The sequence below is a fragment of the Enoplosus armatus genome, chromosome 12 (genome assembly GCF_043641665.1).
Source record: "Enoplosus armatus isolate fEnoArm2 chromosome 12, fEnoArm2.hap1, whole genome shotgun sequence".
Classification (NCBI taxonomy): domain Eukaryota; kingdom Metazoa; phylum Chordata; class Actinopteri; order Centrarchiformes; family Enoplosidae; genus Enoplosus; species Enoplosus armatus.
In genome coordinates this window covers 9,704,511-9,762,931 of record NC_092191.1, presented here as the reverse complement: position 1 = coordinate 9,762,931, position 58,421 = coordinate 9,704,511, and the positions used below count along the sequence as shown (strand labels likewise).

Genomic DNA, 58,421 nt, shown 5'->3' with positions numbered 1-58,421 from the left:
TGTGAATGAGAAAAGTACCATTAACTCATGGGCAGTGGTGGAAAAAGTACTCCTTTACTTATGTAAAAGTGCTAATACCATACTGAGAAAATACTCCACTACAAGTTAAAGTCCTGCGTTCAAAACCTTTCTTAAGTAAAAGTATGTAAGTATTATCCGCTAAATGTACCCTGAAAAGTGTTTTACTTTTATATATGATGTTTCTGGATTAATATTACTGCTGCATTAATGTGTATGTTGTATTTTACTGCTGTAGATGTTTAAGGTTGTGCTAATTTTAACTACTTTATATACTGTTGGGTAGTATAATCTACAGCAATGCATCATATTCAATAAGACCATCAAATGTTTGCAGCGTTGCAGTCCAGTTAGAACCACGCATCTCCAAAAAGTCAACTTTTCATGAGCTCAGAAAAACAGCCCTGTTTTAAATAGTTTTTTTTAGCTTAAGAAGTAGGAGATCTTTTTTTAACCCATAAAGGAACACGTAGTCCTTCAGTATATCTGAAAATTTCAAATTCCAAATCACCAAATTTGGAGATACATGATCTTCACGGGTCTAGAAGGGTTAGAAAAGTTAGTGACTAAAGCTGTCAGACAAACGTAGTGGAGTAAAAAGTGCAATATTTAACTGAATTGTAGTGGAGTAGAAGTATAAAGTTGTTAAATGGAAATACTCAAGTAAAGTACTAGTACATTGATTTTGTAGTACAGTACTTAGTAAATGTACTTAGTTACATTCCACCACTGCTCATGAGTCAGTACAAGAGACAGAGTGTATAGGTTTTACTGTATAAGTGTATGTTCAAGAAAGTTCAGCACTGAATGACAGAGAACTATCATGACTTACAACAAGGATAGTTAGGCACTTAAGGAATATAATAATAATAATATAACAAAGAGCTTAAAATGATAAACTAATTCAATGTAATAAAATTGTTTTTGAAATCTTACAGTGCCCGCTGATAATGTTTCCCTCTTAGCAATGTTTGCTCATAAATTGAACCAGCAGGCTATAAAATTTGTCAAGTGTAGCCTTTTTATTTTGTTTTTTGTTATTTATATATATTTTTTTGTTATTTATATATATCTTTACATCCTGAATGGATGATACAACCCCAACAACAAAGAGTTGTCTGTTTGAGGCAGAAAACACATTGTGCTCTGCCAGAAGAGACGAGACAGAAACATAATTAATAGATACTTTAGTTTCCATTTTGTTATGTTAAATAAACCACTGTCATAGGATAAACATTAACATTTACCGCCCTATAACTAGAGGTCTTTGAGTTGTAAATATACAGTAATAAATGTCATAATCTGACTGTTGTGAATGCTCATGAGAAAGAAATATGTAGTTGCTCTGTAAGATAACATGGTGCTTTCAATGACTGTTTCTCAGATGATGATACACAACAAAAATGTGATATATGGGCATGAAAGGCTGGCCTTAGAAGTGGAAATACTGAAAACTTGTACATAGAATAAGATGGAATGTAAATCTATACAGTAGCTTCATCCTACTTTATTGTAGTCAACCCACTGAACAGGCAGTAATATGTTTCCATGACCTTTAGTACCTTTACAACAAGCTGTTTGTCCTCTTATTTATTTTATTTTTTTACAGTAGCATGCCCTAATTATCTGTGATAAAAGACTTAAGATTATATTAGGGTGAGCGAGCACTGTATGTATATATATATATCATGGTTGGTTTTAAAGTTTACTTGGCACATTAAACAAGTTATCAAACACCTCGTCTGATAGTCTAGTTGTGCAATTACCAAAAGTTGTGCATGATCTATAATATTGTTCATTTTTGTCGATGCTATAAAAACCGTCTTGTTTTGAATCATATTTCTTACTGTGAACAAATGGCCATTTTAAAATTGTTCTAAATAAATGTATTTTTATATGGAATTATGTTTTTTCTATCATGCATGCACCTACAGTACAGTATGTTATCTTGTATATGGAAAATGGAAGATTATAATATGGTTTACACTTTTTTTTTTTTTCCCTAATGAAAGGATGCCATGACAGACTTTTTAATGAATGAGAAATATGTTGTCGTGATATAAACCTGAAAACAAATGAGTTCATGGAGCTTTTCAGTTTCGCCACATCGACACAGTTTTATCTGAAACACCAGTGTATCCGCCTCAGCCCACCACTTTATGATCCTACAGAGGCTCTGAAGTCGGCTTTAATGGGCAGAAGTGTGATAACACCCATGTGAAGATTCCCATCTGACACTATGACTGAGCTTCACTTTCCCCCTATCACTCTATCACCCGTTACAAATGGTTTCTATTTAATGGGAACAATTACTGAGGCTGTAGACGAATGATGAGAAACAGATGATTTTGTAAAAAAGAACTACTGGTGCTATTATTGCTCCTTCTCCGTCCTCAGATCGAGAAAACAAAAAGGCTTGCACATTAGAATTAAAGAAACAACAAGGTTGGAGGACAGAGCTGTGTGCTTGATTGGCTGAAATAACTCTTCACACACAAAGCTGCAGCAACAAGGCCCTTGTTCCTCCTGTTTTGCATTTTGTTTGCCACTTCAACAGCTTCATATCACACACACCAATCTCCATCACTCCAGCAGCCATCAACGCCCCGAGAGTCTTATTCTCGCTTCTGCTCTCAGTCTGAATTAACACCAAGGCCTTTCTCTAACTGCCCTGGGATGTTCGGCGGTGCACAATCAAATTGAACGGTGACAATCACTAATGGATGATTCGCTGCAGCCAGACACTGTAATGTAGCACTCAATGAAAGGAAACATGCTCATCAATTTCACACTGTGGCTAACACAATATTGCTGTGGGTTATTGTTGTGGGACATTTTTCATTCAAGGTGCTACCCAGACTGGGAAAATATTCCTTGATTGTGTGTGTGTGTGTGTTGATTTCCTGGAGAGGGGATAATTAATTTGTTGCACAGTGGGATAGCCAAGGAACCAGCCCATTAGAATCACTCCAGGCTATTTGGTGCTTTTCATTGTCCTCCCGCTCGGCCCCATTGTATCATGCAAATGGCTGCACTGAAACTTTAAGCATGCTAAGCAACACTTGTTAGAGACAAAGCAGAAAAAGCAACAGATTTCAACAAAGTGAGAGGGCCTGTCGATCAAAACTACCAATTTTTGACAGACTCACAGTAAGTTGAGGCAGAGTCACAGTTTTGCCCTTCAGGGAGTCTGTCGATTGATTAAATCAAAGGTCAAACACAACTAAAAGCTGCAGTCAACTTCATGGATTTTAACAGATCGAAGACGGCACAAATAAGCTGTTTGTGCTTTTAGAAACGAGTTTAATACGCTGCATTAATGTTGTGTTCCTGTTTTATTCCACAACCGTGGTCACTCCTGCAAGATCAAATGAAAGACACAGAAACAACCCACTGAATAATCACGTCACTTGTAATTAACGAGTCGTCAAGCCTCTGAGAAACGGAAAATACTGCAGTTCACATTTCTAACATTTCATTTTTTCCTAATTAAGACGTATTTTAAGTATCTTGAAAGAGGGAAAAAAAAAACATCATGCAAATATTTTTCACAATCGTATTCACAGGTTGATAATCGGGACTTTGAACAAAATCTCTGTTAAATAAGTAACAAGCACAAAATAAACTTCCTCCGATGGTCCGTGTGGAGAGACGGCGTTCGCCTGGTGACGAGCACAAGTTTATTTATGCTTCAGGCTCAATCGCAGGATTGGAGGGAAGAAGTATGGAGAAAGCCTCTAGTCAATTTGTCTTACTGACATATGATGCTGACAACACTTAAAAAGAAAAGTTTGATGAAGAAGAACTTCAGTACTTATCCCAAAGAGACAGCAGCTGACCAAAGCTCTGTGCGTAGGCTGAGCCTTGTTGACAGGAGATACGTCTTCTCTATCTCTGTGTCCCTCGCAGCGAAGGAGATGAACAAATCCACAGCCTTTTGTCCGCTGAGTCCTTGGGGGCGAACCTAGAACAGACTGCAGGCTCCTCTGCGTTACTGTAAACTGAGGAAATGCCATGTGGAGATGCTGGTATCATCGCGGTAGATAAACAGTCCATAATAAACAAAAGGTCTTTGAACACAACCTAAGAAGAGACCATGTTCCCATTCAAACCCGGTGTTGTTTCAGTGTTGTCATACTTCCTGCGAGAAGGCACCACAACCTTCACAGTGAGATCAGTTCAAAGAAAACAAAAACAAAAACAAAAACATGAGAAATCTGTTGTAACTGTGTCAAGGAGTCTTTTTAACTGTATGGTGGTAAATCCAGAAGACAAACAAATAGCTAATAAATCAAACTAAGTAAGTCATTCATTAAAATACACATGTGGCACTGTAGCACTTTTTTACTGCATTACAGCAAGTGTTCGCAGCTGTATTGTAGCTTCTTTCTTAACACAGAAATTATTCAGATAATTTACATGTAGTTCTTTTTGTGGAAACCAGAATGTACAAGAGATGCTCCGGGCAACAAATAAATATGAAGCACAAGTTTAAAAGTCATCGCATTGTTTGAGAAAGAATCACGTACAAAATTGCTGCTGCAATAATAATCCATATGCATTATTCAGATTGGAGAGAAGATTTGTGTAAAACCTGTCTTAAAGCAGTTTTAACATTGATTCCAGTGTCACTAAACTGACTTATTTGAGTCTCCTAAACAACAGGGTTTGCTCAGTTTCTCATCTACTGCATATACCTATCTAATATATCCACTTTCATTTTCTGTTCTTATTTTTGTTATGACATGTATAACATTTTGAGCGGCGGGCTTGATGGAATACACAGATCTGGGACAAGGAGCCCTCCCTCATCTCCTGGATATTGCAAGCTTTCATTTGATGAGAATCTGGTGATAAGATTTACTGATTGTACAGAGCTTAATGAATCTGCTTCTCTCACTGTCTTACTCAGATAAGCTATTTCCACATAGTTAAACAAAGTAAACTTCACAAACACAAGCCCAAAGAACAGAAATAGGAGCATATTTTGAGATATTATTATACATCACTTCTGTCCCGCTGTTTGATATTTTCATATTTGAGCAGGCGCAGCTGTAACCAGCCGAGACAAATAGCTTTTACTTCTTCCATTATGGATGTACATTATTTACATAAAAAGATCAATGTCCTTGCAAAAATACAAGTATTTTCAGTCAAAAAGTGTCCCTTTTTCAAGACGCAAGTATAAATCTGTACAGTCTCCTCAGAGGGATTAGGCAGCACAGTGTGAACTGGTCCATCCATGCATGGGTAGCAAAACACTCGAGACCATTCATTGTGACCGTGGTTTCATAGCTTGCTGGAAGTAACTGCCAAAGAAGATGTATTGCTTTCGAGTCGGTCATAGACTCTCAACATTAAAACACATGGGGCGCTTCATCAGAGAGCTTGATGTCTGTGTGAGATGGCAGGTAGCCTGGCAAGGGAAAAGAAAGGAAAGAGACAAGAGGAGGAATTTTATGTAGCTATTTGCATACGGGTGTATTTTTGCAGGCAAACACATTTATCTTGGATGGGTCGATTGTTTAGCTACGGCTAGAGCTAAATCAACTGGAACCTCATAGATATTTCTTGATGAAAATGCTTTCACCACTCCGCCACTTTCCTGATGCACTAATTATTTTATTGGGTCAAATAATTCACCCAGACATTCTCATCACTTTAGCTCAAACTTGATTGTGCTTCTCTTACCTGTGAATACTAATGCCGTGCTGTGACAAACTCAGGTTGGAAAATACATAAATATACAGCACATTATAACAACTGTATCTTGGCAACTAGTGTGATAAGACAGGTTGAGGAACAGCAGCAGCACTTAATAATAAGTGAATATCTAGTATCTCTTCCTTGTCAGTGAGCTTCGACTTGCAGTTTTTACTGTTTGCACTGTCACAACTTTTGTGACAACTTTCTTTGCTTAGCCCGTGTGAAATCCAACTCTGCAGATAGTTCTGGTTTTATGCACTGAGGTTGATCCGTCTCTGATTTCTGACACAACTCAAACACAAAGGAGGTGAATTAAATGGTGTTTGTGGTGCTCATCATAGCATAAAAGAATTTGACTTTAAAAAGTCTTTCCAGACACAATGTCCCGAGAGTCTGCCGGAGCTCATCAGGAGGTCGCATCCAAACAGCAAAAGCATCCGTGAATTCATCATGTGTACAGCATTGGCTTCAATTGAAGTGATGGAAGTGTAATGTAACCGGACCTTTACTCTGTAATATGACCTTATCTTTATGACTTTACTCTTTACATACGTCACTGTGAACTGTTTTTATAGGAACGACTTTATACTTAAGAAAGAGTCCCAATGAAAACAGTGACAGTGTGTTCTGTGGATTATCAAAAGTAAGAGGGAAACGGTTCCAGGACAGAAATGTTGGAGCAGAATTTTCTAAATGTGATTTTGCTTGATTTAGCACTACAAATGAAATCTCAGAGATGGATATCTCAAAACCTGAGCAAATTACAACCACTACTACTAGATTCCACTGTAATGTAAATATGAAAACAGCTGGGACCCTTTAAATAATTCGGCAGTTTTTATGACCAGTGCAGCAACATTTTGGTCGCTTTGGAAGCTGCCCCCTATTTTTTGCACCACCGCTTTAAAAGCTGATACAAACAATGCAGGTGGTGATTGCCAGACCTCTGTTACAGTAATACCACACTGAAAAATTACTTTAACAAGTGATATTATACAACACTACATAAAGAACAGACCTTTCATTGTCCAACACAAGAATCTGAATAAACCTCATGTGTTTTTGAGGAATGACTGTAGCTGAAAGAAAGAAACAGACACATTAATACCTCTGCTTTTTGAGTCCAACTGTACATCCACATGATCCAGTGAGGTCAGCTTGTCCCCCTCAGGGTTTTGGACGTCTATGGAGGTCACGGTTGGGATAACCTCTTGTTCTTTGTCAGGCTGCTCCGCTGTGTATGTGTTGATGCCCGGGATCTTCCTGTAGGTCATGCAGGGGAAGAAAAAGAAAAATGGAAGGATTTTTAAAAAAGGAAAGTTAATGGAAACCTGCCATCAGGTCTGTTTCACTAATGCTTCCACTATGCATAATGTGTCACACACTATTTTTAACTGTTAAGGATGGGAGAGGATTGCTTGAAAGCTGGAAACTAGGGCATTTTGCATTCCACTGGGCATTGCTCTCTCACTTTCATATTGTTCACCTCAGTTTTCAATCAATTTTTCATCCCCTCAGATGCACCCCCAAATTCTGCTTAAAAACTAACATCTTGCATTTCTAATTTCAGATCCACCCCTTGTGAGTTTGTGCTGCAGCTGCTGCTGTGACATTTGAGGCAGATTTAGAAACTCTAAGTTAATTTCTTAAAGTAGTAATTATGATCCTAAAAGTTAAGTAATGTTTTATTTTATAATGAGTTTAAATCTTGACTGCAAAGGCTCATGAACACCTTCAGTTTCTTGTAGATAGGAAATGTCCATAGGCCAGAGAAGAGAGAACTCCCACACACTGTCCTTTTACCTACAGATACAACGTTTCGGTCCTTAGACCTTCATCAGGTAAGACTGAGGAACAAAGACAAAACCTCCTCAGGTGAAGCCAGCCAGGGACCATGAACTGTCAGGCCATCAAAGCCTGTTTACATATTGCGCTGTCCTTGTGGTTCATCGTATACAGGTAAAACCTCATTATTTTGTTGATATACACTTGAATGATACAAAGCATGACATCTCTTCTTAGCTTATTGGATCTTCACAATGCAGACATTGTATCCCAAAGGTATTAATGACGAGTTGCTACTTAATGTGATTCTGTAAATGTCTTTTGAGTGGGATCAGCCAGGTCATAGTCATTTTTGATTGATAGTTTTATCCACTAATGATAATTCTTCTTCTATTGATGCCCTATTTGGATGATATTTGCACGTTGTCTTCATCATCCCTATGTCTATGTATTTGTATTGTGAGACCCTATGTATTTTTTGTATATTTTATCTTTCCTATTTCTACTACTATATGATTGAATGTGGCTGATCTAATTCTGTATTATGACTGATTTTAATTCCATTTATATTAGTCAATGTTTGTGTATAAATTGATGTAGTTGATGTCCATTTTTGTTGGTGGGATGGTCCTTCTAATTGGCTAAATGCATACAGACTGTGGGGCTGATTGCCTTACAGCTCAGGGTCCCTGATTGGCTTCACCTGAAGAGGTGCTGGCTATATTTGTCTTGTTCTTTGTTCCTCAGTCTTACCTGATGAAGGTCCAAGGACTGAAATGTTGTATATTTAATAAATTGATTGCAAGTGAAAGGACAGTGTGCAGAAGTTCTCTCTTCTCCATTTTATAATGAGTAAAATTCGTCAAACTACAGAGGAAGTCAACCATCCCCGTATGATTGGCATGGGGATTACCTGCAGCAGAGGATGCTATTTACTGTATGTCCCTCACTGTATAATATATGTTGTCTCAGGACTTATCTCCTCAACCTTTCCTGCCACTCTGCAGAGTATGCCTCACCTTGAATGGCTGTGTTTAGCATTTCCGAAAGGTCAACCCTCACATTGTCAGATAGATGAATATTGATAACTGCAGGACTCTGACACCCATTCAGCACTCTGGGAGAATTGATTAGACTGTCATTCCCTGTAATATTCTGCAGATTGAGACAGAGGGGAATTGTCTTATTCCTCAAGCTATTATTGTGTCGCAGACGTCCATAACTCGGAGATATATGGAGCCTGAATACTTGTGGAAAGTTTTAGGAGCTCAGCAGTAAGGTGCTCGCTTGTAGATAATGGGGCCGACTCTAAACAGGGCCGTTACGCAACACACACGCAAACGGAACAACAATAACATCCATCTTATCTGAGATATTTGCAATGATGCAAGTCTGAAAATCTGAGGATAATCTTCACACATTCTTTCTAACAGTGTTCATGTGCCTTATATGTGGTTACAATATCCAATATACTGTACCTTTTGAATTTATATATTACAAAGACTGCCAAGCCCATCAGTATGACTGACACGAGCATGATGACTGCAGTGCCACTGTGGACACTATCACTGCCGTCCACAAGAGGAGCTTTGAAGGACAAAGAATGAGAGAAAATGAGTGCGCATGCAGGCCAAACGTATATTTATTGTCTTATATGATTATAAATTACATAACAATCCTTTTAAAACAGTGGAGAATCTCTGCTGTCTTGTATTGCTGCCAATAATTGAGAATTATGACTAAGAGAGGTATTGTCCAATCAAACTCATAGTTTAGTTTACGTTATCCAGGATGATCAACTCACTATCAATACTGCTCTCCAGGGAGTCCTGGGTACATATATTAAAAACAAACAATATACCAATAAGACTATCAAAAACACATGAAACAGTGGGTACAGTCTGTCGATCAGGTGTGCTGTCCAGATTTCAGTTTACATTTGAAAGCCTGTAGAGTAGTTTGTTCCCTTATGCCACATCAAACTGGAAGAACTGCACAAAGTCTGGCCTCAACTAAGAGACAACACTGAGACAACCACCTGAAATGCTTCTCTTGATGTCCATTTGCTCAGGTAGGTGTGCTGGCAGAGGCAGCAGACTCACCTGGAGACAGCCGCGTGGCGTACACATTCACCTGCACCCCCGGCTTGAGTGCGAACTGGATGAGGTCTTGGTTCAAAGCACTTAGCAGAACCTGCGAAAGCTATAAGGAGGAGTGACAGAGCAGAGAAGACTCGGTTAGCGGCGGCTGCACGGCAATATTCCACAGCCATCAATATTTCAACCGCAGTCATTTCATCCAACAGCCTGAATTATGAATCAGAATTTTTGCTTCCTTCTAAAGAGGAGCAAATGTTGTTATGACACGGAAAACCAAACCTGCTGCACCGAAAACCGGCAGGTTTTTAACAGCAATGGAAGCCCTATCGGGCGGTCTGCTTATAATGTGGCAGTGACATTTAATAAAATTATCTTTTGCCATTTCTATCAAATCAGGGAATTTTCCACCAGTTTTTTTTAACGCAGTATCAATTTTCAATAAAACATGATTCAAAAGTTCAACTATCTGAAATCAAAGTATGTTTTAATATCATAAAATTGCTGTTTTAATTTTCCCCCCTGAAGTGCCTCAAGTTCCCCTGCTTTTCACACCTAGATGAAGCAGTCATTTAACAAGAGACCAAAATGCCTTCCCAGAGCCCATTGGAGTCCTTAGCCATGCCTCACTAATTCCATCTCGCTCTTTCTAAATCTTTCCACTGGTTAAAATTAGACTGCTCTACACAGTATGAATAATTACTTTTTGTTCTAGTGGCATATCAGGGTCAGTAAATCTATTACACATTTTAATAAGCTGCTCCACACATACACTCACCGCATTGCACGTGCGTATGTGTGGGCACACTTAATGCATCCACGCTGCAAGTCATTCACTGGAGATGAGAACAGTGAACTGAAGATTTATTACCCTATTGTCTGTGAGGTTCTGCCAGGTAATCAGACAGGCTCTAGATAAATACATCTCTTTAATTCCCAATCCAGGCCGCCTGCCCCAGTTTGTCTCCCTTCTCCATGGCACCAATTATATGATGCATCAATGTAATTAAATACCTATTAACTTCGTTCAAGACTGACTGTGAGCCAGCAAAATAATGTTTACTTGTAATACATCGAGGTCCTATCCTTCATCGTGAATAAATGAGCTGGTACTTTAAAAACAGCTCTGCTTTATTGTTTTGTTTACATATTTAATAGCTTTCGACAACATGATAAGATCCAGGAATCTTATTTTGCTGTGAGAAAATAATAACAACCATGAAGCATAGTGGCTTGAGATTATTATTTTGTTATCATCTAAAGGTTTACGCAAGTCTCTAAACTTCTAAAAGGTGGCAGTGAGTCTTTAACATGTACTGAGATGCTTTGTGAGGATTATTTCATGTCTCTGGCGGATCCTGTTTCAGTGCTGTTACATGGGAAGACATTGCCCTCTAGTGTTGATATTATACATTACTCTTTAAGGGCATATGTGGGATCATTAAATAATTTAGCACTTGAGCAATAAAGACACAAAATCAAATTTTTCGCTGTGATACAATGAAAAGAAAACTGAAATTAACAACTGAAGTTTGTGTTGCATGATTAAACCACTATAAAACCACGAGTACAGTAAAATTGAGAAGACTCCACAGGGAATAGAAGGGGTATTCTCTACGATCTGGAAACTAAATGAGGAGGATGTCTTATGGAGTTACATGAGATGGGTCCTATGTGCCAGTGCAGCTACAGAAAACATATTCCTCTTGTTCTCTGTGTTGTCACTTGATGAACCACACCAGAGTTTTTCCATATCTTATCCCAATTACTACAAAAATGTGCACTCTTCATTACTGCTGACCTTTTCCAGGGAATAACATAGTGTTTTCCCTACCCAACATGCAGGCAGTGGTGTCCATGGTGACCATTTCACTGTGGTATTATATACATTTGCAGAGACCTTAAACTTGGTTGACTTAGGTAATCCATCACCATGAGCATCATGTCTGCATTTATTTTAGTCAAAGTTAACCATATTGCTGCGTGGCGATGGTGCACAGACTTTTCAAATCGAGCTACACTTAAAATGTGGTACCGTGCAACGATAATGTAACTTTGACAAAAATAAGTGCAGACATGATGCTCATTGTGATGTATTGCCTCACAGAAACAAGTTTAAAGTCTCTACAAGTTGATTTTCATACCACACTGAAATTAATAAAAACCACTAGCTGCCTGGAAAGGTGGAAAAGGGATTCAAATGTATGTGAAACTCTTTATGAAAGAAAATAATCAGTAATAATGCCAAGTATGTTTGACTTTTGGCCTCTTGTATAAGATATTTTGTATCTCAAATAAATAGGACAAAAACCAAAAACATTAGTAACCACCTTCCCACAGTGAGAGATAAAAGGGGAGGTATCTGTGCAAGTACAAGTATCTGTTCACTGTATGTTGATAACAGCACACACACACTTTAAGTACTGTGCACAAACAAAGAGACGGTGTAGTTGAGATGTAATCTTTTCTTTGAAACACCTCTTGAATACATATAGCCTTAAAAAAAAAGTTCTTCAGATATCTTCAGGTCAGAGACTATTTTAGTAAAGAAATTAAACAAGCTAAAGATGGTGGACATAATTGTGTCAATATATTCATTAATGCACACAAGATTAAAGACAACAAACATCCAACATCAAGATTATACAATGGAACCAAAAACAACTTGACTGTCCATGTTAATCGCAAATTGGAGAATGAGAGATAATTGAGGGTGATTGCAGTAATATATGGGAAAGCCAGACGATGGCTAGTATAAATTTTAAATTTATGCAAAGAGGTTCTCAGGGACCAAATGACTACTGGAGGCAGGGTGGTAAAAAACTGCAAACAATTTTCATATTTTCTGGATTTGTCCTTTAACTTAATGTTTGGATAAGAAGTTGACTCTCTCGTTACACTACACCAGGGCGAAATCCTGCATAAACTCATAAACAAAGGGCGGCTGCACTGCAACTGTCAATGAAGTAAGCTTTAAGGACAAATGTACCTTTATCTTAAGACTATGATATGAACAATGTGTAAAATACTGGGAGAAAACGGACTATATATGTGTATGTGACTGGAAGACTATGCTTCTGTACAAGTATTGTGTTGCCAGAGTCAACCCACTTACTTAGCTTGAAATATATTTAAAAAATAAAGCTGCAAAACAAGATGTGACCTTCTGGTGAGAGAAATGTCCAAACATGATACAATATGTTCTCTTTTTAATACAACAATAGAGCTTAAACTGATAACTAGTGACACTGTAAAGTAAAGGCCATATTCTCCAGGGATGTTCTCTCCAGAGACTCCTGAGATTACTTTTGTGCGGTGGTTTTAATTATCACATAAAAACGGCATTGTACTGAGCGTCTGCCAAGGGCTGTTAAATGATTTGAGAAGACGTTACCTGATCCAGGTGCGCCCACTTTTCATCCACAGCTCCGTGTCTTGACCTCTTCTCAGCCACAATGAAAACCTCTGCAGTGGTTGGCAGACCTGGAAGCACCGTGACCAGGAGCTGATCCTCACTGATTCCTGTGACCTTTAATAATAACAACAAAACCTCATTAAAAAGCTTTTTTAATTGACACTGTTCAGGGTGATATTTTTAGATATGATCAGGTCGCCTGCATTAATGAGTAAATACTGTCGGCTTCCTGCTTCGTATATCATTTGCCTAAGTACCAGTCACTGTCAAGATGTAATGCACGGATCAACTGAAACATGCTAGTTCAATTTGACAGTCTTTGGTAAATGCCAGGGCTTTTAGTGCATTTATGCCGTAACCAGAGGTCTCCTGTCAGTTTCCGGGTGTAAACCTTGGTAATGTCTGACAAGACAGAAGGTCAAAGTGAATGTTTCATACTGAGGGCTACTGTAGGATATATATAGAGCTCAGTATCCAGGTCTTTTACATAACCTGCTGCTTTTTTGACATTCCCACAGTGCCTGAGAGGGAAAACCAGACGCACTTAACCACAGTTAGACTCACTTTACTTGAGGTTTTTGGTGTTCTCTCGAGGCAATGGCATTAAGCTCTTTGGAGAGCAAATGGCAACCGTCATGGCGGTGCTTTTACTGCCCTTCAGTGTTTTGACAAGTTCAGTTGAAAGCTTGTGGTGGTAATAATGATTTCGGGTGATGTGCCATGTCAGCGTGTAGAGGTTAACAACTAATTACACAGCAAGTGAGGTCAAAGACGCTGCAAGTAGTGGAGAGCAACACTTGACACAAAACCACACGCATACATTACAAATGCAGCATAACCAAGAATGGATATTTCACCGGCTTTCTCTCCATGAGTGCAAAGCCACTAATTGCCAGAATCTGTATGAGGTCTTCTGGAGTTTAGTTCATTCCTGATTGTGTTATAATACGGCCAGCAGCTGCAGAACCGACCTGAACCATGGAGCTCTTCACCACTCTGCCAATGTCCTCTCTCCACTCAGACACCCCGGGGTTCAGCTCGTCCAAATTAGAAGAAAAGGCCAAAACGTGTGAGCGGAAATAATCTGAAATGCAGACAGAAATCTAATTCAGACCTAATGTACTTCTTCTGTCTGACAAATTTCAGATACTTAAAACATGGAGGCTGGGCTTAAATGGCAAATTGAAATTGACGAGGAGGACTGGACATATTTCTGTCTCAAAGTTCATAAATGCTCATATGATTTACGACTTCAGTTAATGCTGTATGTTATACCCCAGGAAAGATGCATCAAGATGAATGATGAAATGTCTTTTCTATCTCTGAAAAGCAAAGAGAGTTTCTTGTATGTATATTTTGGTCCTGTGACCTTCTTACTTAATTTTGCATCATTATCTTGTTTATTAGGTACTACTAGAGAAGACGGAGTTGGAGAATATATTGATCTCACACTATTGGCTGCTTGGAATTTCATCGCTGTTCAACTCCTTCATCTACATCAAAGAGAAGCCCCAGGGATTTTACAATATTTTGACATGAATGTAGATGAAAGCATTTAGAAACTATTTAAACACGATAAATTATCTTAATCTTGATATATATATATATATAGGGCTTCTAGTAATAATAAGTATTATGTTTATATGTGTGTTTTTGTGTTACCCACTTATGAATTCCCTTTGTCAGACTCATAGTAGTCCATGTCATATGGACTGGCCCATGGGTATGTACTAGTTCCACATGTTGTAGGATATGACTATAATCACAAATCACAAATTCTGTGAATTCCATCCATCCATTTTCTATAACTGCTTATCCTTTGCAGGGTCACGGTGGGCTAGAGCCAGTCTCAGCTAATTCTGTGAATTGTGAAAAGAAAATGAAATATGAAGTAATGTGTAAAATATTGTTTAGAAAGAAAATAACATGTTTATATTAATGTTACTGTAAAGATGTGTGACTTTAACACGACATATTATGAATGAATGATTAAACAAAAAAAAAAAGGCCTCAATGTTGACCATGGAAATAAACAGCTAAACAAAACAACTTTTTTCAAGTTCTTATTACAAGGTCCACTTACTTCAGCTTTCAGCCACACGTCATGGCCTTCATCAGCGATTGGAGTTTAGTACAAACACCTGTTATCACCTGGCCAAATCCCATACTTGGGTCACATGAGAACAACTAAACCATCACCATGACTACTTAGATAACTGCATCCACTGATGAAAGCCACGAAAGCTACAGAAAAAAAGAAGTAAGTGGGCCTTTCAAAACTTTTTATTCACTTAATTTGAAGAGACAAAATTGACACCATAGTTTTCACTTTATTATTATATTTAGAGGCTGTTTAAGTGCACTGAGTAAAGAAAAATTAGAGTAAACCAAAAAAAATATACAAAAAATGTATATAGTTCACCATAAACTGCCACAGTCATTTGGTCCTGATGGATGGTGTTGCCCACAGAAGCCTGAACAGCGACAATGTGACTTCCCTCCTTGGAGAAAGTGAAGGACATGGCTCCATCCAGGGTCACAACAGGCTAAAGAGACAGAGAGGGTAAGAGATGTACTGTGACTTGTGAATCAGTCGTGTCATTCAGTAAATAGGCTGCATGGAGGAGAATGAGACAGTAAGGCTTACCTCTGTTTTGTTATCAAACCACCAGTAATAGGTGACTGTTCCCACATTGCTGGGGCGTAACACTGTCGTCAGGTTTACTGCTTTGTTCTTGGCGACCACTGAAGGAGCCGAGAGCTGGACCTGCTCAAGTTGACCTTCAGAAAGAAAACATGAAAACTATAATAATGCCTAAATGCTGCTTTCATGATTCTCAAAATTCCAGCAGAAGCCACCTATTCAGCCACATTTTGGTACAACAATCACTGTCTGGAACACACTGAGCATATAGATAGACAGTGAAGAAGTTGCAGGAGTGGTTTGACAAGTGTCTGTGGATGTTTTGATGCTTTTTGCCCCCATGAAAATGTCACCATTGGTATCCATTATAATGAGCTGAATTCAAACTGACCACGGCTGCTCTTCTCTGTCAAAGAGGAGACAACAAAAGGCCGTCTTTTACGCCTACACGGGGCGAGTGACACGCAAAACTGTGGATGGAGTCTCACTTTAATGAGCCAATTTGAAATTACAGAAGTGTTTCACATTATTTTTTCTTTCTAAAAGGCTCACAAGTGATTTGAATTCTGTTGGATCTTATCGTCTATGATTAGCTGTGATAAAGAATCAAGACCACAGCTTGTAGTGAAGTCACTTTACATTAACTAAAATGAAGTTAATTTCGAACAAGTTCACCTTATCATGTGGCAGGACACAAGCCAGTTAATCAACACCTACAGTATCTAGGAGATGAACAACCCTTTTATACTATATCCACCCTTGAAGTAAAGGGGTATTACACAGCTGATTAAAATGATGTAGATAATAATTTTGTATTGCGGAGGAAAAAGGAACAGTTTTCTCATATTAACACATTCAAAAATCATTGGAAAAATGAGCATAAAATTGTTTATGTTTAGCAGCAACTGTTAAATTACTTTTCTTTTACTCACAGGAGACGTGGAGGTAGAGTATCACCCTGTCAAAGCCCAGAGTGTTCGTTGCTGTAGCAGAAACTTGGTAGATGCCAACTTTACTGTAGATATGTTTGACCCCGTCATCGATGGAGCTTATGTTAACATACGATATGGCGGTCCCATCGCCGAAGTCCACTTTTATACTCGTCGTGTAGCCGAGACCCTTCAAAAAGAAAACAAAATACTGTCACTCACACCATAGCCTCAGATGTTTGTCAGAGTCCTCGCTGACACATAACAGAGTGCATTCTCCATAATATCTACAAGAACGAGGTCAAGTGGTAAATCATGTCACTGCATATTTATTTGATATGCTGGTGCTCCAGTCTCTGTGCTACGTCTCTGACAGCACCTCAATATACAGATAACACACTAAACACTACTAAAAAAAAAAAGCCTACAAGTATCACACTGCAATACACACTACTGTTGCTTTATATGTGTGAAGTGAAGTCAGCACCTCTTCCAGAAAGACCAAGAAAGTGACATTCCTCCCCAGTGTTGCTACCAGTGTTCCTTCACTGGTGAAGAGCTGGAGGCCCCTGGGGGCCTGACTGGGACATTTTTGTCGCCTGGGGCTGTACTTCAACAGCGTTCGCTCAGTGCAGTTGTTAGACAAGGCCCTGCGATATCTGGAATTCATTAAAGACACAGATGAGCACTATACAATTGTAAAAGCAGTCATATAACAAATGCACACACAGGAAGACATTCATTAGAGATATTCATCAGTGCTTTTGTCTACTACACCCCCACAGCTCTATCAGACGAGCTCAATTAGCCCTTTATCAACACCAGCCATCAGTTACAAATGTGTTCATTTTAATTGATTTGAAACTGCGTGTTATTTAACACAATTAATTATATAAAAATTTATATTTTTGTCATACAAAACATAGTTATCCTGGAATTATTGATGTTTTTTTAATTAGCTAAGCTACTCCCTTTACGTACACCCTGGCTACTGTAGAACTGTACCTCATAGGGTACATCATCACTGACATACACTTTTTTAAAACGTGCATGTATATTTTTTGAAAGTACCTTTCATGGATAGTGTACAGTACGCAAACAACCCTTTTCATCCAGAATAGTATTGGTAGAAGAAGTATTCAATGTAAAAATCTCCATTACAAGTAAAAGTATTGCATTCTCATTCCTACTTGACTAAAAATGCATTACGAGTATTCAGTAAAATGTAAATAAAGTATCAAAAGTAGATGTACTTTTACTTTTACTAGTTCTTTGTTACCTCTTTGAGCCTCTAACAATTACTTAAATGAAAATATCTGAGCAGTTTAGAGGGGAAATGGCTCTCTGATGGACTCATTGACATCTGAAACATGACAAGGAGCCACAACTAGACACTTTTTTGTAAAATAGCTGGTGATTTTCTAGAAAGTTGAGCTTAAAGGTAAGTTCATTCAAGTGCATTTTTGCTTGTGTCAATACAAAAGAATCAGGTGTACCCAGTGGTGTTGAGGAAGCTGTCCCCCGTGATGCAGTCTCTCGATGTTGCTGAAGGAACGAACCAGAAAGCCGGAGTGCAGCTCCCATCAATCTGCCTCTCAAACCCATAGTCGCTGTTTCAGTTGGAACAACAAGTACAGAAAAAGATGTTAGAGATTAGTTATCATTTATTAAAAATATCAAATATAATTTGTCAGCTCAAACAGAATCATACACAATAAGTGAACGTCCACTGTGAATATCACAGCAGCTCAGAGTTTTTGAGATTTGATGTTTTATGTATCAAACTTCTGAAGCAGAAAAGGTATTGTGCGTATTTACACAAGCTCTAATTCCACCTTGGCAAAGTCAGAGGGATCCGTCAGATTCCTTTCATCATGATCATCAAAACGCAGTCTCAGGACCCGGAGTTGGAAAGTTTGATAGGTCTATTAGTAATAAAGTAGTGTTAAGTTTGTTTAATATACTAGTCAGTGCTGCTCATTTAGCAACAGTGAGACCAGAAAGATAAAAGAAAGTGTGAGACGGAGTGAAGTGATGTACAAGAAGCTCTGACATGTTAGAGAAGAATATAATATTATAATAGACCAGAGTGAACTATTAGTTTCATTCATTATGCAAATCGTGCACTTAATATAATCAGAAATATACAGCATTTACTGCTATCACATATTTAATTGTAAAATGATGTCCAAATTAATTTATTCCATGCAAATTGTAGTGAAAATTAGTCATTTAAGGTTTTGTTTTACACATTTTACAAGTTTGCCTGATGTAATGCGTGACCACAGACAGTTCATTTCACTGAACACCAGTTTGATTATTTATGTCATTTTGCAAACGTTTGCCATATATCAAAATCAGAAAAAGATATTTTTATTAGTATTGGGATAGTGATTACAACCACGATCTTATATCAAGATTATTCATACCTAAGAATAAAAAAAAACTGATGGCATGTCTGTAAATCCTACTACAAACTAACATCTGAGGTGACAGCAATATAACAGAAATGAGAATAATAAATTGTCAATTATAAAATATAACTCTTCAAACACTCCTCTTGTTGTGCCTTAGGTTTGCTTCACAGACTCTGCCTCTGGAGATTGATAAAGTGTTGCGCGCTGGATTTAATGAAGTGAAAAGAGTAGCTGCAGAGCAGGAAACTCACCACTCAAAATCTGCCTCTGTGCACGGGCAGGAGTCAGACATCTGGGAAATATACTGATCTCTGGCCTTGACACATCGGGCGTTTGCTTTCAGTTTTTGGAAGATTCTCTTCATTCCCATGATGCACACTTCGCCCTGTGATGAATAATGCATCATAAACATTTCAGAGGTTCTTTTTCCTTTTTTACCATCTTGCTTTTATTGTGTGACCGAATCAAAGAGATTCACTTGAGTTTAATCAACGGCTGAATTGTCACGTTATCAACAGTCAAGTAGCAGCGAGATCCCTCTTACCTCATTGTGTAGCTGCCATGTCAGATAATCTTCAGATGTGCATCGTTGTTGGAAAATGGACCGGAAGTCAATTTTGACAAGTTGCCACTCAGATCGGTGACTGAAATGACCAAATATTCTGCACAAACAAGTCAGAAAAACAAGGTCAAAAACATTTGGTATGTGAGGCAGATTCAAGGGGAAAAAAGCCTGTTGTGTGAAAACCTTCACTTTGGGTAATTTTAATGCACTGACTTTAATCCATGTTCCTCTGTGGGTTGAAAAACTCCTCCACATCTTGGGTTATGAAACCCTTTCAAAACCACATTAAATAAACTCAAGAATATTTATGTACACTTCTAAGTCTTCATCGGGGTAATATATAATTAGCGAGTGCAGTAATTAACAAACTAGAAACACATCAGCTCTTTATGGTTCCTTCATATCTTACGTCATTATGAGGGTGTCCTCTCCAGGCTCCCCCAGCACCCCATCAACATAGAGCGGAGAGGAGGTGAAGCTATATTTGTCCCAGTTTCTGCCCTCATCAAAACTCAGCCTGAGGGAAAGAACAATGGTTGGATCACAGACAGACCAGCCACAAATAGAGTCAAATTCAGTGAGAAAAGCCTCAGCAGGAAAGCAGTCTGACTCCTTGTTTTGAAGATTAAGTATAGTCTCTAAAAAGATGTGGCACAGCCTTACCAAATGTGTCTAATTGGCAGAGGCGTGTGTCGGATGGCCACCAGAGATCCTCCTTGATTCAGGAAAAACACGCTGTACTCTTCCTGAAAAACCTGCAGACACGACCAGCTTCACTTTATCACACCAGAGACGAAATTCAAGTCTACACAAAGTATGCACCGGTGACAACATAAGGAACATGCATACTTACGCCTACACACTAAACAAGAAGAAACCTCAGCTGTTCTTTACCCAAGAGTCTCGTGAATAAACAAAAGCGCCAAGCAAGTGTTGCTCTCTTTGTTGATTTCTTAAGCCGATGGCAAAAATCTGAACACTCCTTTCGGTTTATTTGTTTTACGGATCAGAGTCTGTCTTGCACAAGACTGGGTGTCAAACGTAAATTCTTTCTTTCTTTGCAACTGTGACTGTAGCACCAAGAACTGAAGAGCAAGAACCGAAAGAACTGGCATTGAAGGCTGAGTCAGATTCCTAGTTTTGTTCACCTATTCTTTATTCAGATAATGGCTGAATAAAGACTTTTAATAAAGGATTTTTCTCATTTTGTTTTGTATTATATTGAGGGAAAGTTCATGGAAAGACACCATTTATCACAGAAGCTTAAATGAAGTTCTCTCTATTTTGTTTTTTTTTTGCAAATCTTTGTACAAAAACATGATCATACTCACAAAAGTAACACATCCACATCGTACTGGTGCAGAAACATAGGTATTGTACAGACACCCAGTATCACAAAATGTACACCCAGTCCCTGTCTTACAGCTATCATACTGTACCTCTCTCCACGTGTTTCCAGCATCAGATGTGATGAAAATACTGACATTAGTGCTGGTCAGCTCAGGTCCAACCACACCTGAATACAAAAGGTAGAATAGCACTACTTTTAGGCATGTCACTTAAACAGTTACACAGGTAAATCAGTATAGTTGCTTTTTTGAAATTTGAGTATTTATTCAAGACAAAAACATGTTTTTGTTATTCTTTCACATGGATGTGCAGGAAAGATCGGTTTCATTTCATTTTGTAAACTGCTGTCAGCTGAGAAACTGAACTAAAGAACGGATTTGACTGTGAGTGCTGGGGAATATGACCGAGGACCAGAATTAAGGCTGAGAGTTAACAACAGTGTGGATGTGCAAATCAAATAATCTCCTTACCTGACGCTATTATAACTCCTGGAGCTGAGTCTTTGCTGACAATGTTTCCCGAGGTGTATGGATTCTCCGACACATGAAGGTGTAGATGTAACGAACAATAAGGCTGCGAAACACAAAGGAGATGATGTTGATTCAGACCTGGTTCACGTACAACATAAGGTGTCATAATAACTGACCTGAATTAATTGTGAATCTATCATTAGACCCTCGATCCGCACGGTACGTTAATCATCTCTTATCTGAAAGGTCTCTTCAGTTACTGATTCTTTATTCTGAGCATGTATTTGCACTCTTTGACCAACGCACGGCGTGATCCAGCGTAGTATTTTTTGAGCAGATAATGGAAATCCAAATAACCAAATCCATCTCTTGTCAGTGGCCCACTTACTTGTTCACAATAGACCTTGTTTCCCTGGAGATCGGTTGTTGGAGCCTGAAGAAGACGCCAGTCTCTCCCCTTGTTGTATGTGATATAAGTTTTCACTTGGTTCTCAACAACTTTATTTGACAGGAACACCCCTTTAATCCCGGCAACCTGCGAACATGAGAGACGGAGAGCAGTAGGGGGGGAAATAACAAAAAAGGGAGGAAAAAAAATAACTGTAAATTATTCAGACTTAAGTAAAGCTGAAGGCCTAGTTCGGAGAGGAAGAGATGTCTGAAAGTGATAGTTTTTCTGACAGGGAGCACTATTTTGGACCATCTGTAGGACTCTGCAGAATCAAAACAACATATGGCGCAGCCCTGAGATATTTCTTCTTCTTTGTATTTATGTGCACAGAGATGCAGACTCTCACATGCAGCCGTCACTTGGGTTCACATTCCTCTTCCATTTAGAGAGCACACATCTTTCGTCAGAGGAGGAATGACCATTTCATATCTTCCACTTAGGAAGAGTCATTGCAGCTAAATATTCCTGGGAATAAAATGTGTGTGGAGGTCAGTGAGTAGTGAGAGTAACCGATTCTGATGGCTTTCTTAGGTGTGTGTTTGTAACAATGTGATGCTTTTACTGCTGGCTGCAGATGAGGATAATCTAGAGTGATGCACACATGTGCAGTCACTGCAACCTTATAGCACATCTGTCGGCACAGATATAATGTTCAGGGCACAAGTTAAAGCTGCTATTTAGCCTGCAACGTGACTATGGGCTGTAAGTGACGCTAAACTTGTGCATAGATGATTTTGTTACCCAAAGACTGAACCTACTAAATGTTTTGCGCGACAATTATGTCACAAGAAAAAAAGCAGGCAGGAAGTGGGTATGAGAGAGACACTGCAGAATAAAATGCAATGTACCAGCATCTGTTCCATTATGATGAGGACATCCGAGACATCTGAGCGCTGGGTACACTTAGGGAAAACACGGCAGAAAATCAAGATTAACTCAAAGCTAAGTTTTAGGCTGTCTATTGGTACTTTACTTGTCAGAGTCAGAGTCTGTTTTATTCTTCATAAAATCTCCCAAACTTGGTGGTGCTCTTAGACACACATAGAGAATTTGGCCTTTTTGTTAGCATGTTTGCTCCAGTTTTTTCTTATGGTAAGAGATATGAAAGTTAGGGTGGATTGAAGACTCTAAATTGCATGTGAATGTGAGTAGATTTATGTCAGAAAATAGTAAAAAATGGCCATGAATTCATAAGAACACAAAGTGAGCTCTTCAAATTTCTTCTCTTGTCCAGACCTGCAACAATTAGTCAATCAACAGAAAACGAATTTGTTAAGCACAAATCTCAGACAAATGATGGTTCCAGCTTCTTAAATGTGAGAATTTCCTGCTTGTCCCAAACAGTTTTGGGGAAAATAATCAGTTGCAGCCCTACACTTGACTGGCTAATTGTTCAAAAACCTGAGATTATATAGACAATACATTTGCAATAATATAAAACAGATAAAACAGCAACTTTGAGAACCTGGAGATAGTAAAATGGCATTTGAGAGTAATCCAAGTATGGGCAGCATTGGAACATATAGAATAAGCAGGTATGAGTGTAGAATTGCACAAAAAGTTGTAAATGCAAATGTATAAATGCACGAATTATTGCACTAATTACTTTCTGCATTTTGAAGAGGCATGAAGCCTGATAATTGATAAGTTTGATAGTAAGCATTCATGACACATTGTCCTAGAAAGTGCAGCAGTTACAAAACCAGGCCAGTGATTTGAGTTGGTCCAGCATGCCTGAATAGCATGAAAACATGTAAAAGGATGACAGCACCACCCCAACAGCACTGTCGCTGCCTACCTCATAGAGGTCTATCATGATGTTGCCCTCCGGTCCTCCACTGCTCACAACGCTCTCCAGCATCAGGGTGAAGAACAGCCCTCTGGACTCAGACATGTACATGTTGTAGGAGTCATTCTGGTGCCAGTCCTGAATCGCTGCCACCACCTGGTTATCATCTGTGCTGATTATCTGCAAGTCCTAAATATATGAAATTCATGAGATGTCTCCGTCTGGAGCCAACAAGGTTTTAAGAATTGATTTAAGAGGCAGAAAAAAGTGTGAATCTGCATAGTGGTGTGTGGATAGTGGCCACAGAGCTCGAGCAGCAAGCTAGCGATTCGTCACTTCTTGACATGATTCAGTCAGGATCAGCAGCGATTAGACCTCAGGCATTTCATGCCATGCACTAAAAGTGAAGACAGGCTCCATTTAATTTCACTGAATCCCTTATCCAGAGTGAGGCAAGGTAGGGGGTGCGTGTCCTTCTCAAGGGAGGTTTGACAGTACATGGATGGATGGATGGATGGATTGATCAAAACAACACTGTGGGCTCTAAATCTCTCCTGTTGTTATGACACGGTCTCTCACACCACTAAGCCACCCTGCTGTGCTTTTAGTGAATGGGATTCAGTGCCAAACACTGTTTTGTGCAAATGCAAATTGACTTTTTCTGCTGCAAAAAGTTCCTTTGGAGTTCTGGGGAACACTGACCGTGCAACTCCACATTCATTTTTTAAGTAAATATCTGCTGATACAGTCGGGAGGGCAACTGATTAAAAACTCTGCATGGCTCTTAAATAAACACAAGATCTAAAGATATAATTATGCATAACTGAATCAATTTTCAGGAAGATAATAATGTGGGGTAAACAATTTAATGAACTTGTCAGCAAACATTATGACTAACCAACCCTCAGTAAGTCATCGTGACACCACAAAATAGTCTGAAGGAATAAATAGAGTGTTTCACAGTAAAATTAATGTTGCAGCTTGTTTCTCTGCATGTGCTCAACTCACCAAACACTGCATCCCTCCCAGCAGTCTTACCTTTGGCAGAGTGTACTTGGGAAGCTTCATTGGGTAGAAAGCATTTCTTTTATAGGACACATAATGGACAGACTGGCCACCTATTGGCACCTGGAAAAGCAATATAGAGCAATTTGCAATTCACATTTCAGGTAAATACTCATATACTTCACTGATTGCTGGCAGCATGTATCAAACAATTTAAACAGCATCAAAACTCTGGGTTTGCTACTAATTAGGATGTTGTGCATTATGGCAGAATGGAGTTGTAGTATAATACACAAGACTGTGATTTCAATTTCATGCCATCCTTTCCCAGGATAATGGCCCCTTTTAGTTAATGAAAAACATGACTGTACATTAAGATGCGATCGAATGCAGTGGTTTTACAGCTTTTAATTGTCTTTTAATGAAGCCAGACCTTGCAATAAAAACCCACCTGGATGAAAACGTATTCATCCTGAACCACCAGGGAATTAGGGATGATAAATCCAGGGAAAGGCTTGCCCTTGTTTCCATCAGAGCAATTCTGAAGTTTACAAGTTATGTACTGTGACCCTGTGGGTAAACAAGAAACGAGGGCTAAAAATATAACAAAGAGAAAAACAAACAGCCTTCTGTAGTCCACATTCAAGGTTTTAACTGAGCCATAGAGGCAAAATTTTGGAGGCCAATCCTTATTCTCACTAATAGATAAAATAGAGCGAGCTGTCCCAGTGTGTTAGCATCAGCCAAATGAGGCGGTCTCCCCAGGGACAGGGCATTAACACACGAGGCCTTATGGAAGTAGCCCCCTTCTCTGCACTGTGGCCAAGAAAAGAGCCAAGTCGCAGCCTGGCCCTTGAAAAATGAATTAGCTTAATCGTATGAAGAGTCTTCATGCAGCCAATTTGGATGGGGAGGAGAGTTTTAGTACAGAGAGCAAAAAAAAAAAAAAAAAAAGCTGTAATCTCTCACCAGTTTTTCTTCAATTTAGATTTAAGAATTACAATAAATGTGGTTAATTTGATGTGAAATCTATTCTCATATAAAATTCTGACTAATGTTGCCAAGGTAACATCGTTTTATTACTCACGTCCATCAGAGACACTGATCTCCAGGTGAATCATTCCTTGCTCTTTGTCTAAACCCAGTCTGGACCTGTAACATTATGACAAACACGTAAGAAATATTAGATTTCTGCTTAAAGGCTAGTGTCTGTTAATAATGACATCGTGTGCATTAATAATAATATCATATACCCACATTTAGGTCAGTGGTTCCCAACCTTATTAGCTTGTGACCCCTTCAAATGAAGCAATGTCTCGTTTGTTACTCCTCATCGCAGCTTATGGCCTGGTCAAAATATGAGTTGTACTTGTGAGCATAAATTGTTCAGCTAAAGACTGATTTTTCCATCTCAGATAGTTAAATCCTTTTCAGATTATTTCATTAGAATTTGAATTGTTGAATCACATTTTTTAGAAGGCCTCTAAATACATTTCTACCTGAAAGAGATGGTTGTACCAGCTCTTCATAGGTTCAAACTTAGCTTAGGTATTATACAAGCGTTTACTGATAGATTCAGGCATCTAAATCAAAATTGGGTTCACCACACAAAGTTTTAGCAGATTAGCAGTTAAGTTTAATATATGGCACTTACGTTACTTTATTTTGTAAGGTCTTTACTGGCTAAGACACATTTAGTGCAACCTGTACCAGTTTCAAAGTAGCTAGTTACCAAAAACTTTACACACAAACTTAGAAATTGATTTTTGAATAGCTGGTGCAACCCATTAGAGAAAAGGCAGAGTAATTATTTTGTGGAACAGAATTATATTTCTTGCTTTCTTAACCCTTTAATCATCTTGTGACCCCTCAGATTTATCTAGGGGCACCCAGATGGGAGCCACTTATTTAGGTACCTGTACATATATTACACTTACAAAGCATTTGTCTTGTAATTTGAACTTCCTTGTTGTTCTTTCTTGGACATGAGGAGGCTTAATAAGACATTGAGGCAAAACGCTTTATCAATTATTTTGCTGCTGGCCCAAGGCACATTTGATAAAGTGATGCTGTGTAAATAATTATAACAAAAACTGAGAAAATCAAGAAATCTGTTCACACAATAAATGCACTTAGCTCACAGTAATAATTTCTGTACAAGTTAAATAAGAGATGCAGCTGTGATCTTTACTGTTCTCTCAGGAGCAATAATAGAACGTGATCTACAAACACTGTCCTCACGGACATTTGACCTGCACTCCACTTTATAGGTAAGGTGTATTTAGCCATTTCATTCACTTTCAACAGAGATTCTTCATGATAGCAGTTAAGTGCAGAGCGACAGAAGTGACCACTTGTTGTATTAATAGCAGCTGTTGTGACAGAAGATAGGTTTCTTCTCATTTTCCATACCGTGTCTGAACTATAATATAAAAAGCCCCCGTCCTGCTTCCCTCAGCACTCTGTAATTGCCTCGCAGCTCCATCTCTTTTAATGGACTTTCTGTCAAATACTTCATCCAATTCTATCAGTGAACAGCAGCCCTTGCTCTTAAATAAACCCCTGCAATGTTACAGTGTGTTCTCCCATAACTAACACATTCCACTGAGTCTGCCGAGCCGGGGTGCCTGTTAACATGTTTTTGTAAATCATGTTTGTCAGATTTTCTTAGATAAGATGAGCAGCGCAGGAAGTGATGAAAGTAATTCTTTCATAGTGGATCTCTGCTGGTCTGGGGAGCTTTTTTTTTTTCTGGCATGTTTTGGTTGATTTATTTCTTCAAAGACAAAAGCAAGTACATATTTGAACGTCAAAAAATCTTGTAACATTCCAACCAAGTCTCAGACACCATTATCCTTATTTAGCATGTTAACTGTAAAAGTAATTGAATGAAAATATAGGGTACACATTAATATCAAGGGTGCTGTAATTGTACAGAATTATGCCTTAACTCACTAGAGGGATCTTTAACTGGGAGATTTTACATGGACATCCGTGGTGAAATCTATATTTGGTATGATTAATTTATTTTTTATTTTTCAAAAGATTATTTTGAAAAGGTTGCAGTGTACTATTCATGATGCTCAGTGCAAATTGTTCCTGATGTATGAGGAAGATGTTGATGATTGGTACAAACCTAAATTACGAACATATTCTCACATTAAAAACAGCTGCAGTTTAGAGCCTTATGTGAAGCAGAATTTAACTAAAAACTCAAAGATCTTTAAGTGCACAGTTGAGCTCGGGTACGTTACCATTAGCTACAGAAACAGGTGTAATGTTGTTTGTTATGTGATTTAGGTGAGATTGAAGAAGAAGTCAATTTTCTGTTTCATTGCTCATTACATGATGATTTTGGGGCTACACTTTTTGGTAATATGTCCTCTATTTCTGAAGCTTTTCGGAATGGTTTGATTATAAAAAAAAAGTTGTGTTTTAGGAGGGGAACCTTTCTGTGGCAGGTTTTATTTGTAGAGTTTGGGACAGGAAACAAAGATCTTTGCAATGTAATATCATACCTAAGAACTCATCATCTGCAACGGTAATTTTAGTCCATGTGGGCTGTGAATTTGTACGTGCATGACACAATAAATAACATAACTAACTAACCACACACAAGTACAGAGTCACTAACCTGTGGATTTACGTCATGCAGCTGTTTTAAGTTATGCAGATGTTCCAAGCTAACTGTAAACTGAGGTACTGTTAGTTTCTGTATACATTAGGAAAAACAAATTAGCCAGTGGCGAAGGTGTAAATAATAGATCACTCCTCAACTCCCATAAGTAATCATACATCTACCTTCCCTTTGAGGATAAAAACATCAGCCTCATTAAACAAGAGATAGTCTTGTGCTTTGTTTTGTCTAATATCTATTTAGTCATCACCTCCTCCCTGAAGTGTTTTTTTATTTACTGTAATATTGTTGTTAGCATGTTGGGTCATTGTATTTCCCAGACCAATGCAAAAGCTGCAAAGACATGTACTTTAGGCCACTCCAAGCTCCATGATTAATATGTGGTTCTGCTTTTTTAGCTCTATGTGTGAAAGGGATTTTGCAGCCAACAACTATAAAAACCATTATAAATTAAACATTTATCCTGGGCCATAATCCCTGTACCAGCACCCAACAGCTAATAACACTAACAGACTCAAAGAGACACCCAGAAGCTCTCCTGATTCCTGATTCTGTGCAAAATGCATCACGTATCATACAAAATGAATGAAAAACCGACGGATAATATTTGGATATGATTCGATTTGTATCCCAAAACTATCCCAATAATATTTCATGAGCAGACTGCATTCAACTGATCAAATATTAACAGTATGTGTAAACTAGACCCTTAGTACATCATGTAAAAAATTAATAAATAAAAGAAAATACACATTATTCATCAATGCATGATCTGCCTCCCTAATCTTGGTTTGGCATTCAATAATAAAAACAAAGGGTTCAAAATGTGTAATGGTATTTAATTTACTTAATTATTATCTTTACTGTAACCGGTGGTGGAAAGTACAAGTACTGTCCTTGAGTCCATTTTATGCTACTTTATACTTCTACAGTTTTACTATATACTCCACAACATTTATCTGACAACTTTAGTTTCTAGTTATTTTTTCAAATGAAGATCCCAACCCCTATGTTGGGAATCACTGGACCAAAGTACCAAACTATATATAAAGTAGTTAAAAGGATGTCCAGCTTGACCAGTAAAACAGTCAAATTTTACTTATGCATTGATCCATTAATCTAATCTAATAATATCATATATGATCACTTCAATCAAAGGGGTCAACTGCTTTTAATGTTGTAAGTAAGTACTAAGTACATTTCACTGCTAATAGTTATGTACTTTTACTTGAAACCGTGCATTTATACATTGCTATATTGGTGCTTTTACTTCAGTAAAGGATCTAAGTACTTCTCCCACCACTGACTGTAATAACAAATGCAACATTTCTTAAAAGCTCATTTGACATTCTAGACGCCAGACTTGTTAATAGGTTCAGATCTGACTCAATAACGTTAATGTTTTTGTTGCTATTACTGTAAATGAGATGCTGACTGATCAGAAACAGGCGATATTAATGCAGTATGAGTCAGTACTCTGGTAACTGTTATTATTCATGTTTCTACCACATCAGTATCAAGAATCTGAGAGAACTTGTCAGCAAAAATCATCCAACATATTTCACAGAACATGTAAATATGTAGAGTGAAGGCATTTCCCCTCTGTGCTACTGTTGCTACTACTACTACTGCAAACAATTTAATTAATTAATGTATGATTGTTCTGTGCTTGTCTATAATTCATGCTTTGCAAATGACTGATAGTTGATCTCACCAGTAGAATCTGTTGGGGACGACGCTGTCGTGCACAAGCTGCCATCTCCTCCCAAACTCAACAGAGACATAGAGCTGCAAAATGAGAGGAATGCATTAAACGAATGAGTTACAGAATAAAGAATCATCTTCCAAGTCAGGATATCCGAGAGAATTATTTCCTGATTTATGTCCAACAGTATTATCAAGCAGCTGTCAGGTTTGTAGATTTTGTGGCATCAATATGTTGATGTTGTTTTGAATATTGCACCACTGAGCACATACTTCATGTACGAGTGATTCGAAAATCCATCAGTTCTTTTAAAGATACAGTGACACTCTGAAGCCAGGTTTTTTAAATAAAAAATAAAATAGGAAAGAGTGAAGATTATTCATTTATTCATTCTGATGCCTTGAAAAAGGGGGGAATGGAGGACGTACAAATTGGCTTCTGTATTAAAATCAAGTGTCTCCTTAAAGTATCTCAGCATGATTTGGGCCTAATTGGCATTATAAAATCACTCATTTAACTGTCATTGTAATCTCTTTTTTCCCCCCACAAAGCCATTAGTCTGCTTTTCTACTGCAAAGTTGGACTTGTGTCCAAATTTTCACAAGGCCTGTCATCTTGCCATAATGATCGAGCCACAAGCATCTTAAGCTCAGAGCTTTACAAGGATAAGCAACATCATTTTGACTTATCTAAGAGCTTAAAACTTTTAAAAGACATGACAGACGATCAATAAATGTAATATGAAACCACACTAAGATTAATTTCAGCAATGATAAAAGGAAAAAAAGCAGACAAAATGTAGCTTTACAAAGACATACAGAGAATGACCTGAAGGCAAACTTCTCTAGAGCATCTTTATTTTGACCCGTCGATGGCTCTCAACCAAGCTTTCATCTTCCTCCCTGCACCATTTATCTCACTTCTCAGACCTTGACTGTTTTTCTCTCTGAAAATCAAGTCTTCCAATAGCAGGCTGGGGAGGCCGAGTTTGATGTCTGCGGTGTTGAGTAAAGCAGACAGCGGGGTTCTCACACAGAGTAATGAAGGGTGTGTGTTTATGCTCGCAATTGCGTGTGTGTCTGTGTATGAGCTTGTGGATTGTTTGGGCGTGTCTCCCTTGTTAACTTTCCCCTGTGCTGTCTGGGACACATCCATTCAAAGTCAGAGTCTGCAGCCAGACCTTATGACTTGTTCAGGGGAGCAGGTGATCAGCGGCCTCTGTTTTTCAGGGCTACTGTAGCCTTGGTTTAAGAGGCAGGTGTCTCTGCTCATCAAGACAGTGTCCTGAAAGCTAGCCTCTATTATCAAAATGGATGCTTTCGACCGTGACAACAACCTATGTTTTGGATCATTTTATAGAGATATTACTGCAATTTTGTTGTGATCCAACAGGTTTGTGATATATAATCGGACAGAAAAACAATCTGGCAGAACGCTGACACCACACTAACAAGAGGCTGATAAGCAGCAAGTAAACCATACACAACAGCCCTTACTCCCATCCAGACATGTTTTTTTTTCAGTCACATTTTTTATTCCAGCTTTTTCACGCCATCTGACAGCTACACGTTACCTTTTGGTCGTGGCTGTAAGCCAGGATCCAGTCCTCCTGCTCGGGGTGAAAAAGCAGGCTGAGGATATCAAAGGCTAAGCTGTGTTTCTGATAGGACGCCCCCTCGTCAAGGCTAATGAGCAGGCTGCTCTCCACCTCCGGGTCCGTAAGTAACATGATCTGAGACGAGACAAGAAAGGAGACGGGGGAATCAGCAGCCCACCTTGACAGCATCCATTCCACAGGGCTTAAGTGTGCTTGTGCAATGTGCTGCTTGGAACAGAGGCATGGTGCAAGCTCCTGCAGGGCTGTAATGTAGTGAAAATGATAACTCTGCTACACAGAGATAATAATTTATACAATACAAGCAGGATTTTTTTTCAACATGCAGGTGGAAACTTACCTTCCGTTTGTTGTTTGGACTCACGTACAAGTAGCTCAGAATGGTTTTTGGCCCAACTTTCTCATTAAGTTTCTCATATGTGGTCCCATAATCGGTTGACCTAAAATTCAATTATAGGATAAAGTTAGCAGGTTGTGGGGGGAGAGGGAAAGGAGAATGGAGCAACACCTACTAGTTGAGATGCTGATGGTATCATTAAGCATATCAGGCAAGCAGAAAATTGCAACAGCAGAAGTCATGAAGCAATTTGCTAGATGAATGGAGATTTTTTTAATTATCAAAATAAACAAGGATATCCTGTGTGGCATGCATGGCAATATTATTATCATTACTATTATCATTATTGATGCTTTGGGGTAAAAATGTAATTGTAATGTTTGTGATTTTCATGTTTCACAACTCAAATGGAGGATTGGACATATTCGCCTGTTGGCTGAAAAAAGAAGCGGCAGGTTTTTTGAAACTTTTTCAATACCAGAGACACGAAATATTGATTGTCCTCCAAAAATGGTACCGCTTTGCTGAGTTCATTTTGGATGTCATTCCTTGTCACCAAAATAGATTCCGGTCTCAGTTGCTTGGTGACATTTCAGAAACAAGCAGCAATGACATGTTTTATACAGCAGAAAATATAAAACACATCTTTGTGGATTCCTGGATTTTTATAGGATCTTTTGTTTTCAGTGAGTTGAAAGGCATTAGAGAAATATGTAGTCATTATTCATTATTTAACCCTTGTGTTTTTATCAAAATCAAATATGTAGAAAAGTAATTAAGTTGTAACCCTTCCCTTTGCCACAAACTGGGTTTGCCCGTTAACAAAGGTGACATAATAAAGAAATGACATTAAAGTATTGCTATTACATCAAATAAGGAAATATTAAATCTTTCATACACTCAGTGGCCACTTAATTAGGTACACATGTAATGTCTAATACTCACGTACATAAATGAAAATGACAACAATTTAGAAATACATCTCAATATAATGCAGTCCAGTGCAATACCACCTTTAATATTAAACAATGTTAAGTATGTGTTTTGAGTTATTAAAGAGGGTTCTTCAGGACCCCAAACAGAACATTGGAGTTAAGTCATTACATTACCGATGCTATCTATTACTATTTGTTTTGTTGTTGCTTATTTATAGAAGGTAATACCAGACAGAAGACCTTACCTCCATAAAGAACTCTCTGTTACTCTGCCAGAGTTGAAGTCGTAGTATTTTGTCAACATGAGGATCACCTACGAAACACATCAAACAGATTACTAGCTTCGAAGGAGTGTATCATCAGCTTTAAAAACAGCAGCAATGAAGTGTCACATGGTGAAATAAAAGAGCCGAGCCGTCCTTGCAAATGTCTCTTAAACTCCCTGACAGCCACGGCTTTATTAAAAACCAAACACAACTGAGATGACATGTCAACACATTGCCCTGTTTGCCGTAAAGCTATAAACCTTGTGCATATTCTCTGAGGATGAGCTGATCACATATGTATGCTATAATGGTTTTCAAGACCCAGTAGACGACCAGCAAATGCTACCACTGGTAAACTATGACTAAATGAATAAATAAGTCGACACTGAAATTCATTCCAGGCACAGAAAGACTGACCTCGTAAATATCATGGGCATCTTTTTTGAAGTGGATCATAAAAAGTGTCATAGTCATGTGTGGTTTACAAAACACAGGCCTTTCCTTGATACACATGTAGACTTCAAGATGTAAATCACCCCAGATATTAATGAATGGCTCACTGTGGACATTTCTGTTTGCATCATTTCCATATCAGAGCCTAAATCAAAGCCTGTGTGTTTGTATATGCATGTTATTACTGATGCATAAAGTCATGTTGACGTACATTTAACTTGTAATTTCCTTTTTTTCTCAGTGAGGCAATAATATGAGGAAAAACGGCAATTATTATGGAAATTTTCGTCCAAAATAAAGCATTTTTCTGCAATGAGTAATGGAGTTTTATAAAATCTCAACTGTCCATTACACAAATACAGTTGTTCATGTTGTGCCCTTCACCCTTCACACAAATTAATCGCTCAAGCATGTGCCCTGCCTGCACTGTGCAATCGTAAAATCTATATTGTACATACAGCTCTCTTGGGAAGCCTCTGTGGGCAGCTTTTCATAGCTATCTTCTAATTATCGAGTGTTATGAGTGTTTGGGGTAACATTCCCTATAACAAGAATTCCATCATGTAAACAAGAAATTTGAACTTTTTAAAACCTTATATATACCTTAAATATAGGATATCTACCTATCTATCTGATTCTCTAGTAAATAATCCTCTCTTTTTTTTTTTGCTGGTACATACAGAAATCCCTGTTATGATGTAAGCTTTCTAACTTTTTTATGTACAGTATATTAATGAAGGTTGCAAATAATGATTATTTTCTCGATTCATTGTTTGGGCTATAAAACATCTAATAGTATTAATAGTTCCCAGAGCTGAAGGCAACATCTTTAAATGCCTTGAAAACTCAAAGATATTCTATTTACAGTGATATGAAGCACGGAAAAGCAACAAATTCTCACAAATGAGAAGCTAGAAAATTATATTTTTCCTTAAAAAATTACAATCAAATGATTAGTTGCAGATGAATTCTCTGTTGCTCTACTAATTGAAGAATCGACTAATTGTTTTAGCTCCAACATTAAATATTAATGTTGGATAGTAATATAGTCATTGTCCTAAAAGGTCACACATGTCCCTCCATGTCCATTTATATATTGTGAACATTAAATCATGTACCACACTGTAACACTAGTTTCTAAAGAACCTCTTGCTGTTAATAATGCAATGAATTTAAACATAGAAGTTTTGCATTATGTCCTAATTATTTGCCCTCTTTGCGAACAAGCTGACCAAGAAAACTCTGACTCTGCTATTACTTTGTGCTGAATGTATGAAATCCTTTACACGAGCGCTAGTTCGGAGATAATCCTTGCAGCTTGTTATAAGTGTGGTACCAAGTGTCCAGACTGGGTTGCAGAGATTTATGGTCTCCCAATAAAATGGCCTTTATACCTTCCAAAAGTCATACCCTCATGGACTCTGTCATACACAATAAAGCAAACTGCAGCAGTCTGAAAATTAGGACAAAATATATCCCCAATTCTGTATGGCAATTAACTTTATGCATTTAGTTGGGAAGGATCCAGAATTACAGTCAGATATAATTAGCATTAACCTTATTGCTGGCTGGAAAGGTTTCCTGTGTTGTGAGGGATGTTGAAAGTGCAAGGTGAAGCTCCATTGCGGCAGTGGACGCATCAATACAGTGATACAATATTCACTTTGTAGACTTTTCTGTGTGAAACAGGTGTTTGAAGCTCAGCATGGCACATAAACCTTTAAATTGCTATTTGAAATCACTGACAAAGCCTCTTCTTTTAATGATTACACCGTAGACCAGATAATGACATGACTTACCCTCTGAATTTAAATAATAATGTCATATGTATTAGCATTTCTTTCCCTTTGAATTTCAACAAAAGGTGTCATGTTTGATGCCAGCCACCATGTAGGGCATAGCCCATTAGACTACGGTAGCACCAGCATATCTCCAAACTGGATTACTTGACATCCAAGAGCAAGCAAATTGATTTTTCAACCTCTAATCCTTTGTAAATCTTAAACCTTGGAGGTAAATGGACTGGGATGAATTTGATCATTATGTAAGAATGAATGGAGGCTTAATGGTGACTTAAAAGGCTTAGGGTGAGAAGATTACTGTTGTGGTATGAAGAGGATATGGGGTGGGGTAGAGGTGTCAAGAAAGTGGGGGGGGGGGGGTGGGGGGTCTGTTGTTGAAGGATGAACACCTGCGACAGATGAAGGCTGCGCCACATTTCAATTCATTCCCACTCTCACCAACCCGTTGATCCAGCCTTATCAGCTGCTGGAATTAAGTTGCCTCATCAATAAAACTGTCATCACATTTAGCAACTGCAATTAAACAGATGGATGATTCCATAAAAGCAATTGTTACAAGAGTTACTGACTGGAATATTAATAATAAAGACAAATATGACATACATCAAAAACTGGTCACGTGTCTAAGGTGTTTCCCTGGCTCACTGACAATTTAAAAATCACAAGTCGAACACAGTTGGTCATTTATTCACACCTTGTTTTCCTTAAACCTGCATTAAATGATTTTTGGACACTTGGAGGCAACGCAACAAGCTGTAACCACAACACTGACATAATATCACCTTTTATAGTGAACAGTATATATTATATGTCAAACATATTAGCAAGCAGTTGCCTATTTACACATATTTCATTCATTTGGACTCGTGTTTGTAGCCACCTGATGAAACTCTCAACTCAAAACTCTCTGTAGAGCTGAGGGGAACTGCAGAATACTATGAGCGATACACATACAAGTAGTCATGTGATCCATTGTTAATCTAAATAAAACTGATTATAGCAGTTTTAATTATGACTATTTGAATCTCACATTTTCATTGGACATCAAGATTTAGTGTAATGATGATATTCAAATTAGTGACAATGGGTGACATTAAATGTCACAGCTAAGACAAACTAATTGGGAGGAGGAGGAGGGTGAGAACACCTGCTTTCAAGATTTTAACACCACAGAAGTGTTAACAACTCCTTTCATAGAATAACAAACAAAGCTAAGCAAGCAAATCCAAAGACCCCAGGGGCCAGTACTGCACAAAGTATATAACTTGATCAAAACACCACATTTAACAGCATCATTTAACACCTTTTATAAAGAAAGAATCGTCTATTTCTATTACATTGTTTATCGTCCTGCAACTCTCTCCCCAGCGACAAAATCCTGCAGGAATGCACGTCCTCGTATACCACCTCAGCGAGACACGTAATGTAAGGCTTTTGTCTGCCACATCAATTTATATCACTTCATTAACAAAGGCAACATTTCCTCATAGACCAGATGTTATGCTGAGGCTAGGTTTGTTTGAAGTCAGAGCTGTTGGCTCTTCCATGGAGAGCGGGTCACTGCAATCATAAATTATACAACAACGGTAACACTTTACAATACAGTCACAAAAACGTGAGTAGCTACTGAAGAACGACCTGATAATTAACGAATCGTTAACGAGTAGTTCCTGAATAACTCTGATTCAAGTATTATACAGTAGATAATGATGAGTTACTAGAGAACAGACTGGGGAGTACTATATTAATTAATCATTAGGTAATGATTAGTTCATAAGTACAAACAAGTAACCACTCATTCATTACTAATTACTTAATCATTAGTTCCTCTTTTTGGGCACCTCCAAGTAAAGTGATATTATCAGTGATTTTCTGACCATTCCCTTTTAATTATCAGGTCGCTCCTGATTCCTCACTTGCTCCTTAGTAAACACTCACGTTTTTTTGTGTACTGTATTGTAAAGTGTTGCAAAGCAATGCTTTAAGAAATATTACTCATAAATAAACTACTGGTGTCCTGAAAAAACCTGAAAAAACTATAAACTATAAAGAAAACAATGAGTGAAATCACAGTGAATAAAAGTTCTGAAAATTGGAGAATGTGAGTAAAACGTCATTGCATTGTAAAGTATTAATATGACTATTAAGGTATAGTATAAGGTATTACAAAACATGTAAAGTATTACAGTACAGCTATAATGTGACTGATGGCAACTCTCTGTTACTTTGGCAGACGGTAACACCATTGATCTGTGAACATCAAATAACCAGCATGTTAAATGGACAGCGAGCACATAGTCCACGCTACAGCTACGGCTATCAAGCAGAACAGCAAGTGTCTGACTTTATTGGACTCCTCGTGGGGAGACAGCAGCCCTGTGTGGAAGCAGCAGTTCGCTTGATAAGTCATCTGAAACGGCTTCCTTCTTCTTTGGGCTTTTTCTCCCGCATCATTTGCTTTTTCTCAATAAATGAAAGCCCAGGCTAGTTCAGCAGCGAGGCTACGGCGGCCTGCTGAGCCTGGAAGCTTCAGCATGCATGCTGGTCTGATCAATGCAGGCAAGATTAGACAGCAAGAGGGTTGGTTTTTCAACCCAACCCCAAAAAGTTTTGCTCACTGTGCAAGAATGCTTTTTTCTAAACTACTTTTAACTCTTGAGCACTCTGTTTGAAATGTGGAAGTGCTGAGTGTGACGGTAGATTAGTGGCATGTTGACAAACTAAAAGCTCCCTGGACTCTTTAATAAAGTACATTTCCTCTGACATAAATAAAGCAAAACAGCTGATTAGATACATATGCTGGGGAAGGATTTCTCCCTCCCATATGTCTTATCAGGCTCAACAACAGTGCTTGAAACCTCCTGTTTGCCAAAAAAGCATCACTATAAATCCGAAGAGGAAACTTCAATGAGTGAATCAAAGTTATGGTTTTGAATGTGAGGCTTTACTTACAGCAGCCAGATGGTGTAACTCATACTGTATGAGCGAGTAATGCAGGTGGCCACTGTAAAATGAAAGTGTTCGGAAACACAAAATGAGGTGGCAACTGAGCAACGGCCAGAAAACGAACAGCCACAACAGCAACCAAGTTTCTGATTCATAGACAGAGCACTGAGATACAGTGGTAATTCAAATGTGTATTGCCAATACATTATCTCGCTTAAAAAACAGCAAAACACAGTGAAAACAGGCAGAGCACATGTAGCAGAAATATGGACCAGCACAATGTAAGTTTGATTTAAGTGAACACAAAGAAGTGCAAACACAAAGACATGTCTGCGACAAAAAAAAGAAAGAAAAAAAAAGTGGGATCTCATTATGCATTGTTCCAGCCAAATTAACTTTATACTGGTCTAGGATAAAATCTAATAGGCATTCAGTGGAGAAGAAAAGAAACCCAGGAGGGGAACACAGTTTGCCGATAAAAAAAACCCCACTCTGCAGGATTGTGAGGCGTTAGAGAACCTCACCACAGGAAGGCTTGGTGGCTTGGCAGAGCTGAACTCAGCCTGCCAGTAGTTTCCTGCGCAGTGTTGAGCTTCAAATACCAGCCGCTCTGTTTATCCATGCAATGTAGGCAATGCCACATCTATGAATTTGTCAGGAAAATAAATTCTTTGTCTTTCATTGTCTTAGCTTTAGTCAGTGGTGTTACAATTCTTATCATTATGTATTTCATGAATTTATTCATGTTTCTTTCACAGGATGTGTGATGTTTGCTCCCTGAAAAAAACCCCCCACCCTCCTCCTCCTCCATAGCCTGTCCATCACAGCCACCCAGGAGAGAGGGGAGCTGGTGGAGGTCCATACTGACAGCATCAGCCGCAAGGTCGACTGAATACGTCAACATGCTATATGCAACAAAATACATACATCACAGTGTCCAGAACCAGGCTGTTTGTGATGGTATGCTGAGGAGGCAGAATCAAAATAGAGGTGGTGTTGAGTACTAAATTGAACTATTGATCATATTAAGTCTCCCGTTCCTCCCCCGAAAGGTACAACATGGAGAGCCAGGGCTGAACAGGTATGATCACTAACAAAATGGCCCTAGCTTAAACCAAATTAGATGTCTAATTGCAACTTCTGTAGTGATTGTCCCATACTGCTCTCTGCTACTCCATGGACAAGAAGAGATTTCCCCAAATTGACATATTGGGACAACATTTTTGATTAATTCCTTACAAATTATTATATTTTCATTAAAAACAGTATGTATTCAACAGATACATATTCAAATACGTCCACGTTTATCTTCTGCAGGTTTGAATTTGGACAGATTGAAGTGTTATTGGAGCAAACATGGTTATAAATTGTCACTGAAACAAAGAGAAACCAAAGGGCCGCCAATCAAATACACAAATTACATTTTTATAAAAATGGTTTCAAACTTGGCTTGGGTGTATTCAGATGCAGAAGATTTTTATAAATGAAAAAAACAATACATTATTTTGTCTCTATTACAGAATTATTGGTGATTATTGATAAACTAGGCCTACTTTTGCATGTCCTTGGTTTCTGCCTTCTGACAAATTTCTGTACATTTTCTTCATTTAAGTCATGACATAGGACACATTTTTTGTGTGTATGCTGCTTCCATAGTGACACTGTTGAAATGGGATTTCAATCTTTTTGAAGGAATAGTTCAATATTTTGGGAAATATGGTTATTATCATTATTTCTTTCTTTCGTTTGATGAGAAGAGCAACACCACTCTTCTGTGTCTCTTTCGTCTTTGGCTTGTTTTGTTTTCCCTACATGCACAAGTTTGCAAGTGCCCCAAGACTTTTACACAGCATACTGTATTTTCCCTGCATATATTTAATCATAACCAACTTTCAAGTTCTTCAAAACACAGCTGAATATTTCAAGCCTTACTTTCACTGTAGCTATTTATTTTAATATCTGGCATTAATGCTGAAAAATATGTTTGCATATGACTCACATTGGCAATATTTGTATTTATTTATTGAAATCTGCTGCAGCAATTACCTAATTCACTTTAATGTTACCTTGAATAAATCTTAGGATTAGAAATATTGTTTAAAGATAACTTTCCACTGATTGTTTAGAGTTTCTTACCTCCATGAAGCCACACTGCACACTGACTGCAGAACATAATGTGCATACAGTAATTTCAGTTATCCTTTCAATGTTTTTGTGTCAGAATTGACAGAGTCAAGGCAAATCCTTGTAATTGACATCTTATAATGAGCTTGAATAATATTTTATAATATATATATATAATATTTCTATAATGAAACAACCCTCTGTTTGATCGTTTGCTACTGTTTGTCTCAGACAAACTTCAATGTGTCTGGATAAGTGCAGCAATAAAAACACGACATTTGTCATAGTAACACCAAGTGTTATCTTTCATGGACTTCTTCTCAATATGAGTAGTCGAGCTTTGGCAGCCTCTTGCTTTCCACAGGACAATGGAGATGAATAATTGAATAAAACTGAATCACTTCAGTAGAAGAGGAAAGATGTGTGCATTGAATGGACAGGAGATGTACTTGCAGCTTACTCGTCTCACAGTGCTTACAGTACAAGCTTAATAGGCAGTAAGACCCAGCTCAACAACATGAAAGATAACAACAGATACTCTAGCAATGCTCGGATACGTTGGTTTTTCAAAAACCTTGAGAAAGTGGAACTGGAGAATGCAACCAGTATTTTACCCACTGTTCAGTCAGCAGGTTATTGGTCTTGTATAGCCAGACCTATCTCCATACTTCGTCTCAGTGCTGTGCCAGCGCTGGAGAAAGGTCTGGCTGAACCCATTTTGGGGGATGGGGGGGGGGGGTGCTCTAGCTTGTTTGTATTTATTTAGACCAATCACAATAGTCTTGGGCAGCGCTAAGCCCAGGATGCGACTGAAATAGTTGGCCAATGACAGACTTATATCAACAGCCTACATCCTTTGAGTGAGAATAGTGAGTCATAGAAGCAACAAAGGATTCAGATGAAACTACTGCACACTTGGCCCGTCTCCAATTTGTAGAGGGAGATGAGACAATCCAGCGCTCAATAATTCAGATGAGGAGAAGCTACACACCAGGCTACCAAGTGGGATGGAAATCTGGGAGCTGGTTAACTCGTGATTGAAGAAGAAGTTTCAGGAGACTTGGATGTCTCACACAGAAGCACTTAGTGAAGCTCCATCAGGAAGAGTAGAGATCAGCAGTACAAGTGAACACCGTGTAATGCCGCCCAGTTCTGAAGGTTACTTCCTGGCGAGGAGTATTCAACATTGTACTAGACATACGAGATTCAATAGGTGTCCAAATAAGGTTATTCTTCACCCAGCTAAGTATGTGTGAAGATTCGATTGGGTACTGGATTCTAAAGAAGGAACTAAGCTTACCTAAGTTAACGAAAGTCACATTGTGTGTCATTTCAGGTCATATTCAGAAGAGACAGCATAGATAGTGGAGTCTGTGGCAAAGCCTATTTCCCACACCCTTGGTCTCCTGGGAGACGGAGACAGCCTCGCCTTATCAGGACAGACAAACAGGAGACAAACAGCTCAACTATTGCTCTGAAAGAGACAGGCTAATGACCTACTGCTCTTAGGTTTACAAACGACTTGAATGTGACCCGAGGAACCACTGTGTCATATTACCTTTTAAGCTAAAGAAGGAAAATCACTTCACGCCATGCACAAGGTTAATGAAGAGGAGGAGGCCCTCTACTAGAAAATGGTACCCATGAGCAGGGCATTCAATGGATGTGAGATGCAGGCATTTCAAGAATTTTAACAGCTGCTCTTCAAGGTTGCTCAAGGCAGAGAAAAGGGTCTTTGGGGAGATAGGGAAACTCAACAAATGCTCCAGACATAGAAGGTTTGTGCAAGCTGAAGCTCAAGTGCAGGTAGATGTACACAGAGGCGCTCCATCCAAACAACAAATGTCCTGGATGCTGTAGGGCTCATCATCCTCATCACACCAACATGGAGGAAGAAAACGAAAAAAGAGAAGATGGCGTCCACTTCAAACTCTGACGACTTCATGTCTCTGAACACAATTAGGACGCGGGTATCTTTTTCTTCAGTTAAATATCTATCACCTGCGAGATCTCTTTAATAATACATTGTGCCTGTGTACTTTTCCTTCTGAGGAGAATTTTAAGTGATTAACATTGTATGCATGGCATTAAAAACAGCTGGATAGGGTGGAAACAAAAATTCAGACAGACGTGTTCAAGGTCATGAGGGGCTGGAGCCTATCCCAGCATGCACTGGGCAACACCCAGGACAGTTTGACAGTCTCACAGGGCTAACACAGAATGACAAACACACTCACACCTACAAGCAATTTAGACTTTCTGATTCACCTTACTTGCATGTGTTTGGACTGTGAGAGGAGCACTTTTAAAATTTTAATGCTCGTTTTAAGGCCCCACATGGTCCGGCACCCCAATATTCTCTCTGACATGCTTGTGAGATATGAACCAGCTATACCCCTCGGGTTATCTGGAATAGGCCGTCTTGTTTTTCCCAGAGTCTCTTTAGCCTTTAGCTTTTATGCTCCAAACCGCTGGAACATCCGACCCAATCATGTTCGGTGTGCTCCAACGCTATCGTCTTTTACAGCTAAACTGAAAATATTCCTTTTTAGCTGCGCCTTCCTGTTGTCTGGCTGGTTGCTGGTCTTAATCATTTTATTTTTTTAATTCCTACTTTCTTAATGGTTTTAACTCACATATTATTTCTGTATCTGTTTTAATTGTGCTTACTTATGTCTAATGTTCTATCTTTACACTATCCATATAGATTTTGTGGCTGCAACTTCCATGGTAACTCACGCTCTGTGCAGCATATTGAGTTTGAACAAATTAAAACAAAAACATCATTCTAACGCAACCCACGTTAACCCCAAAATGGTTGCCCAAGAGTAATTTTAGAATTAGGTCTAATTTCTGCCAGTTGCTGTTAGATATGTCCAGTTTGAAGGGGGTCACAATGCCTGATTAATTCCCCAAAATGATAAGCGATCTGGTTGTTGGACAATCAGATGAATTTCTGGCATTTTCAAAATTTTCTTCGGCTGTCTTGATGTTTGAGTAGTTGGAAAATCTGATTCCCCACATGGCTGCAAACCAAACCAAACCAAATCAAATATGTCTTGCTGCACACTAATACTCTTCAGGCGTTTAAACCCTTGCATTTCCGGCTTTAAACCTGTTGTGCCCTTGGCTCATCTTCTCAGTAATACTGTAGGCCTACTTGCTGAAAGTATACACTTACACAACAATTACAATTTCTTTCACTGTTATCAAATCCTTGAAGCGTACTTCCTGAGAGTTGGAGCAGGCCAGGGCCTTGCATGGCAGCTCCGCCACCATTGGTGTGCGAGTGTGTGTCTGAATGGGTGCATGAGAGGCAAAATTGTAAAGCGCTTTGTCCCTTAAGGTAGAAAAGTGCTATATAAATGCAGTCCTTTTACCATTAAATTGCTGCAGTTAAATTGTTCAAATTAGAAGCATCTTTGAGGACAATGAAAATACCATCTGAACAACATTAAGTGTTTTTAAATGACCTCCTGGGTTTTTCAAACATTGCCGGTGAATTATCTTTTAGAGAAAATGCTGGTTGTATACAGTATGTGTGTGACACGGATGTATACTAATAAATGAGAGACACAAACTGAGGCTAGTGATGGGCAATAATCACATGAATGAGTGCGGTAGCAGCAATGGACAGAGCACTCTTGCATTTTCCTTGGTTTTCATGTTGATTGAAAAGCCGAAATGACACTGCAGATTAGTTTTCAAACTGTGATAATTGGACAAATGATAAAAGAACAGTAACATCAACCAACTGGGCTTCTAGAATTGCACAGGAAAACTAAATATCAAGTCAATAACAAGCTCAAACAATGTGTCTCACAAACTGCATGTACAAATTGGCTGGTGTCACGTAGGCCTAATACTAAACCAATTACCAGATTTCAGAATTTGCATCATAGTAGGCTGCACAATGTAGCTAACTAACAAATGTCTGACAACTTTTGAGAAGAGTGAGCAGCCTGAAAACTTCATTTCATGTATGACGACGCTGACATGTGAGGACAACTGCCTGAAGTGTCAAGACAGGGCAGCTCTTTCCCACGCAAACTGAGTCACATGAACAAGCCAGAGGAGATATTACGTATATGGGCATTGCAAGTATTCACCAGCCCCCAAACCCTTCCTTCTGTCTTTATATTTGTTGGCCAGTGCATCTGCTTAAAAATTTTCCAAATTGTCTCTCTCCCATCATTCAGGATGTCAGATAAGGTCGCCTATTCGTGTGTGACTGGCTGCTAAACCTCTTTCAAATCTCTTCATACTCAGGGAAGCTGAGTGCAGCCATGAAGACTGAACTGTAACTGTTAACAAGTTAAACAAAGACGTTTAGCTTGGAGAGGAGAAATTGGCAAATTATGAAACAGATCACTACTTTAAATAGATTTCTAATAAGTACACCAGCTGGAAGATCCGTGAGCTTCCTTGAGGACCACCTGGCCTGCACCTACGCAGAAAGAGAGGGTGTGGCACGGAGCAGAAGTGGGAACACACATTACATTGTTAGTGGGCAGGATGAGACTCTCTACCATCAGGGGGGCATTTCTCGAAGCAGGACTTGAAGATTTGTCATGCAACTGTGAGAATGATCAAGCAAAATCCTGGTGATAATGAATCAAAGAGGAACATTTTAATATCAATACCACTCTCATATATGCTAAATATGAAGCAAAAGCTAGCAGGTGATTAGTTTATAAAATAAAGAAGATATAATGTGTTATTTAGTACAATTTAGAAGTGCTGGTAGGCTGATTTTGTTACCTTTGGACCCTGTTTCCAGTCTTAATGCTAAAGCTAATCACCTGCTGGCTGAAGCTTCATATTTACTACAGAGAGTGAGAGTGGTATGTTCTCACTGAACTATCTGCAAGAAATAAGCATATTTATTTGCATCTGTTTTACAAACTAACAGTCACATATGATATGTTTATCATTATAGATGTTGTGTTTTAAAACATTTCAGGTTCAGTTCTGGTTCTTTTGGATAGAGTTCTGCATCAGATGCATTTGATTGCAACACTGTTGTAAATCGCCTTGTGAAATAGGTTGGTCTTGCTGAATGTGTTTTAAATCTGTTTCATTAATACATGACTGGGAGGAACATTTTGGTAGCTTGTGTGTCTGAGAAATACAACATTTCTTTTGATCAAGCAGAAGGAAGCTGCCTTAGTCTCATGCTCTTCACAGTCCACATGGTGCTCTTAGATGATGTCATCATAATGTCAATTTCCACAGCTATGCCGATGACACACAATCTTACATTTATGTAGAGCCAGATGATACAAATCCCTTAAATTGGCTCATAGCCTGTCTGCACTCAATACATGGATGAGTAGTAGCTTTCTAAAACTCAATGAAAGATAAACAAGACATAAATACTGTTGCTTAGCCCCGAGGCCAAAAGAGATGCACTGCCTCCAGATCAAGCCTCGGCCCTGTGTGAAAGTGTGTTAGACTCTGATTTTAGTATTAAATCACACCTCCACATCAGCCTTGTTTCATCTCAGAAATATTGCCATGGTGCAATTAAGCAGGCAAGATGTCAAAAAGCTAATTCATGCTTACATCTCAGGCAGGTTAGACTACTACACTTTTACTGAAAAGTCTATTTAGGGACTACAAATAATTAAAACCCTGCTGCTTGACTCCTGATCAAAACAATAAAAAGAGAGCACACGAGTGTGGTTTTAGCTGAACTTTATAAGGCTCCACGTATCCCTTTGCTTGTACAGTAGAGCTCAGAATGGCTTAGGACCAGCTTACATCGCGGACCCCCTGTTGTTTTAAGAGCCTTCACATTTACTCACATCCTCCGCTGTGGATTGTTAGATGTTCTGAACCACAGATAAAAGAAAAACTGGATGTTCCCAAACTGGGGAATGCCATTCCCCTGGATATTAGGGAGGCAACCTCGTGAGCAAGAGGTTAAAACACATCTATTTCTGTTAGCTCTCTCTGTACCTATATTTAGTATTTTATATTATCACCATGACGCTATTTTACACTTCATTTTGCTCACTTCAAGTGACATTCTTTGTACAGAGTGTTATATAAGCAGATACAACCTATCTGCTGTACGATGACTTTCACTTTTACCCTTCAGTAGCTGTGCTCTCACACATACATTAATGTCTGTTTAACTTCTATGTTTAAGAGCACAGTGCATCAGTCATTGAGCTGCGTGCATAACCTTTTGCAGCATCACCCATCTCTCTGTTTGAGCAAGGCGGATAAGGCTCCACCAAGAAGATAAGTCCATAGAAAGGTTTATTGATCTAATTTACGCACAAAATATATGCCTATAGCCAAAATCAGTGATTCGACAAAAAACAGCACAATTTGCCTTTATGTGTGTGTGGGGGGGGGGGGTAAGTGGGTGGATAAATAGGAGAGAATGACAAAAGGAGGGGGAAGACATTTAAACTCTATGCAGAACATTAAACTTATGTCATTTTGACTTACATTTCTTTAAACTTCAGCCTACCTGCCAATACAGCTAATCAATAAACAACAGCACAGATGGGGGGGGGGGGGGGGCAGAGAGAGACAGAGAGAGAGAGAAAGAAGTAAGGCGAGACTGATTTCCTCAAACTCTGCAACCCCTCAGCACACATTCAATCTTATTACGTCTCGTCTCCTCGGTCATTCTCAGTCACCACTAATGCTTTAAATTACTCATCTGACCATGTAAGGTTTGTGAGTGCTCGCTGACCACACTGCGACAAAAGAGGTCTGTGCGTAAATCTGGTGCACATGAACTACTTACGCTACTGTTCTGTCCGGACCAGTGCACCATCGCCTGGTTGTGAGCCGTGTCCCCGGCGAGTGCAAATGTCGAACTTGTGAGCTGAAACTCCTCCTGGTCCGAAAACGAAGCATCCTCCCCGCCCTCAGGTCTGACTCCGGACCAAGTCTCTGCGTTCCTCGCACTTCGGCTTCGTCTCCAACTGGCCACATCCGAGTCCTCTTCCACCGTCACATCAAACTGCGCCTCATTTTCAACGTAAAAGCTCTGATTGTTTCCATCTTCGGTGCTATTTTCGGTTGAGTCGCCGTCACTGGCAGAAGGGGCAGCTGCGCGTGAGGCACTTCGAGAAAACACTTTCGGGTGGGAAAGTTTTTGCTGACCGTCCAACGCGTCCTTCGGGAGACAACTTGAGTTATTTCCGCCAAACTGCGGCTGGACTTTGGACGAACTTTCTTCGCTCGCGGTTAATTCCGCAACGTTGTGCTTTTCGTCCCCGCCGGAGGTGGGTTTGGCGCCCGGTGACCCCTCCGTATATCCAACAAATCCTTCAGCTGGTGCCTCGCCAAAACTAGCCAAGTCCAGCGCCGAGAGTTCCCGGGGAAATGCTGTGATTGTCGGCAGCTGGCACAAGGGAATGCACCTTACCTCCGCTGTTGTTCCGCCCAGGATGGAAGTTAGGGTGAAGAGCCAAATCCACTCAGAGAAAACGATAAAAAGCCAGTGACCGAGGCGCGTCTCCATTCTACGTTAATTCCGACTTCAGGCGTGTTAAAAGCATATCATTTTCACTCTTGAGCGTTTGTCTGTCATCACCTGCTAAAGTGGAGTCCGTGAATGCACTGTGGGGAGGTGCAGCAGCGCGCGGACAAGTGTTCCCAACTACTGATGCAAACGATGCATCAGAGGAGGAGCTGGAGGCTGAATCCTGGACGAGAGGGGAGAGGGGCCCATACCCCCCCCCCCCCCCCCCCCCCGCATCCTCATCTCAACCTGGATGGAGGGGAAAAAACAGCAACTGGGCGTACTCTTAATGAAGTTATATTTCTGTAGAGGCACGTGGTCGCCTCGGGGTTTTAATTTTTGGTCAGCAGTGTGCCATGTCACTATGAAATATTTGACTGGATCATCATCCTATAGGTAATTATGCAGTAGATTAAAACAATCTGGTCTTCAGATGTTGGGCTCCAGAAACATTAATGGGTCTGCCCCTGGTAGTGTTTGTGTGGAAATGTTCCTGACAGGGGCTTTATGGAAGATACAATGAGCCTTTGCATTTTCCATTAGCACAGGCTTAGGTAATCAATTAACAGGATTGCCTGTGTTCACTGTCAATTATTGTGCAGGTAATGGCTCTGTTGTGGTCTTCCTGCAAAATGGCTTGGAAATTGTTTCACTTAGGCTGCACTCCTGTATTCTCCATTCAACACGGCTGAATAGAGAAAATGCATATTCCCCAAATTTTAGCTTCTGGTTTTTTTTGTGCCCTTTTCTCAGGTTAATGGAGGGCTGTGTGACAGGAAATAATGAGAAGGATTCAAACCAGAGGTGAGCGAGTAATCGTTTTGTCTATCCCCCTCTGGTCTCTGCTGTTGTATACTATATAAGCACAAAGTAGTATGTAGGTGCCATGACAATAATTGAGAACCCATTATTGCCAGGCAGTGTGGACACCCTTTAATATATTGTTATATTTCTCTATACTTTGGGCTTTGTTCCAGTCAGCTAATGGTAAACCATTATGAGAACTAGAGTCTGTCCAAACCCAGTGATTAGATTCTATTTCTGGGCAACATTTAGTCAATAGGATGAGAATGCTGTTGACTGGTGACTGATGCCGAAGACTCCCTATATTGAGCTGTGTTCTCCCCATCGCTCTGAGCTGCGACGTGATCCTGTTCCACATACGGGTCAACTGCACAGAGACGTCTTTCATTGGCAGCCATTAGCGATGCAGTGAGCAAGAGCTGTCTCAATCTGTTTCAGTTAGCCCCCACCAGACAAGGGGAAACCAGTCTATAATGCAGATTGATGGCTGACTGAGAATTTCAATCATGGAGAACATTGGCTAAAAAGCTCAAGTCTTGACTGTAATGCAAACCTAAAGCATACTCTAACTTCTACCATGCAGAAGACCTCTTAAAGAAAGTGATGCCTGCATGTGTGTGGCACCTGCATGACTTTTTACATGTATTTTTTACTTGCTGTGACTTTGTCTGGGATGCATCTGCAATGACATTGTGGAGTGATCATAATGGGTTTTTGCCTGACTTGTCTGCTTAGTTTAGTCACGGCTGGTTGTGCACATGCTGGGTTTGTGTATGGCTCGTTTTTGGTTCTCTGTTCTTGTTTTGCTTGTAAGATTTCTGTGATTAAAAAAAATATATCCAAAAGATGGATGCAAATAACAATCATTTCCATTATCAATTGATCTACTGATTATCTTCTCAACCAATTAATTGGTTAAATGTCAGAAAATAGTGAAAAGGGCCCATCACAATTTCTCAGGGACTAAGGTGACATTTTCAAATTACTTGCTCTGTCTGAAAAAAACAGCCCCAAACCCAGAGATATTCAATTTACAATGATCTAAATCAGCGAACAGCGGAAAAATGTCACATTTTAGAAGCTGTATCTAAAGATTGTTTGGCATTTTTGCTTGGAAAAGTGACTTGAAAAGTTAAAATAGTTGCAGATTAAGTTTCTGTTGACAGACTCATCAAGTAGTAGACTTAGTGTTTAAGCTGAGGTGAAAGTGCTACTTCTGTTTTTATTGATAGATGTATAGATTGCTCTTGAAGCCACAGTGGGAGGATGAAGTTGTGTAAATGTAAAATCAATACTTGAGTTTCCAAATACTGAACTGAGGGTGTAGAAATCTCATGTTAAAATAAAAACCATGTGTAAAATGAAAGTACAAGCAGACTTTGGGAGGTGTAAAGTGCACATTAAAAATCAAATATCCATAGAGGATCTTTTTGACTTGTTCACAGACTTTAAATTTCACTGTGAAAGGTGGCAGATTTCAGGACCGATGTCTCATAGCACATTTGTGTGCACAACATGGCAGCTGAGTGGAATCATTGTCTTTCGACAGACAAGATTGCTGCTTTGCCGCCTGTCACACAGACTGAATACAAACTGCGTTATGCTCCCTGAGCTCATACTTCTATGATGGAAACTTGTGAGCAGACAGTGTGAAAAGCACACAAAGGAACGAGGCGACAGCGATCCATGTTGTTGGATTATTCTGTGTTTTTTTTTTAATTTAATAGAGTTCAGAGGAAGAAGAAAAGAGCGTCTCTGAAATTAGACCTTTTCCATTCTGATGTCTGCTTCTTTTTCACAACTGTCCCTAATTACTCTGGTGCTCTTAACAGTAAAAAAAAAGAAAGGACACTCAGGACATTAGTCATGCACAGTACATTGTTTCGCCCCTCTGCTCCAGCTGAAAAGCTAACATCTGCCGTCAGAGCTGCTTAGCACTGAATATAAGCAGCAATATGACTATACGACAAAAGCCACACACCGTTGCCATAGAAAAGTGATCTCACTTTTCAGCATTCAATAATTATGTGCACCTAATGATTACAGAAAAGAAATGATGGAAAAAAAGTGTGAAACTTCTGTGCAGGTTTTGTAGCCACTCGTGCTACTGTAAGATAAAAGGTGTTGAGGTAGCAATAGACACCTGAGACACCCACTTCAATTAGTGCTGAATACACCTCTGGGGCACCAGGAGAGAAAATCGCCTTTTCAGATAATGATTTCAATTACATTATCTGGAGATACGGTGAAATGCAATACAGGCAGCAGGTTAAATGCTCTGACTCAAGTGAAATGCTGCGAGTTGTATCCATTTAATACCACAAATCCTTTAGTTACTCTTTTAGAATATGTGATATAAGGTTTGTTGTCAGTGAAGTAAAATGGTGAAATGATACTTTGCTACATACTAATATCTGTAGAGTTTCTACTGCTTTCATTCAATACTTTACTTTGTTTTCTGCTTTTCTATTTTATTATACAGTAGATGCAGCTTTAATTCAATAACCTTCAGCTCCTGCATATGGGGCCTGATTCAAAACCATAATTTATTCAGCACAGATTTGATAATCAGTGAGGTGGATTTCCCCATTAAAGTACCTCTTCACAATCATTCTTCCAATTTATTTTTGCTTAACCTTCACAATTTGCCCCAGTGCAGCTCAGGACAACAACAGCAGCCTTAAATGATCCCAGAGTTACATTAATCCACATTTAAAAGAGCAACTTCTTCACACAACATGAGGAAATGATAACTCCAAGAAACACATTTCTCCTCATTTCACTCCTGCCAAGAAGCCAAAATGCCCTGACCTTAGCTCAATTACAAATTAGTGTGACAGTTGTGAGCACATTAATGGCCTGATCTGTTTGTAAGATTAGAAGAAATTAAACTAAAGCTGAAGATGGTTTTACCATGAGCAGAATAATGGTAAAATAGCCAGTTATGTATTTTGGACCAGATTTTGTGTGGTTTGGGTTGTTTGATTTGAAATGTGTTTCAATTGGTACCTATATACATTTTTACAGTAAAAACAAGTCAAGTATAGTGAACTAATACGACTATGCATCTCAACTGATGAACAGATTTCTGTAACGATAGTTTCATTGTTTTTACCACATTGCACCAATAATATATCGGAGATATATTATGTCATATTAAAAGTTTTCCCACGTATACGTCCAACCAAGAGTCAAGAACTACTTTATTATGGTTTGAACAATTGAACAACCAGCAAATATTGGAGGAAACAATTGGCACTTGATAATGACTAAATATAGCAGATTGTCCCAGAAGGTATTCATTATTTACAGCATCACTGCTTGGATATTGAAAACATTCACGACTGCTAGCATCAATTAATTAGTTAATAACTGAGCCACCAGGCTTGAAAAAAACAAATGAAGCCATCATAGATGTTTGAACCCATCCACACCTTTCATTAAAATACAACAGCCTGTCTCTTTTGTTAATATCCCACTGGTCTGCACACTTGGATTGATCTCTCCTTGCATCATGTCCCAGCCCACTATCCTGTTTCAATAGGAAATGCGTCAGTTTTAAGAAATGCAATTTTCTTAAAACGATGTGGACCTGTACATTAGAGCTAGATAAGATATTAGTGCTAATAGCTTTCTCTGTGTGAGTGAACATTTTTGTTTTACAAATGTAATTTTTATTTGCTTACCCAAATAAAAGCTAGGACGAAGTAATTTGTGAGATGATGCTTCTTGACTCAAGGTAAAGTTCATTTTAGGTTTGCAGATAATGGCCCCATATCTTATTGGTCTTTATAAAAATGGACACCTGGGGAAATGATGGCGAGGTGATTCATCCCTTTATTAGATTAACAAATTTGATTCCTGCCGGACATCTGCAGGTGGTCAGAGGAAGCCCTGAAAGTGGTAAAATAAAAAATAAACCAGAACCTGTCATTAAAGGCACCTGGGCTGTAAACATTAATATCTGAGAGAAATATTGAAATGTTGGCACAGCGGGCCTGAAGTTCTCCTAAAGCATCTTGTAATTAAAACTTTTAAAAGTCTATCATGTCCACTTTAAGGATGTGTGGTGGTGACAGAAGTCTGGGCACCCTGCTGAAGATTACCTCATTAAAGTGTTGTCTTTTTTCTTTTTGACCTGCTCACTTTAGAGATGATTACAGCAGGTTGCAACTAGAGAGAGCAATCTTTGAAATCTGGAGTAATAGCCACACATTTAAATAAGATAAATGAACTGGATAAATATTTGGAAAGTGTTCTTGGGGCGTGTTTAAGAGATGTGCGACACAAAACCTGATCCTCATCCTTCAGCTGGACAAGTCAGTAGCACAGAGCATGAAGGCAAATAAGAGTATTCCCCAAAATATCAAATGATTCCCCTATACTTGGCTTGAACGACCTTTGGTAGCAGCTTAGCTTTGGCAGCAACATGCTGTTCTCATGTTTCTCCTGGCAAAACAGTTGTCTTCTTTCCCCCTTTTCCCTAAGTTAATTAGTCATGGAGAGACACATGAGAATAAGAGAAGGTCATTTTTGTTGTTTAGCATACACATAGAAACTTCAGGACACAGATCACTAGCTTCATATGCTAGCCAGTTACCACTAATGAGGTCAGCACAGCCTTTCCTTACTAGTCTAAAGGCCATGGTAAACCTAAAAACATTGAACTTTGCACAATAACAAGGGAGCAAGGAGGGGGTGGGAACTCCCACATGGTGCATCAGTAATTCACAAAGTGAAACATTTCATCCTGCAGAAGACCCCTCTTATTTTCAGGAATGTCATTTTTGAGTTGTATGAGGGAGCTGGTGAGAGACATCCTTCCAGATATCAATTATTAACCAAAGCTTATATCACAACCTCATAGATCAAAACAGCAAGCTTGTAAGATACTAGAGGGCATCTCATATATTTAGCACTGCCAGAGAAACACAAACCTAAAACAGAAAGGTTAGGCGTTTGAAATCTGACGCGAGCTCACGAGTCTTTGTAATTTCCCTGACAGGTACATGATATGGCACAGGAACACTGTAGGGTATATGTGAGTCTATCTTTGTACTTCTCCATCAGAGGCAGAGGATTTTGCACCACCACAGAATAGGGTTCCTGTGAAAATGAATATTTTATGATATTGCTACCAGGCTGTGATTGGTAGCATAAGAGGAGATTTGCATTCCAAACTGCCTGTTGTGCAAAAAAATCATCATTACCAACCTTAGATAAGTCTTAATGTACCCACCAGTAAAAAAAACAAACACGTGGTGTGGTGTTTTCTATTGTCTCCCCTGAGGTTAAAAACCACAAGGCAGGTAAAAATATTTACCCTAGGTTAAAAGCCCACAATTCCCTGACTCATTAGAGCCATATTTAGCAATGGGAAGAATGGAATAGTTTAATTCTGCTGCTACTAGTGATGATAAAAGACTTTTCCCTTCCTTGTGGGTGCTTTTAATAATGATGAGACACAGTTGCCATCGCGCTTTTATTGTATATTTTCAGCTGACAAAAAATCTATTTTTAGATTTTTTGAATGCACTGAGTGAACTTTTATCTGATGTTTCCGGTAGCTTCTCATCGGTAGTTAGGCATCTCAGAGTTAAGGTAGTGGTCCTGTTCTGTTTTAAGCACTGTTGCAAAACAAAGACATCAGAGGTGAAATGAATAATGTAGAGTCATTTCTCAGTAAGAAGTCTGGACACTTGCCTCAAGGGGGGGCTGCGTCACTCTAAGCCCCTGTAACCTATATTTGTTTGAGTCGGTTTTAACAGCCCATCGGGGAGCAGAGCTTTCCAAGACAATGAGCTTGCAACGTTAAAACAGATGATTCATCTTTGTCCTTGTGCTGTGATGCGTAAATGTGATACAGTATGTTTATCCACACAACATACCTCTGAAGTTATTTAAAATGTGTTTTTATATGTTTTTGGTTGCTGTCGCAGGTATAGAAAGTGCTTTGTAACAGAATCCGGGAGAAGCAAAGCCTATGAATTCGTATCTCTTAGAAAGTCTAAAGCGAAAATAGCCCTGCTGCCTCTGCATTCCTAAACCTACTCCATCCTGATCCAAAGAGCCTGTCACTCTCCACCTTGTGACACAAACAAACTGGAACCACCTCAGGTACTCGATGCTGATTTGCATTTTGTATCAAGTTCCTTGGTCCGACGCCAGCACACCCATAAAAAGCTCTGCTCCCCAGATATGGAGGCCCTGATTGAAACTGTAGGCAGAGTGGAGGCTCTCTCTGTGTGCTCTCTATATAGAGAGCTCATTAGATGGAGAGACCTGTGTGCATTGTTCCAAGTCTGCAGAGTCAGCGAGGGAGCCACTCATCACTCTGCACAATCCAGACTCCTGCACATCTGGTCTGGCAGCGTCAGGGTGACCTGCACGCACACACACAGACACACACATGCACATGCAAATGTTGGCGCAGAAGCAAACATAAACATTCACTAGCGCACAAAGAGTACTCTGATTCCCAAATGTATAATCTCCTGGCAGATCATGCATGCATTGTGTAGACAGAGCTCTGCAGACGAACAGCATTGAAATATAAAAGATTGTACACATATTCTACCCCTCCTACACACACACACACACACACACACACACACACACACACACACACCTCCACACAAGCACTGTCCTGTATTGCCTGTGATTTACTGGCCATTTTACACCCAGCTGAGGTGGCCACCTCCAGCGCTGACCCTGCACTGCAGCTCAGGGACGCAGGTACAGCATTTGGCAGCACTTCCCCAAGAATCCCCAAGCACAGAAGGCAACTGTGCTGTCAATCTCCACTTATGAAGGCTTTAATTCAGTGGCTTGAAGGTCTAAAATGCACAGCTCCTCTCATATAGGTCAGTCCCTTCACTGCTATTCCCAGTTCTCGATTATACAGCGAGCTGGTCTGCACTGCAGCATGCTTTACCAAAGTCTAGCTGCTGTGTGCTCATATTTACAATGCTTTGGCATCGAGGATCTGTGGGAGGAAGTCATCGGCATGCAGGTGACTGTCATGAATGGCATCTGAATAAAGAGAAAATGAAATCTAAATCTATTCCACAGCAAGGGAGAGGGCATTCCTCTATTGAGAACATGTCAGTGTTCATTCTATTGACAGACCCGTTTTATCTGGCTACGTCATTTCCAAGACACGCTGAGCAGTGAGTGGAGGAAAAAGTTGACTAAGAAAACTGAGAACAATAGTGTAGAAGGCCACGTATTGACTCTCTGAATCAGTATAAAAGAAATATACTTACTGGACCCATGGCTTCCATTTCAAAAGACAAAATTAATCAATGGGGTTCATTGGAGCAGCTTTCACGTACTGGCACTCACAGAGAGCTGTCATTTAAGATTAAAACTACCATTAGAAATCAATAGTTTTCAGTCTTTACGCTTCCGAGATGTGACCTCACAGCGTGGCCCAGGAGGTACGATGAGATCACGTTCATGATTCAGAAGTGGTGTGTGTGGAAGATAAAGTATGATCACAATATCCTGTTTAAAGACAAAGTTTGACATATTGTGAAATGTACTTATTCGCTTTCTTGTAGAGAGTTAGATGAGAAGATTGACACCACCCTCATGTTTGTACATTAGCTAAATTTGAAACTATAGCCAGCAGCTGGCTAACTTAGCTTAGCACAAAGACTGAAAACAGGGGAAACAGCTAGCCTGGCTCTGTCCAAAAGTAACAAAATCCATGTTGTTAGTTTGATCCGCATAACAGCGGTTTGTCGTCTTTACAGCCACTGTTTTGTTAGTGAAAGTATGATTAACATATTTTTAGGGAAGACACCCCATAAGATAGAGATCTGAGTTACTTTATTCCATTTTTCATCCACATATTGCTCATTGTCTCCTGTCAGATAATAATAAATGGAGTCACAGCACTTCCTGGAAACATCAGCAGCAATCTCTCATTTCTTTTCTTAGTCTCTCCATTGTAAACTTTCTTCCTACTTTCAGCTAAGCTGTGCAGGTCTCCCGCCAGCTTACAATAGGCAGGTGTGATTTGAGACTGGTCTAAGTTATCTGCCAGCACACAGCAATTTCAGGAGGGGTGTTTAAGCGGCTTGGACAGATGTGCTGTATGGATTAGACCACCTTTGATCCAAGCATGTCCAATCAATCATCGCAATACTTTCTTTCATATAGTTTTCTGGATTATTATCAAGCTTAATATTATCTTTGTTAGACACTGAGAGCGACTTCAGATAGGCTTTAACAACTGTAAATTGTATTCCCTGGCTGTCACAACACCTCTTCAGAAAACTGCTAATTGGGAAGACTCAGCCTATTCTCAGTAGCCAAGGAAGGAAAAAAAAGAAAGATAAAGAAAAGAAGAAAAGCGCGAGACTTCGACGTCCCAGCCTCGACTGTCATAGCACAACGTGCCGTTGCTCCTCTGAGATTTGCTTCTGTGAAAAGCACACACAAAGGCTTGCAGACTCCTCGGTTGAGTTTTATCGGAGGTGTGAGAGAAGAGAGAGAGTTGTCAAGGCCATCAGAAATGTATTCACAAACCTTATGTAGGTTCAAATTAATTTGTGCGAGGAGTCGTACAGTGACGTCAATAGACTCTCTATTTATGGAAGCATCAGTATTCGGTGTTAGGGTGATGACACCGGTACCTTATTTAACTGCATGACCTCATCATTATCCAGCTTTACACCCTATTCTTGTGAAAGTCTGAAATAAGAAACATGTCACAAATGAGGTACAAGCCTCTCACACGGGAGACTATCAGAGTTCAGTGGCTTCTCAGAACATTTTTGATGTGACAGCATTGGAAATATTGCTGGCATCAAAGCTACAAATTTTGGGGCAAACTCTTCCTAATGATGAATTTCAGCAATATTGTGTTTCTGCATATCTCATGATCCATACATTTGTGGACATTGAAACTACAGAAGCCCAAGTGACATAAAAGCCCACATACATAAAGATGCATCCATTTCCAATTGGTTCTTAATTCAAAGAACTGATCCAGACAGGGATCTTCAGACACCTTTTAGTTGTAAGTTCTTGTAGAAGAAGGTTGCCTTAACTGTAGTAGAGTGTGACTTTGAAGTACACATTTGCCCCTGCAGTGAAAACACTAGTATTATTTCCATTTCCAGGAATTGTACTTTGTGAAAGGGGTTTGCAAAGTTAGCGTGTAATAAGTTGGCTTAGATCTGATGAATCGAATCGAAGAAAAAAGCCAGTTAGGTATATGGTTGTTGGAGATATACCAACGTTTTTCACATGTTTTATGAATGGAGATGGAAGGTCAAGAAGGGGATACCTTCAGGATGCACCAAGAAATATTCCCATTTTTGGATATGGAGTGAATGTTTTCAAACCTTTAATGTAAAATGAAATAATTAAAGACAACATGTCTAAACTCTCCATTCTGAAAGGAGTTGAAACTTTTATGAGCACCATCCAGTTTTTTGAAGCATGACGTAGGAAGCTGAGCCTTCTCTGTGGCACACTTTTCAAGCTTTATAAATAAAATATGACGTTCACTTGGGTGTGCTTAAGCAACAAAAAGAAACGCTGTCTGGGTTGTTCAACAATGATTTCAAATATATCTTTTGTGAAGAAAAAAAAGACACACAAACAAAGTCATTGTCACTTTCAAAGTATGTCTTTTCATGATCAAAGCATCAGTA

At 39.1% G+C, this 58,421-nt stretch overlaps 1 protein-coding gene across 1 annotated transcript; it reads right to left on the bottom strand.

Annotated features, from left to right (window-relative positions):
* Positions 1-5,375: 5,375 nt before the first annotated feature.
* LOC139294644 (VPS10 domain-containing receptor SorCS1-like) lies at positions 5,376-47,949 on the bottom strand. Its single transcript, XM_070916566.1, has 27 exons — positions 47,227-47,949; positions 33,115-33,182; positions 31,938-32,037; positions 31,556-31,714; positions 29,992-30,065; positions 25,728-25,792; positions 25,092-25,210; positions 24,674-24,763; positions 23,645-23,824; positions 21,784-21,930; positions 21,396-21,498; positions 21,015-21,091; positions 20,239-20,330; positions 19,985-20,092; positions 19,555-19,672; positions 19,262-19,395; positions 18,090-18,203; positions 17,081-17,252; positions 16,597-16,783; positions 15,668-15,801; positions 15,443-15,566; positions 13,992-14,104; positions 13,000-13,134; positions 9,612-9,711; positions 8,988-9,096; positions 6,833-6,987; positions 5,376-5,434 (listed from the first exon to the last, which is right to left on the bottom strand). The coding sequence occupies exons 1-27, from the start codon at positions 47,947-47,949 to the stop codon at positions 5,376-5,378; spliced, it is 3,759 nt and encodes a 1,252-aa protein (XP_070772667.1).
* Positions 47,950-58,421: the final 10,472 nt, after the last annotated feature.

Excerpts from the sequence above, each read along its gene's own strand:
- LOC139294644 (XM_070916566.1), bottom strand. The coding sequence starts at position 47,949 with ATGGAGACGCGCCTCGGTCACTGGCTTTTTATCGTTTTCTCTGAGTGG. Across the intron at positions 14,105-15,442 it reads AATGACTGTGGCAGTTTATG|ATTATTTCCGCTCACACGTT; the intron begins GTGAACTATATA and ends TCTGCATTTCAG. Across the intron at positions 9,097-9,611 it reads CGCCACGCGGCTGTCTCCAG|CTCCTCTTGTGGACGGCAGT; the intron begins GTGAGTCTGCTG and ends TGTCCTTCAAAG.